At 40.6% G+C, this 72,089-nt stretch overlaps 1 protein-coding gene across 1 annotated transcript; it reads right to left on the bottom strand.

Annotated features, from left to right (window-relative positions):
- Positions 1-30,553: 30,553 nt before the first annotated feature.
- On the bottom strand, positions 30,554-54,737 carry SLC5A7 (solute carrier family 5 member 7; the record flags this gene model as incomplete). Its single annotated transcript, XM_084260268.1, has 8 exons — positions 30,554-31,177; positions 31,945-32,162; positions 32,950-33,103; positions 34,996-35,139; positions 38,886-39,034; positions 44,972-45,127; positions 48,528-48,641; positions 54,560-54,737. The coding sequence occupies 8 exons, from the start codon at positions 54,735-54,737 to the stop codon at positions 30,554-30,556; spliced, it is 1,737 nt and encodes a 578-aa protein (XP_084116394.1).
- Positions 54,738-72,089: the final 17,352 nt, after the last annotated feature.

Raw genomic sequence — 72,089 nt, 5'->3', positions numbered from 1 at the left:
AGAGGATAAACCTTCCTGTAAAACAAATGGGAACCAGATTGTACTATCTAGAGGTAAAATGCCTTTAAACATTTTTTTCATTGTGAGTTGCAGCAGTGTATTCTGAAGTAATTTGGGAGCATTGTATTACATCATGATAAATGGCATTATTATATTGGCTGGATGGATACTATCAAATCAGTGCATCTGATATCTTCTGCTGAATCTGGCAGAGCTGTGGGATGCATGTAAACCCCAGTTCAGTAAAGGTGGCTTCATACAACAGGCTTTTGGAAAAGCATTTAACTTTTGAACACTGGCAATGAAGCTAACCCCACTATTCTGAGAAGCACACATTCTAAGAGAAATTGTGAAATATCTCCTTGATTTGAAGTGAACAATACAAACAGGCTATTTAATGCTTGGGGGGTTTAAGGTTAGGGGGTAACAAGATGAAGTGAAAGCCTGGTTGGTGGCACCTTGTTATATGAGGGAGTCTGGAAAAGAACTGCTAACACATGGCCTTTATAAACTAACCCCTTCCCCTCTCCCTCCCCCTCTAATACATATTCAAGGATGGACTCAGCACAAGGAAACCAGTCCAAGGAGCAACAAATCAAATATTACTCTGACTCCTGTTTAATGTATTTAAAAGCAGTATCTGCTTGAAACACTCACTGGAGTCTCTCAGATCCGTATTCCTTTCACTCAGCCATCTGTGTCCATGGCAATGGTGCTGCCCATTAGGTCTGTAAATGAATTTAGTGTGATGAACTGCAGATACCACATGTGAGGGTGGTAGTAGCCATAGTCCATTAAACTAAGTGCACTTGTTCCAGTATAAATATTCCCACTGATAGACTGGCAAAAGTTGAACCCTTCCATGTTCTTAAATATGTTTGCTATACTTTAACCACTCAGTTTTATGATACTGTTCTCTTTGTAGGGACTGTTTTTTTCACTTTAACTTTTGCATCCTCGAGGGGTTTTACTCTGAGCTGATAATCCAGAGGAGGTTGTATTGTGTCTATGTAATGAGTAATGTGTTGTGTCTAACAGGATGAATCAGAGAGGCAATAACACTTGGAGTTCCAGCCTTTGGGAGATGAGCTTTTGTGAGTTCTGGTTAACCAACATCTTACCAGAACATCCTCTTCCTCAATCAGGTTTGAATGAGACCCAAGGGACTAGATATAATGAAGAAAATTTTTACAACGAGGGTGGTAAAACACTGGAGCAGGTTTTCCAATGAGGTGGCAGATGTTCCATCCTTGGAAATGTTCAAGGTCAGGTTGGATGAGCAATCTGATCCAGTTGAAGATGTCCCTGAGGGGGACACCGGCAGGTGACATTGCAGGGGGTTGGAACAGATGGGATTTAAAGGTCCCATCAAACCCAAACTGTTCTGTGATTCTATGACCCATCTGGTATGTCTACATCTCACATCTCAATCTTGCAGTGAGACTCTTGGAGCTCTGTTTTGTGAATTGATGGCGTCAACAGAAAGGACACAGACCTACAAAGGAGTAGGCTATTTTTACTTTTGGTTTCAAGATATTACAAAAATAAGGTAATGCACCTGGTCAAAAAGAAGATAAACTTATACTCTAGTTTTAAACACCAGAGAGAATAAGCAGAGTAGTGTATCTAATCATTAGTACATGATTTTAGCAATAGTGATTAAGAAAGATACATCACCAATTGCCTTAATACTTTAGCATCATTCAGATCCGCAGATACTGGCGAGTCCGGGATTCAGAGAGGATTTGGAGAACTGTCCTGGCAACTTGGAAGTCCTACGCAGTGCATCTGCTCATAGATGAAGTCTCCACATGTTGCTGCAAGGGGGGTCCAGCTTTTTATACAGTTGAATAAACAACTTTTCAAACTTCCAAGTGGGGAAACATCTGGTATGTCATCCCCCTGTTGGATTTCACCACAAGCTTGGCCAGAGCTTAAGGGGAAGCCTAAGAGAATTGTTTTTCTATTTTGGATTATGACCATATGCCTCTCAATAACACAAGATCATTTGATTGGTTATTAATGCATCGCAAGCATTACAACAAAGCTTCTATAAATTGGCATAAAACCACACTTATTCAAAGAGACAGCAAAAATATATAAATGGGGCATTACATGTGTGATCAATACTATACACATTAAATGCATTGTGAAGCCTGTGATGTTCACCTATAGGTCAAACATAGTTCAAGACTATTATTCAGGTCTCAGCACTTCAAGCTCTCATGAGGTGGTTTTTTGCCTGCTGGATGTGTACAAGGTCTAATGTTCCACTCAACCATCTGGTCTGCTCCATCTCGCTGTTACCTCTGTGTGTCATTGTCCCCTGCCTCACCACAGTCTTGCTTCTAGGGTAACAGTCCTTGTACTGGCTCCCAGTATAACAGAGGAGATTTAATTTATAAGTAGCACAGCTGCTGAAAGTGACCTCACCCCAGCAACATGTTTCTTTACCTTAGGCAGTGGACTGTGCAGGTACATCTAGATTCCTTCTGTTACCATACAGTCCTTTAGGCTATCTGAATTATCTCTACATATCATCACATTGTTCAAAATATGCTTATTCACAGCAACAGGTGTTGGTGAGGCTTTGTTAGAGCTATGAATGCATGAAGATGATCTCATGGTCCCAAAAATACAGTACAAATTTAAGAGCTATTACCAGACCTATGTCTAGACTGCCCCTTGGGAGTGGTGCCAACAGTTCAGAAGGTAGATGGAAGGAAGATGAAGGAATGGAAAAATTTCACCCAAGAATATCACTCTATTTGTTTATTTGAGACAGACTTTAAAAATATTAAGGTTCTCTTAGCTTGTGACTACCTGACATATAAATCCATCCATAGAAATGCAAGTAAAAGTGAGAGCAACACTTTTGTACCTCATTTTTCTCAGCTATTTCACCCAATGGAGTTGCACTGTGGGGTGCGTGCCTTCCTCAGAGCTAATTGTATTACTTCTTGGGAGCTGAGGCAAAACATGTGCCTGCTGTAATGATGCTGTTGTTCTTTAGAAACCTGTTGTGGTCAGTGTGGCATCCATCACTTTTTCTGGTTGTCTAGGGTGAATTATTGGGATGCTCCTCGCTGCTGGTGCTGCTTCTGCTTCCACATGATCTCACACTCACCCTAAGACTCCCAGGGCAGCGTTTAAATCACAACGGTACAGAAGTTATGCTGGTTTCTTTTACATTGAAAAACCCTTTGTCTCGCCTTTTTAACTGTTTCACAATGGAAAATAACAGCTCCTCTAAGCTGCTCTCTTCATGCATACAGAGCCTTTAAGATCTCTGCACTACAGAGATCCAAATCTCCAACCAATCTCTTCCCCTCAGCTGTCTTCTCTTCTGCGGGACAGGCAATGCAGACAGCAGAATTGTGTCCTTTGAAGAGCTTTATATACTCCTACAACAGCCTCAGGCCTATTTAATTGCAAAAATTATACATGACAGCTTGTAGAGAAACTGTCAGTTTCTGCTGACTGGTCCTGTACTCTGGTAAAACACTGTCCCTGTTGGTTTTGATGTGTTAAACAGATGCCAGAACCCCTTTGCATTACTAGGACAAAACCACACCTGCAAATTTCCAGGAAAATACTTGCAAGTTGGCATAGTCTGATAGTTAGGAGGAGATTTGCCCCAGCAGATGCGTGAGGGTTTGTGTACTTCTGTGGGGAACACACAGGCAAACTGTTAAACCAATTAGCAGACACATAGTACAATGTATTAGATTTTTTAAAGTTATTATTATTATTTTGGTAGAAACCAGAGGTTTTTATTAGTAGCTTTGGATACCCGTTGCTGGAAAACTGTATACCACTATTTTGGGCAGCAATATGCCAGTGCTTTGCTGCTCACCACATTGGACTAGTTGGAAAGCTGCAGTTCTGATGGGTGGTGAGTGGCTACGATGGCCAAGGAACTGTGGCTGAGAGGGAAAAAGCCTAACAAGTGCAATGTCAATTTATCCTGCTAAGGCCTAAGAGACTAAGAGTTACTGGAAGTACTTGGCACTTTGAGTTCAGTAAGAAGAAATGATTCAAAGATGGGAGGCCTGGCACATCACCAGCTGGCTCTCCAAAAGCTTTGCTGTAGAATGGCTACAGGTTCTTACAGAAATCAAATTTTCCAGACCTTAAAGGACATATATTGTTCAAGGACATTTGGGTTAAGGCCAGTGAGCCGTGACTGAGTGGTAGTTATGCACTGAAGTACATCCTAGGGTACAGGGTCCTCAGCTGTCTGGAATGGGACTCACAGCATGCCATGGCACCTGCCCATCCTGTGCAATTTGCTTTTCTGCCTGTGGAATCCATACATGGTGCAAGGGAAGAAGGCTGTGTGCTTGTGTCTTGGTCTTCTAGATGTGCAGGAGCCGATAAGGGCACAGGCAGCAGAGCACAGATGCTTGGAAGCATTCCCGATCCCATCGGATAAGACACAACCAACAGGACCAGATGCTTAAATAGTAAGAATAATATGCTTTAATGCTTTATTAAACTGTTAGTTATACATAGTAGACCATAAACCAAAAGGATAAATGAAACATATAAGCTTTGATGGTGAATACTACTTACAAGGGGAAAAATGAGTTAGAGGGATGAACACAGTGGAATAACGGTATCCAGGTGCTGTGTCCCTAGGCACAGCAGTGAGCTCAGTTCTGGATTTTTACTGAAAATACACATGCATACTTTCATCCCAAGGGAACCCCAAACCCAATGAAAAGACAGATTATTGCTTTTTTCCTCTCCCAATTTCTAGTGCTTTGAGCAGTAAATATTACTAATAAAGCCAGTGCTATTCCTTTGGATCTTTCTGTCTGACCTTGGCATTGAGAGTCAATAAAATTTTACGTGCTAGCTTTTGCATTTTTATTCCAAGTAAGTAAGTCATCAAAACTACTGTCTACCATGCAATTTACCACTGAAATAGAATTTATGCAGGGGGAAAAACCCACAACATCCGGACATTGCAGCGCAAGATCAGAACTCCTTCATTTAACTCAGTAGATCAAGAAAGAACTCAAACATAGTAAAGGTATCTGGAAGTAATCTTCTGTCTCCACAGATCACAGAGGTATCTAAAGTCTTGCAGATCCATCTTATCTCTGCTTTCCCTCTTTCATGCTCTTGTGCTGGCCACAGGTGAAAGCAGAAAGCAGCTAACTCCTTTGCTCAGACACAATCACCAGTTAAGACAATGTTTGTCTTACTTCTTGCTTGGTCTTCCAGCACTTGTGAATGCGAAAGGTTTCCAAACTATATAATGTCCTGTTGGATTCCTTACTCAAAACCAGCTCTGGAAAACTCCACTACTTTTAGAAGTACTGAGACCTCCTCTTTCTGGTTTTTTTTGCTCAACGGCTGCTCAGCATTCTCTGGGACATGAAGATATTCCAAGATCTTGGACTCTGTGCCTAAAATGGCATCTCTCCAAAAGGAGGGCATGATAGAAGAGGGTGAATCCGTAGTTTTATTCCTGTTTCCATAGTGAACAGTAATAGTTTTTCAGATTTTGCGTGCTCCATCTGGGGAGATGTCACTCTTCCTAGTGACTCCCTTAGCAAAGGACAAACAGGAACATCTTAGGCCTCTCACTGTAGACCTTTCATATCAAAGCTTAATTCTTACTTTAGTATAAAGTCTCACAAAATTCATCCCCCAAGACTGGTATGACATACTAAATACACACAGTCTGAAATAGGTAATTTTGTGGAGTATTTGGTGTAGAAAGATCTTAGAATAAAAAGATGGAGGGGACTCAGCTTTGCAAAGGTTATTTCTGCTTGAATAAACACAGTCTTTGAAGTGCAAAGCCTGTATGCAAAAGCACTGGTGAGGTGATGACATGGGGTGAAATCAAGGAAGGGATGGACAAAGTGAGAGGGGAGACCAGCTGAAGGATGCTAGAGTGACAAAAATAGGAGGCTGACATACTTCGGACTGACCGATCATCGAGAACGGGCCATATTGTTTCCTTAGAGGCTTGGTTTACAAATTCAGAAAGATAAGAAGAAACTCCAGATGTATGGAGAGGAGATATTATGATTTATTAAAATTTTAGAAAAAATAAGGATTTGAGCAAACCCTGGGACAAGACCCACAAGAAGGCAGAAATTTGCTCAACTAATACAAGTCAGACTTACTAGGTTCTTTTCTTCCAGACTAAAACATATACATATACATATGTTTATATGAATACAGGTATGCACATACATACATGCAGAGTACTTGAAGGCAGATCTCTTTCTGAGAGTGATGAGCAGTTGACTGATGTGTGTTGGTATGAAGGAGGCATAGAGATCCTTCTTACACCATAGCCTGTCCATACCACAATTGGTGGTGTAGGACTTTCTGAAAAGGAGGTGACATTCAGATTTCTTCTTTCTAATTTCCCTTCATGCCCTTGTTAGGAATAGTGAATTTTTACCTTACCATCAGTCTGAGCAGAAATTGCTTAAGCTCTACACACTGATGACTTATCACAGTAAGCAACACTGTCATTCATCTGCTTCAGTGTTTGCCTCAGGTCCATTTTAGAAACTAATTCAAGATATGCTGACTTGAACAGTTAATTAAATTCAGGGGGCTGTGCAATTTGGCCAGCAATATTTCAGGAAGGTCTGTTAGCACTGGCTGTTGAAGGAACAGGCATCTTTATAGAACATAAAGCAGAGATGAAGTCAAAAGTAATCCAAGGTCCCTGGTGTATTACAGCACAATATATTGGATCAGCAAACAGATATCAATAACTCATTCTGTGAAAGATAGCTGGAGTTGAAAGGTAATGGTCACATTTTTCCTCAGAATTGGGAGAAGGATGTGTACCTTTGCCTAGATATAGAACTGTTATCCCCTTATCAGAAATGCAAAACAGGAAGGAAGCTGGACAACTGTAAGGTTCATTCCATGGACCCACTTTGAGAAGCTGGGATTTCTCTCCCATTATAATCCTTAGAATTTCTTTTTTTTTCATGACCATTGTAATATCATTTCCACAGAAAGGTAGAAGAAGAGAGAGAGAAACTAATGCTTTCTTCTCAGAGTTATCTGCTCCTTATGCTTCTGGTACAACCTGCAAGTCACACCCAAGTGTTTTTTCACAGCTGAACAGGGAAAGTGTTTTATTGGATGGAGACAAAAGAAAATCACCAGTTTGCAGGATGCAGAAAGCTGAACCATACCAGCTGAACTATTTGAGAGAGGCTCACATGTTCAGTACAATGGCTCAGCAAGCTATGTTGCTAATTCTATCTTGAAAGTGATAGGTATATGAAGCCAAGACTTGCTTAATCTCCTTTTCCAGAAGTCCACCACAAGAAGACTTCCTCTACTGCATTTTAAATCAGTCTTTATTCTGTTTATACTATTTTTCTTATTTTTTCCATTAGTGGCAGGTCTTCCATGCTATGCTTCACCCAGCATAGGTGTGATTGGCATCTGCATGGTGGGAGTTTTGTCTCTAGTCCAGACAAGAAAGGAGAATGGGAGCTACCCTCTAGCTTTCTAAGACCTAATTTGTGAGAATATGGAGCCATAAGAAAGTACATTTTCAAATCAAATCCAGGTTTGACACCTGGCTGTGTCACAGCACTGATAACATGTCTGGAATATTAATGTTTCTACAGGCTCTGAGTTTATGCACCTGCTTTTAGAGACCTGGACTTGGATGTTTTCATCTGTGAAGCTATCTGTGTATTTGCACCATGTGTGCTGTGAAATATGTTATTTAAGCAGTTTATGTAGGAAGTGCTATTGCTGAGGAACATAGTCAGGCTATCCTTGTCTTTCTTGGGATCATCGCATTCAGCAAAATAGATGGTGTGTACATACCTTTGTCAGTCCCATGCCATCACCAAACAAAGCAAAGTAGGAATTAATATTTAGGAAAATCTGGCCCTGAATATTCAGTGGACTTTCAAAGTATGAACATTGATAGTTCTGTATCCACAGTGCTCCTATGTATTTCCATTTTGTCTTTATTGATATTGGTGTTAAATGGGTAGTTTGAGGATATTGAAACTGCAGAACTGATTCATTACAGTGACTTCCTACCTCAGGCAGTGGCAGCTTGAATTTAAAGCCAACCTCCCCTCCTCCAAAGCAGAATGCATACATGAAGACAGATCAATGTCCACATCTCCCATTTGCAATAATTCATTTAGTTACGATAATAAGAGCTATCCATTCGATTTGTCAAATTGCATTACAGAGCCCGATGGAGCTGACAGGAATTATCTCGTCTCCTGCCCTAGTGCCTGACTGCCAGATCAGAGGGGTGGAGGTTAAGATCAGTTTTGCTATGGCTCATTTGCTCCTGCTGTGCTGGTTTATTCCGTTTGGCTCTAAGTAGGATGAAGGGAGACAAGCGGCAGCCTATTTGCCCAGTACTAGAGTGCAGCCTTCAGCCCTTTAATGACTGAAAAGCTATAGGTACAAGCAGCAGAGCTACAGCAGCTCCTCCAGGTCATGAACTCCAGTGGAACAGCTCCTTCTAAGTCACATGCTGGACTTCTGCCTAGTTAATGTGAAATCAGCTCCTGCAGTTGTTAGTTATCGATAGCTAAGGTCTCCAGCTGGAGCATATAATTTAAATGGTCATAAAAGGGGTTTGAAAGCTAAAAGAGTAGGAGACAATTCAGTGAAAATAAATAAAAATGTGTCTCCATGCAATATTGCTGGAAATCCAAAGAGTCACACAGAAATCATCTGCAGAAACAAAGATAGCAGTGCTACTGTAAAACAAAGCTTTTGTTCTCTTGGTGTTTTTTTTCTCTGAAATGCAGGTTTGTACCCAGAGTGGTGTTCATGTGCCCTTTTGGCACATTGGCCCCTCCCATGGTTTGATTGTTGGGTTTTTCAGTCATCTGACAAGATTCTCTTTGTAGACAGGGCCAGGTTTGTAATTATACCACATAACCTACAGCAATATTGTGAAAGCTACCATATGTTTTATCTCTGCAGGACACTTGATCATATGTACAGGCTATAGCCTAGCCACCTCTACAGTGCTCCTGCTTCCCCTAGCATGCAGCTGGGGAGCCGGTGACCGACTGCACGCTTCCAGGTGCCTGAAGTGCTTGTGGGGTGCTGAATCTATTTTGATTTAACAAGATGATAGACATGTGGTTATTTGGCTGATATCAGCCCCCATGGAGGGTCAGTGTCACACAGAGAGGCTGAGCAGCAGTGAGGTGCCTAACTGGGGCTTTGCATCTGCAAGGCCAGTAGACAGCGGAAGAATGTGTATCATGACAATAAAAGGAAAAGGATTTTGTTCTCTGAATGTTGAGCAATGGGTCTGTCCTGGCTTTGCTGTATTGTCCATAGATAAGTGATACTGAAGAACAGAAAGAGCCAGGCATATGCTTTGGCTGCAATTTTGCCATGCTACTCTCCAGAAGAGATGTTGTCCAAGACGTGTTCTGTGCAGTCACTTTTCTTTTCTTAATACAGAGCGACTAGGGAAAGGGCAAACTCCTTTTCCTTGCCCTGGCCTAAAGGCTGTACACAGCTGGGGTTTTGCACTGAAGCCCCAAACCCATCCCCTGTTTTCTGTAGGACACAGTCTTCCCTTTCCTAAGTCAAATTATTAGGGAAAAAAAGATTCTTCCCCCCATGTCTCAATTTAACAATTACCCATGTTTAATGCACCATCCTGAACATCTCATGGAACAAATGACTCATCGAGTCCTTGGGTTGCTGAGCAGAAATTAAAAAGAAAAGAAAACAAATCAAACTCACGTCATACAGGCTAAACTGACCCTTGGAGGAACTTCTCTCCAGGTCCTTGAAAGATGTTTAGCAGGATGCTCACAGAACGAGCTTTAAAATGTATTCCATTTGTGACAATAACTGGATTTGTAAGGAGGAATTGAGGACACCTGAAATAATTCAGATTAAAGTAGTTTTTGTCACAGACATTTACTGAGTTGTTTAACAGAGAAACACACATACAGATTTTTATTTTTATATGTTTAAGGGCTTATAAATACTTCCCAGAAGCAAATGAGAAAAACCAAATCCATGTTTGATACTTTTTTCTTCAACAGAAAGAATCAAGCTCTAAAATGATGATATTGTGCATTTATAGGATTTGAGAGGTGGTAGAAGGCAGTGGTGGATGTTGTGTTTCTGACTGAGCATGATTAAATTTTACAAACCAAGCACTGCCCACTTGCTCCTGCAGAAGCACCAAGGATTTCTAAAAGCATTTGAACCTATTTTTGGTTGAAGACTAAATAGGATAAACAACTGCAAAAGCAACAGAAAACCTGCTTTGAAGTGTTTGCATTCTCATCCTTCACAGACGTGACTGGGAAACAAAATGTCACTGGGGTTAATAGAACCTCTGTCTTTCTCAGTCTGGCTTTGCTGCATGTTGCATTGTGCAACAGCAAACGTCGGATGAGCTTAGCTGGATGCTGAGCTTGAGGAGGAATGGAACCATGTGATTCCTCTACCATTCACGTCGCCTGTCCCCAGGCAGGTATTCAGGTTTTATAAGTGGTGAGCTCATTAAGATTTCTGCTTCTTAAAAGCCGCTTGGGGAGACATTTGTCTGTTTGCCATTGTGTATTTAAAGTCCGTAACTGCAAACCTTCGTTGTGATGTCCTCATTCAGCGATCAGCGCAGTATCAGTGACTCAGATTTACTGCACACACATCTTCCCCTGGATGGTTAATGATGGTTAACAAATCAGCTTTGCAAATCAGGCAAATAATTACAGATCTTTTAACAATATAAACACTTTCGGTTGCTTGACAGTTTATTTGCTTAAAAAAAAAAATAATTGCCCTTTTCTTTTATTTGTCCACTTGTGAAATTTGCTTGCAAGCCAAGGGCATGCTGAGTCCAGTGTTTGCACGTGCAGATCACCCATGAACAGCAGTTGTAAAGAGGAATGTAGAGTGGCTTAGAAAACTGCACCCAGGAGAATAAAATCACGAAACTCAGAAACCATCTTGGAAGATGCCTGCAATACAAGTCTTTGGCAAGAAACTTCTTAGGAAAAAACCAAAATAGCTTTTGGCTGCAAAATTCTGGACATTTTTCCGACATAATCTTTAACTAGTGCACAAAGCACATACATGCTAAATATATCCGTCTCGTGGTACTGCATTTTGACAACTAAAGTGCCTGATTAATGCAATCTCCTGTATCAGACGATATTTTCAGCTGGAGAATATACATTCTCCTAAGAAATGTAGACAGAAAGCTAACTTTAAACAAAAGGCAACTTTATACAACAAGTGTTCCATCTTCCTATTATTAATAGAACAGTATCTGTCCAGGACTGTTGATGTTAAGGGATTTGAAGTACAAAAAAGGGATTTGAAAGCATCCCACCCTAGGTGTGGAACAGAGCAGCTGTTTAAAGTTAAAGCGAGCAATATATCCAGGCTTGTGGAGCACCAGAAGATGCAGATACAGGGACCTGTAACAAAGAAGGTTGGGAGAATGTAAGCGTCCCTGGATGTGAATGAAGCACTTATCTAGCATAGAAAAGGCCACCTCAAAGTTTTAGGCAGCCTGCCTTTGGTCCCTACCAGAGTGGTCTGCAGAAAGGTACCTCTGGTGACATCCATTGACAGGCAAATGGAAGCTGAAGTGTTTTCCTGAGCAGAAAACAAAGGCCTCCAGTACATGCCTCAAATAATAACCTTTTTATACAACAGGGCAACCCACATCTTCACACCAAATTCCTGAGACCACACATTCTCAACACCATCTTCTGCAGTTCTGCAGATGTGCTTCAGACCATCTCCTTCCTCAAGCTTCCTAACAGCTCACTTTTGCAGCTCTGCCTATGGTGAGTTCATGAAACTCTTTCATCTTATTTTGAGTGACAAGTAGGTCTTTTGATAGAGTTCTACTGTTCATATTGCTCTCTGCTTAACTTCAGTGACCCTTTCAGAAGCCCTTTTTCAGATCTGTGAAGAATCTGAAATTCATGTGGCAGAGAATGTAAAGTAGGATGGACCTGTAAATTGCTTTATTTCTTCTGTGTGCTGATACCTGGGCAATTACTCAGCAACTCTCAGGGTCTTGTTAGTGGCTCAAAGAAATCAGATATTAAATACTAAACAATCTATTTGTGGATTGAGAAGCTGTCATAACTTAGTGTGTCTGGGATAAACCAGCCCGGCAAAAAATGCAACAGCATTAAATGATTTTTCTTTTGATAAAAAAGAACTTTAAAATAGACTGGAAGCTGTAGGTTGGGAAAAGCTCAAGTGGCTATAGCAACTCTTTTTTGTCTCATGATTTATTACTACTTAGTTATATGAACATGATGTGATCTTATATCTCTTTTGTTGTCCTACATAAATACAGATGTTACAGCAGTAACATCAAGGACGTATAAGGGTACAGCGTGATATGATACCTGTGTTACGCCTGGCCTTAACCTTGAAAGCCTCTGTCCTCTTTACCCATTTACTGCAGGGCAGCTCTGGAGCAGTAGCACAGCTCCAACACTTCCCCAATGCTTTATTCAAATAGACATTCCCATCTACATTACACCTGAGACCTCTGAATTGTTTTAATTACCTTCTGATTTACTCAGAATTATTTTGGAATTGTTTTGCAGAAATGAGTTTAACTTAGACCTGCCTGAGATGTTAGGGTTTGCCAGAGCTGGTCAATATTTGTGTGGTCCGACAAAAGCACCGCAGAAACTAAACTAACCCCCCTCAAAACCCTTCATGGTGACAGCAATGTAATATGCCAATCATTTCAAATAATAGTGGAAAGGGACCAATATGCCTCCAGGAATTTGATTTATTGGAACCTAGGCCTTCAGCATCTAAAGTTTTTCATTCCCCCATGCATTGACCTTGCATTAGAGATTTTGACTGCAACAGGATCAGAATTGATGGTGGTGATTTACTCGTCACTCTCTCTCTTGATTTCATTTTGATGTCCGTGCAAAATGATTGACCTGCAAAGAATTCGTTCTTCATTTGGGTTTTGGGGAGCGAAGACAAATAATCTAAGCTTTTGCTTTAAAAACTTTTGCTCTAAGAATATCTGAGTATCCATATAATTTTGGAGGAAGAGGATATTGCAACAGTGAAACAGAATGTTTAATCGTGTGTATATTTATACACAGTATATTTACTATGGAAGTAATGATAGTTTTTGTGAAGGTCCCTCTGACCTTCTACTTATTTACACTGACTGGTCAGTGTAAATATTTTTCATTAAAAAAAAAATCTACAAGACATGGAACTGTGGGTGAGACTTCTCACATGGGTTGAGAAGGCTGTGAATGAAATATTTTTGCCCTGATATTTAAGTCAATATATTGCAAAGATTCCATGTTTCAAGTAATTTAAAAATTACTTCAAATAGATATGTTCTAAATGTTCCAATTAAGTTCTCTCTCTGTATATATACGTGTCCTGGTTTTGGTCAGGATAGAGTTAAATTCATTTGTAGCAGCGGATGGAATGCTGTGTTTGGGAGTTAAAATGGGAGTAGTGCTGATAACACCCTGATGTTTTGAGTTGCTGTCAGACAGTCAAGGACTTTCTCAGCTCTTCATGAGAAAGGAGGGGAGAAGCCAGGACAGGTGGCCCAACTGACCAAAGAGAGTATTCCACGCCAGTTACGTCCTGCCCAGGATGTCGGGGGCTGACGGGAGGAAGGCCGAGGGCGGCTCCGGGACGCGCGGTTCTTGGGGGATGGTCGGGTTCTGGGACAGCTCTGGGTGGCACGGCCTGAGTTGTGGGTTTGGTGAGAAACTGCATTGTGTATCAACAGCTTCATATATTTTTGCTTTGAAGTCCTGTTAGCATTGTTACATTGTATCTTTCTGTTACCTTAGTAAACTATCCTTATCCCAACCCACGGGCCTCTTAATTTCTTGATTTTGGGGTTATTTGCCCCTTTCTCTTCCTTTTCCCTTCCCTTACTTCTCCCCCCACCCCCCTCCCCACCCGCCCCCCCCTTCCCTTTTCCCTGCTCTTTTCCTTTAAGGAGCAGGCAGCTGCGTGGATCTTGGCCCTCAGCCGGGGTGAAACCACGACAGTCTTTTTGGCACCCAACGTGGGGCTCGAAAGGTTGGGATAATGGTAGATCTGACCCTGACCTGATTGTAATTAAGACCAAGTTGTGATAAGCACTTTGATTTAAGCAGTCTCTGGTCACGATGCTCTGGCATTTACTGACATCGTTGATCGTGAACTTGTGCTGGTATGTGTATAAGATTTTGCTGCCCTGTCTATTCTTTAGACAGGGAGGGATTAACAACGGCAGCTGGTATGGTGGCAGTGCAGAAAGAAATATCTATGCTGCTTTCTTTTCCTTTGGGCTAAATACAACAGCTCTGGTAACAGTGTTTGAAAATTTCCAATACCCCTGGGATATTCAAACTAGCATTTTGCTGTTGTTATGTTTGGTGAATATGGTTCTGCTTTTGTTAAATATGAAGCAAAGGTTTATGAATACCACTCAAGAGTGTTCTGCGAGGCCAGATAATCATGAGTTGCAGGGAACGTGGCAGGATGGGCGTAGTCAGATCCCAATGGACATTATCAATAAAATAGCAGCTATGTCTCCACCAAGCAACAAAAAGGAAACACAAGCTTTCTTAGGTGTTATAGGTTTTTGGCGAATGCATATCCTAAACTACAGTCTCATTGTGAGCCCACTTTACCACGTAACTCAGAAGAGGAATGATTTCCAATGGGGCCCTGAGCAGCAGCAAGCCTTTGAGCAGGTCAAACGCGAGATAGTCCATGCAGTGGCCCTTGGGCCTGTCCGGACAGGGACAGACGTTAAAAATGTGCTTTACACTGCGGCCGGGGAGAATGGCCCTACCTGGAGTCTCTGGCAGAAAGCACGAGGTGAGACTCGAGGTCGACCGCTGGGGTTTTGGAGTCGGGCCTACAAAGGATCTGAGGCCAATTATACTCCAACAGAAAAGGAAATACTGGCCGCCTATGAAGGGGTTCGAGCCGCTTCAGAAGTGATTGGAACTGAAGCCCAGCTCCTCCTGGCACCCCGACTGCCAGTGCTGGGCTGGATGTTCAAAGGGAAGGTCCCTTCTACACATCATGCCACTGATGCTACGTGGAGCAAGTGGGTTGCACTGATTACTCAGCGGGCTCGAATAGGAAACCCTAATCGCCCAGGAATTGTGGAAGTGATCACAGACTGGCCTGAAGGCAAAGATTTTGGGATGTCACCAGAGGATGAGGAGGTGACACGGGCTGAAGAAACCCCACCTTACAACAAACTGCCAGAGAATGAGAAGCAATATGCTCTGTTCACTGATGGCTCCTGTCACCTTGTGGGAAAGCATCGAAGATGGAAATCTGCTGTATGGAGTCCTACAAGACGAGTAGCAGAAGCCACTGAAGGAAAAGGTGAATCAAGCCAGTTCGCTGAGGTGAAGGCCATACAGTTAGCCCTGGACATTGCTGAGAGAGAAAAGTGGCCAATGCTCTACCTTTACACTGATTCATGGATGGTAGCCAATGCCCTGTGGGGTTGGTTGCAGCAGTGGAAAAAGAACAACTGGCAGCGTAGAGGCAAACTCATATGGGCTGCTGACTTATGGCAAGATATTGCTGCCCGATTAGAGAAGCTGGTTGTAAAGGTACGTCATGTTGATGCCCATGTGCCTAAGAGTTGGGCCATGGAGGAACATCAAAACAACCATCAGGTAGATAAGGCTGCTAGGATTGAAGTGGCTCAGGTAGATCTAGACTGGCAACGTAAAGGTGAATTATTCCTAGCTCAATGGGCTCATGATTCCTCAGGTCATCAAGGGAGAGATGCAACATATAGATGGGCTCGAGATCGAGGGGTGGACTTGACCATGGATGCTATTGCACAAGTTATCCATGAATGTGAGACGTGTGCCGCAATCAAACAAGCGAAGTGGTTGAAGCCACTTTGGTATGGAGGACGGTGGATGAAATATAAATATGGGGAGGCCTGGCAGATTGATTACATCACCCTCCCACGCACCCGCCATGGCAAGCGTTATGTGCTTACGATGGTGGAGGCAACCACTGGCTGGCTGGAAACATATCCCGTACCCCATGCCACTGCCCAGAATACAATCCTGGGTCTTGAAAGGCAAGTCCTATGGCGACACGGCACCCCAGAAAGAATCGAGTCGGACAACGGGACTCATTTCCGAAATGTTCTCATAGACACTTGGGCAAAAGAGCATGGCATTGAGTGGGTGTACCACATTCCTTATCATGCACCAGCCTCTGGGAAAATTGAACAATATAATGAGCTCTTAAAGACTACCCTGAAAGCGATAGGTGGTGGAACATTCAAACACTGGGATACACATTTAGCCAAAGCCACGTGGTTAGTTAACTCTAGGGGATCCACCAATCGAGCTGGTCCTGCCCAGTCAAAATTTCCACGGACTGTAGAAGGAGACAGAGTCCCAGTGGTGCATATGAAGAGTATATTAGGGAAGACGGTTTGGGTCATCCCTGCTTCAGGCAAAGGTAAACCCATGTCTGGGATTGCTTTTGCTCAAGGACCTGGTTGTACTTGGTGGGTAATGCAGAAGGATGGAGAAGTTCGATGTGTACCCCAGAGGGATTTGATTTTACGTGAGAATAGCCAATATAATTAATAAGGTAGAAATTGTATTATAATAATTGCTCTGTGCATTCATTATTGCTATTATTGCTCTATGTTGTTGTATGTTGTACCAATGGAGTTACAGCCGGAGCCATACAAGTCAATGAAGGAAGAGTGCCATGATGACGGGACCAAGACCTGGTGTTCCAAGAACTTTTTCCTCCTTCACCTTTGAAAATGAACGTCTTTGATTCACGGAATATGAACGTGGACCATGTCAGCTGTATCGGTCGAGAGCCCGAGGTGCAGCATGCAACGATCCAGTGGCGCATACTGACACCATGAGAAACTGTTACGATGAATGAAGCCTGAAGATCATCATGGACTAAATGTTCATTCACTCAACAAACTCAGAAGAATGGTCCATCGACTAAGGGGATAATACCTGTATGCACATGTGTGCGTATACATGTGTACATACATATATGTGTGTCTGAAACAAGAAATGGTTGGATTTGGTCATGACGTAAATGGTATGGAATAAGGGGTGGATAATGTCCTGGTTTTGGTCAGGATAGAGTTAAATTCATGTGTAACAGTGGATGAATGCTGTGTTTGAGAGTAAAATGGGAGTAGTGCTGATAACACCCCAATGTTTTGAGTTGCTGTCAGACAGTCAAGGACTTTCTCAGCTCTTCATGAGAAAGGAGGGGGCGAAGCCAGGACAGGTGACCCAACTGGCCAAAGAGAGTATTCCACGCCAGTTACGTCCTGCCCAGGATGTCGGGGGCTGACGGGAGGAAGGCCGGGGGCGGCTCCGGGACGCGCGGTTCTAGGGGACGGTCGGGTTCTGGGATGGCTCTGGGTGGCACGGCCTGAGCTGTGGGTTTGGTGAGAAACTGCATTGTGTATCAACAGCTTCATATATTTTTGCTTTGAAGTCCTGTTAGCATTGTTACATTGTATCTTTCTGTTATCTTAGTAAACTATCCTTATCCCAACCCACGGGCCTCTTAATTTCTTGATTTTGGGGTTATTTGCCCCTTTCTCTTCCTTTTCCCTTCCCTTACTTCTCCCCCCTCCCCCCTTCCCTTTTCCCTGCTCTTTTCCTTTAAGGAGCAGGCAGCTGCGTGGATCTTGGCCCTCAGCCGGGGTGAAACCACGACAATACGTGCAAGCTTATGTGAATGTATACAATTAATTTACCATTCACTCTACCCTGGTCTTAGAATTGCTTCAGTGTTGTAGAAATTATATTGCCATCCACCTGTAGAACTCAAGACAAGGTTTACAAAGAGAAGACATTAAATATTAGCCAGTTGTGTAATTAATCCAGGAATCAAGTGAAAAATGCTATTGTATTTAGGGTTTGATAGTTTTGTGAAAATATGTGGCCAGAAACTGGAGACAAGTATAAACATAAGTCCTGGTTTAAACAGGTTACAGTTTAAAGCCCTTCAGAAAATTACTTACATACATATGAAAAATCCAACTAACATTTAAGTTATGCACTATGAAATCCAAGGAATGGTTGTTTCCTAACACAGGATTAGTATGAAGATATGATATGGGCAGCATAAGTTTGACAGGCTGTCTAGGACGTGTGGTTTCTCCGGGGTTTCTTTAATAATTGGCTTCAAGGGGACATTTCAGTATTTGAAGGGAAGAACAGTCCTTTATTCTGAAGTTGCCAGCAATAGAACTCAAATATCTACCAGATCTGGTGTGCACAGTAAAACCCTGAGTCTTGGGTAATGACAGCTCAGATAAATTATAAAAGTAATAACATAGACGTTAAAAACAGGCTGGAGAAATGAAAACCCACAAAGTTCATTACCTGCTTGCTAATTCTGCAGGATTCACATCTCATTAAAGAAAGGATGATTACAGGCATTGAGACAGAGCACTGAAGTTATAAGCCTCTAAAATGTCTGTAATTTCTCTACCAAATGCAGGAAAGTTGGAGAAAGGTAGACAGCTCATGGGGAATGAAATACCTCTCTAAACAAAATTATCATCATAACCAATTAGCAATTGCTAATTTAATGGTAAATACCATGCCAAATACAGCATTTGACTGGAAGGGGGTGTCTTTGCACAGCAGCATGACCCTTTTATGAGTCCTCTGCTACAGGAAAATCTTCTGCATGTTGAATTGTTAATACTACATTATATTCACAAGGTTGTATAAAGCCTGCCAGACATTACTCAGAACAAATGAGAGCCAAAGAACAGCCAGCTTTCGAATTAATTTTGCTAATAGCATTGCACTGGGGAAATGGCTGTTGAAGCAGAAGGCTGGGGAAGTATTTATTATTTCTATTATTATTTATATTACAACAGTATGTAGGTGTTCTAGACAAATTTAGACCTCCTTAGGCACATTGCAGACACATAGGAAGAGATGTTGTCTTAGCTTAAATATAAGACACTCAAGAAGTCAGTTTCGATGGATCTGCCACCTGTCCTGATCCTTGGTATGGGAGACAATGAAGTCCCTTTCCTGGTCCCGCTGCTCCTGTTAGGTCTATAAGACAGGATACTTGAGGGGCATGTGGCCCCATCTAGAATTTATGATTTTATTTTTAAAAGCAAAAATATAAGCAGAACCTCAGAAGATGCCTGCCTGGATCGTTTGTATGAATGTTTGCCCTTGTCCTGCCATTTTATCGCTTACAGCCTTATGAACATTCTCTTCTTTGGATGAGTAAGTCTCCAGAACGAGGACTGAATCTCCCTCATATTTGTGTTCTTCAGTACAGCAAACCTGCAGCCATTTGGCCTTTGCAAATAATTGCAAAAATCAACATAAAACCATAAGGAGAAATTATATAAACTAGAAATCAGACAAAACCCCTAGACCAATAGTCTGGTGTAAATCTTCATTATAATAGAGCAAACAAATATATGTGATCCAAAAACCTTTCATTATCTCCTGTCGTTGAGTGATAGCTTGGGCAGACCAAGATGTGAGAGAGTCTGTGTGAAGCCTTGAAAGAATTCCTATGCTCCTGAGGCTGGCTACAGCCTGCTGTAATGCATCTTCCAGTGCAATCCAAACAACATGGGCTATGTAAGTCCTATTCTTCTCTTCCTTGTCACACACCCTCAGTTCCAGTTCCATAGATACGATCTATTGGACCTGTATTTAGCAAGGCAATTTCCTAATGCCTTAATGACTGTCAATCTCAAGGACTTGAGTATCTGTCTACAGGCCACTGCTGGATACTACACTGGTGAGATGGAGTGCAGGGCAAGCACATCTAATGTATCTGTTCCTGTCTTCATTGTTTGGAAGTGCCTTGATTTAGGAATCATCTTGTCATTATTGGCTATCATTATTCCCTCCAGATATATATTGATCCTCCAGATGTATATTGTTCAGTAGGGCACAATATTTTTTGTTAGTGCTCGGCACAGGCATTTGTTACCCTACAATGTTCTGCATGGCTGAAAACCATCCCAGAACACGCATTTCAAACGGGGTGGCAAGTCAAACGTTCTGCACTGATAACTTCTATCACATTGGCTCGTTGCATGATTAACAAGAATCTATTTCTGATGTGACTTTTGTTTTTGAATATTCAATTACAGTTTGTACCTCCTTAATTGCATCCCCACTATTTGTTTTCAGGACTACTCTGGCATACAGTGACAGCAGAGATAGGAGCATTAGCCTTCATTACTAAGCTGAGTAATGGAAACACTCAGCATAGTCTTGATATTGCCATTCAGTGTCATACTGCCAAATGCCTATTTTCTTTGACGTTTCTACTCCTAACTGCAGATGCTGTAATTGGTATGAGACCTCTGTGTTTTTGTTTATTACAGTTACAATGTTGTGAAATAGATCTGTTTACCGACAGCTTCTTTAGTCTCATTAAAAACCTTTTCAGTACTCCTCAGGTTGTTGGAAAGCAACATAAATCTACAGGACATGGCACATTGAGAGGGAAATAGGGTGAGCGGTGCAAATGCTTTACTATCTTGGGTAAAAGGGAATGACAGAAGAAATCCCTCAGACAAAGCCTTTCTTTCTGAACATACGGGCTTCAAGATGGAGCACTGGAACAGGCTGCCAAGGGGAGGGTGTGGAGTATCCATCTCTGGAGATATTAAAGACCTGTCTGGACACCTATCTGCGTGACCTGTCCTAGGGAACCTGCTTTTGCAGGAGGGTTGGACTCAATAGTCTCTTGAGGTCCCCTTCCAACCCTTATGATTCTGCGATTCTGTGATCTGATTTTTGTCTTTTCCTTGCCAGTGGTGCTTGTATTTTTCTCATAGTGTATCTCAATAGAAACTTCTTATGAATGAAAATTAATTACAAAAAGGCAGTGCCAAGTATCCCAAGTTTTGATGCAAGCATTCATGCAAGATGAGTTAAGCATACATTGTAGTCAGTTCAATGGGCATTGGACTGAACTGTTTGTGCAGCCTAGATTTTCTTAAGTTTGTATTTCTGCTTTGAAGTAGCTTAAGCAGATTTAGTTCAAGGAGCTAACATTCAACTCCTTAAAAATGAGGTTCCTTAAAATGTTAGCATTGAAATTCTGTGAGAGGTCCTGTTTAGGAATGAAGGTTTCATCTTTGTGTTTTATAAGGGAAATAAGCTGCTTATGAAAATAGATCTTATTTATTTTCTTTATTCAAATATTATGTTATGTTACTAAAAAGACATTTCCATTATGTTGTGAGTAATTTTGATCAAGTGAAATCCTTGAGGACACTTCCCCAGAAGTAGAAAAATGGATTTTAAAAAGATGTTTTTCAAATCTAAAACTAGGTAACTGTGCTTGCTGTAGTGAGTGCATAAACAAATATCAGACTCTGTGCAAATATCATACTAATTTATACAGCAGAGGAATACCAATCAGTCTTTGGCAGTAACCGCTACATCTCAGGATGACTATACTTTTAAATCATTTGATCCAAATCTCTTTCCTTTTCTCCTGAGTATAGTGTTTCTACAACTTGTGCTTCCACATGTGAGGTTGATGCTGCTCGACAGGGTGTTTCACCTATGTGATACCAGGAAGGGTGTTTGCAGTCTGATGGCTATAATCCAGAGGCTGTGCAAGATGACTTTGCAGACATTTGCATTTTTATTGGCAATTGTCTTGACAATATTTGGAGTAAAAAATATCTCCCATATGAACTAGGATTCATAGTTATTTTCTTTCTTGTTACCATCATAAGCCAGAACGTGGTGTTCTGTGTAGCTTTATACAGATGGAATAACTCACTTTAATAGCCGAACTTAAAACTTAAGGAATAGAATCTGTCCTGTTTAGGTTGGCTGTCTTACATCTAGTTACTAAAGTTGATCACTAATCTGAAATTATCATACGACTTTGAGAGCATAATTAAAGTGTACATTTAACAATATCCTGCAGAACAGATAACTGATATCAAAGAACATAATCTCTTCAAATATTACATGCCTGATGGGTGGGAAACAACAATGAAGCAGAAGAACTTATTAGCTCATTGCTGTGCTGGAACATCATATTTTTTCACAGTCACACAGAATAATGAAGTTTCCATATCTCTCTAGTATACTACCCCTGAACAATTGTATTACCGCTGGTATCCAGTTTACTTCTCTGTCATATTTCTGTCACCTCATCTTTGTGTATAAGAAATAAACTGTAGAGGCTAGCAGTCTTTTATATTGCTAACTAATATTCTCCTTACATGCTGAGCAACTACACTTGCATATCATGCAGTATGGAAACTCACACCCAGCCCTGTGGTGCTGAGGACAGATTTAATCACTTTGCATCACTGTAGACCAGAACAGCACAAGCACCAAAGGAGGGAGAGACAGAAGCAAGACCTACAGGCTGGTGGCAGCAGGCACCATTTAATTCCTCTCACCATGGCCATGTTCTTACCCAACCTCAAAGGATGACAGGTATTTCACAGGCATGGTGCTGCAGCAGTTATTGGTACAGCTAACACAAACATCTCTGTCAGGATATGATCAATCAAAGATAATCTGTGTCTTAACGAGCCATGTTGAAATCACAAGAATCCACATAAGTAGAGCTGCCCCATTCCTTGAATAACATGTCCCCAGTGACCCATCCTCTTGGGGATCATCTTTCCCTTGAAATCCTTCTGAAAATTGTGTCCAATGCTTTGATGGATGTGAAATGCTGAGTAACACAAAGTGCAGCACAGCACTCTAATCTCTGTGATTAATACACAGATAATAATTATATTCCATTAGTGAATTGGCAGGATGCATTAAATTCCTTTTGCTTGCAGTGAAATTCATTAGTAGCTTGAGAAAAAAACGGCCTTGTCCATTTCCAAATAAGTAAATGAATTTCAGTACTTCAGTTATAAACATAGAAAACTTACTTGGAAGAATTAACAAGTGACTCAGATTTTATTTACTACTGGCATTTTACATTGAGGGACACCACTTAAACTTACTTCAAATGTGCTTGGACTCCTTGGATGATGTATATTAGGATCAGAAGCAACATGGGATATATGATTAATGACATATCCACAACCTGATCATCACTGCAGTTTCATTTAAAGAATCTGTTATAGCCCTACTTCTGCTTTTTATCTACAATATTCCAACTATTTCAGAAATTCAATCATGTGATAAGGAATTTGCCTCTAATTCCCATTCCAAATCTATTCTATGGTATTGTATAGCCACTATCTTCGAATTAATTTATTTTCAGCTTAAATATCTCCTCTCACAACTCTGTATGAAGATGATCTAATCACTCTCAGCTTTCATTACAAGGTTGTTTTCTGATATTTTGTAATACCATATTTATGCACTAAACTCAAAGTTGAAATAGCATCCCTTCTTGTCCATACATTGACTGTTTGAGGAAAAAATCTATTAGCCACCGGAGTAAAACTATTTTTTTCTGCCTGTATATCAGCCTTTTTTTCCCAGTCCCTACCAGATTTAAAATATTTACATTATCATGCAGTTTGAAGTAGTATTTTTTCACTTATAATATTAAAAGTGTGTCTGTCCACATTTCAAGCAAATTTTTTAGGCTGACATAACCTCAGAAAATGCTCTTTTCAAATCCTTTTCCATCTTGAGAGCTGTTCTATCATCTGTTTGACTTGATGATCTGAGAGGTCTTTTCCAACCTTAAAGATTCTATGAGCATGTTTCCCCTACTCTGTATGAGAGGGCTTCACATCTTGCTTCGGTAGTTCTAGTTCTTCTACCTCATTGCCCAGGTTTCCTGCATTAGTCCACAAACAACTTCCCTCTTTCCTTCTGACCTCACAGTATTTCCTAAATCAATCAAATATAGCCAACCTGATTGATCCTTTCATTCACAGAAGTGCATTCTTTTTTTCCCCTTCTGTCCAATACCTTATTCTCTAGCATAGCCTTAGTCCAGACTAGATTCATTTACATGGTTTTTCATCTGTTATTAATTAGCACTAGTTGTGGAGATAGCATGTGTCTCTTCTAGTCACAACACATTTCTTGCAACCTAGATTTATACTTTCTTTTATCTACTTTTGTAGTCTCAGTGGCACAAGGTCAGTTCCTTAGAACAGCCCAGAGCAAACCCTCCCTTGAGAACTACGTTCTTTTTCTGAACGCTTCCTAGAGGTTAAACACCCCAAAAGCTTCCTCCTAAATTCCTCAGCTGTTTGGTGTGATCTTATAAATCCATCAGGAGAGGTTTAGATTGGATACTAGGAAAGTTTATTCACTGGAAGAGTGGTCAGGCATTGGAACAGGCTGAACAGGGAGGTGGTGGAGTCACCATCCCTGGAGGTGTTCAAAAAACATATAGACATGGCTCTCCAGGACATGGTTTAGTTGACATGATGGTATTGGACATATGGTTGACTTTATGGTCTTAGTGGTCTTTTCCAACCTTAAAGATTCTATGATTTTATGACTTCAACCTCCTTATCAAGGAGCAAGAGAAATAAGTGGGTCACATCTCACAGATCTTTAAACATCTGTAAGGACATCTGTATGGTGTGACAGATCTCACAGTAATGTGAGCATTAGGATGAGATTAGTCATGTTTGATAAATGTCAGCTTCTTTCCTTTGACCCCCCAAAGGAAGCCCGAAAGGCCAGGCCAGGAGCAGGGAGCTGCTCTGTTTATCTCTGAGGCTGTGTTCTCACTGCTAAATTGAAGGTGCTCAGGCATGTTTCTGGGCCCTGAACCCATCTGGTGGGAGGCTATGCTAGCAAGCTCTGCAAGCCCCGTCTTGCAAAGGGGAAGCTGCTTGCAAAGCTCCTGTTGGGAATGGCTCTCTGCAGCCTTTGGAGGAGTCCAGCCCCCAGGCTGTGCCTGAGCAACATGTTTGGGAGAGAGAAACTTGGCTTGAGCTAAAAGAGAGCAGGACACCACCTTAACGGCCGGAGAACAATCTGGGGTATTGTTTCATGTATTAAAGTTGCCTTCTTTAAATCTCTGTAGAGTGTCATAGCATTTGACTGTATGGAGGTTCACTCTTTTCAAGTAGGCAGCTGGTCAGTATCAGAGACCTTTTCAATCCTTTCTGAGGATTTTAAACTGTGCTTGGCAACTAAATGCAATTTAAAGAGGGAAACGTCATGAATTTTGTGTAATTGCTTGATATTCACCTGCCATCAGTCTTTGAGTGGTTGTGGTGGAGGGTGATTGGTTCGATGTTCAATATTGATTAAAAATGATTACATTAAAGAGTTTAACTTCTTGCTTTACCAATTTACACCTACACCGTTTGCTTTTATGCCCGTTGTCACTTTTGTGAATTTGACAGAAAGATAAGGGAAAATTTTCCCCAAATTATTCTTTACAACAAATAAGCTGCTATTATTTTTTTAAAAGTGTCAAGTGGTTCCTAAATAGAGCCTCCTAAGTAGGGATTTGCTGTGATTTTGGCCACAGCTGGCCCACATATGGCATTTTACCTACGACATCATGTGGTGAAACAGTTCATTAATGCTTCCGAAGTAATCATCAGCACATACTTACTTTATACTTTTTTGTGTCTTTTTGAATCTGTGGGGTGATGGCCCTGCTTTTATTCTGAGCCACAAGTTACAAGATATCAGGTCTTCTGTCTTAAAACAGGCTTCACTTTTGCAATGGTGCAAGAAGGGATCAAACTCTCAAATTGCAGGGAGACTGGAGGCTTATGGATTCAAGGAAATGTTTGTGGTGTGCAACAATGTTTGAAAATCTCAGCCTGTGCTTAGCACCTCTGTGCACTGGAAAAGAAGACAGTGTTCCTTCTTTACCCCATCCATGAGTTGACAAGCTCGCATGTTTTTGCCAAGCACCTGAGGGTAAATACGCTCTGTGTTTGCCATGTGTCATTATAGTAGCCTTTGCATAACCACCCATTTGTGTCTTGCCTTTAGGCAACCTGGGATAGTGGAGGGTTTCCCTGCCCATGGCAGTATGGTTGGAACTAGATGGGCTTTGAGGTCCCTTCCAACCCAAACCAGTGTGTGGTTCTAGAATTCAACGGACATTCAGAATCAAGCTCTTAATAGGAGAATAATAGCACATATTTAGTTTTCAGTCAGCTATTATTTTGATTCCTAACAACTGTATTTATAACACATGCAATGCCCAGGATGACTTTATGTCCCACTACAAAGGGAAAAGCAGTCTGCTCACGGGAAAGGTGGAACCCAGCTGTGATCTCTAGGCTTGTGCATTTCTGCTCCTACACCACATTTTGTGCTTCTTGCCAGCTCTGCAGCCTAAACCACAGCCTCTGTAACAACCCCCAAAAAGAAAGTTCCTCTGCAAGGGGTCTGCAGGAGGGAGTACCACTGGATGTAGACTCCCCTAGAGCTCAGGGACCTCTGCTCTTCTTTGTGGCTCTGAGGAGAAGAAGGAGATGGCTGAAATTAGAGCTCTGTTTTGGGGCAGGGCTGTTGCCACGTTGGTCCCTGCCGATCCCCCAAACTGATCTCCTGCTCTACTGGGGCTGCCTTATCTTTGCAGGACTGTGTCCATGATACAAAACTTCAGGTGATGCTGAGTGATAATAAAATAAAAGTCTTTATTTTTAATAGATGGACAAAACAGACCCAAAACCAGACAGTATTTTCCTGAATTGCATGGGCACTATTGAATACAATACAAATGAAGTCAAAACATATATATCTATATTATGCTTCCTATCATCTGCTTTGTTAGGTATAGTCTTAATATAACATTTCAGACACAGACAAAAATATACTTTTTTTTAACAACAGCCACAAATACTGCCCTGATTAATAGCAGACTTACAATAACTTACTGTCTAACTGCACATGGTACTTGATCAAATACGCTTGAAGGGCAGAAGGAAAAAAGAATAACAGTTTTTTTCCTATGATACTTGTATTTGAAATACTAAATTGTTGTACTATATGAAAATAAAAGACTAAATCTTTTACTTTATTTGATCCACTTAATGTTTACATTCAGTTCAGGTTCACAAAAGTATGTTTTATTTCTAATACATATACCATCCCATATGGACAAATATAGACGAAATCGTAACTTTTTTGACATCTCAGCTATGATATTAACCTTGATTTTATGAACACTTCTCATGCAAAGGAAGTAAAAAACCCTGTCAAATAAGTGTTATTCACAAATGTTAAGAATATGAAAGTAAAATGTATGACTGTGATATGAATATTTTATATAGAAATTGTAGGCTCAGAAACAATAACCTCAGTGTCTGAAAATGAGCTGTTTGCTTCACTGATTCTGGATCCAATTTAGAGCACAATACTACTGTCTACAAATGGCAAAAGTGGAGAAGGAGCATCTGATGATTTTAATGAAAATTATGTATACTTCAAGAATCAAGTCCTGTTGGCATTTTGACTGTGGAAGTAGCTTGGTTGTATTTTGTTTTCTTTTTCCTTTTTTCTGTTTTCCCCAGGTATCAATTGTAGATATGGCCTTTGGTTATATGAACAGCTTTGTATAAATTTAAGGGTAGGATAGCTGAACTAAGGCAATGAAACTTGTAAACAGACTTTGCACAGAGCTGTTTTAGTTTGGCTTTTGAATTTGTCCTGTCCAGCCCCGCACTCCAACCACTGCAGATGTTGTTGGATGCCCATAAATAGACGCACAGAGAGTTGGTACGGTCACATGATGAACAGTCTTCAGTGCCACTTCTCTCTTTTGCATGATAAAGCTTCCATGGTGTGCTACTTGTGAAAATGCAATAACCTTCCTGTCCCCGCAGAGAAGATGGGAAAACTTTGTTGGAACCATTGTCTGTCCGAGAATGCGTAGTTCCATCTAAGCAGGAATACTTTGTGAAATCACAGTGATTTCACAAAAATATTCAATAGGATAAGCTATTAAATATTCTGATAACGTTGAAAGCATCTGGCTTGAAATTTTTGGGCAAACACATTTTAATTTTTCACTTTTTCCTTTTGAGAACATTAAAGCCTTTATGCTCTTATGGCAATAAGGGAATACAAGGGAAAAGAAAAGATTTTTATCTTTCAATAAAAATTTCTTAAACGATTCCAGCTGAATCCCCTTCTCCTTTTCTTCTCCTCCCACTGTTGGGAATTTTGAAACAAATAATATAGAAATGCTGGTGAGCTTACACCATCTGACCACTATGCAGATTCTCATAGTGAAATGCTTGTAATTCATAGATAAAACTGAAGTAAGAGAAAATTTTCAGGAAGACCTACAGGTGACTGCAAAATGAAATCCCCTAACCTGATTTGGGACTGCAGCGTAAGACATTTGCTATGTAAGAAAGCAAAACTGACTCAATATTTTCTCATCAGAAGGGATTCAGGCTAGTGGATTCAGGCCAGAAACTGATAATAATTCAGCAGTGGTTCTATTCTTCTGTCTCTTTTTTTCATCCAGTCTCTTTCCTCTTCTCTTTTCCATGGTTCATAGGGGAATGAATGCTTTGGGGCTTGCGTCCTGTTTGGGAGATCCGCAGCACCCTGAGTTTCATCAGTGGCTTGTTCACCTGCCCCACAGGAATTTTTCATTTCTTTGTTATATTGATTGTTCTGGGGTTTTAGTGCAGATCTTGATTTTTATTCCTTCTCCTCAGAGCACACTCAATATTTGGTAGCACAGTAGTACTGCAGTTCACAATGCATATTCAGAACTGAGACGAAGTGTTATTTTTAAACACTGTGTATGGAGAAATAAAACCCCAACACTTTTAAAATTAATTCTCTCTATGTATAAAATATCTATATGCTGTTAAAACTCCACAAAAGGAGCAAAAACATATCTAAGGATTCAACCTTGTGAAAGTTTATGTCAACATTGAATGCACAAGTTGATGGCTTCTTCCTTTAGCAGCAAAACCTTTTCTTACATCTCCTGTCCTCCAGTATAACTCCTCGTGCTGTGAACGTTAAAGAAGAAATTTCACTAGTGACCAGCAAAAGGAGGATGTCTGAATTTCAGCTGAACATTTTGTGTCATACGTAGATATTAAAAAGAATTACTGGAGCATAACTCAATTGTACAGAAGTCTACCTATTATATCTCCCACTGTGAAAGGCACATACCAATGGGGACAGACACAATCATCTCGGCCGTGGGCAAATGGAAGTGACGTCCTGTGTTCTCTGCTGGCCAGGGTAAAGTAGGAAGAGACTTCATCTCCTGCCTTGCTGCTTCTGGCCAGCATTGCCATTCATGAGTGAAGTTTGGTTTGCTCCTGGCCGCTGCTGGTGCTCTGCAGAGTCACCATGACGACACAAGGAATGATGGCTCTTAATGAAGTCCGTCATTTAGTGGAAGACACTGCTGTGCCTTTCACTAAGCTTGTGGATTTGGCTTTCCTTTCAGTTTCCCTCCAAGCTGCTGCTGCTTTCAGAGGTAGACACTTACAGTCATGGAAAGCTGTCCAGCAAGCTTGTTTTTCCTGTGGGAAATCACATTTTTGAGAAATTTTTCAGAAAATGTGATTTTCCATTGAAGAAATACATTTTACAGAGTAATATAGCAATTCCAGCCCCAAAGACTTTTTGACGTCTTTGAAAGTACTTTTTTATTAAATAAAAAATGGGAATTTTCCCTATGGAAAATCCTCTCATCTGTATTTTCAGGCCTTCTTGACTCTCCTTACTGTTTAATATTTGTTCCGCTGCTGTAGTTGCTTGCTGTCAGACTGCTTTTCTCGGTGTTCATTTTGATGATAAGTCATCATTTTCTCAACACTGAAAAGTTCTATTTAGTTTATAAGAGTTCTGTCATTTTTCTTACAAGCTGAATTTCAACTCAAATTATTGCTGTAAATGTTTTTTTTTTATCCTCCATTGGTGACAGCCACTAACAACAGGAAAAAAAAGAACACCTATAGTAAAATACTTTGCTTAAGGTCATCTTGTATAAGGTATAACATAATTTTCAACTGTTGACTTAATTTTATCTTTTTTAATTAATATATGATGTTTAGCCCTCCTATAAGGAATTTATTACTATTTGCACATTTTTCTGTTTTACACAAACAATAAAATGCTAGATTTCCATTATGTGAATTTCTGCATGAGGAAAAAAATGACCGGACCAAAAACCCAGGGAAGTTATCTATCTGACTTTGCTCAAGCAACTAGCTTTTTAGTAAGCAGTCATTTATAGTTGTGCCAATAAAATGTTGATTGATAGTATTTCAGAGTGACTGTATTATAATCTCTTCATACAATGTCCTAGCTAATTATCTGTTGCACTTATTCTGCTACATATATTTTCAATTGTAAATATTTTCTTAATTACACAGTATGTAGTTCTGGGTAGAAAGAATGGGATCTGAATGTATCTTTTGGTAAACACTCTATGATCTAATCCAACATGTTAGATAACAAAAAATAGTTCCTCCCATGGGATGCTCCAGCTCCTAGAAACAACATAAAGAACTGTGCAGCGGCATTTCATCCCTGGTTCTTGCTTTTCTTCTGATGAAATCTCTCTTAATATTCTTTGTTGAATACCTTCCTTCACGTTGCTTTGTCCGTGGCTTCCAGATTTTTTAATTATCTTCAGTGTTGGACAGTTCTGGACTCGAATCAACATAATTGAAGGCTTCCTTGTTTGTGAAAGTTGAGCTCAAAGTCAGACTGTGTCGTGGATTCACAGGTGCAAGTTCATTTAATACAATATTGTCACTTTTTACAAGTGTTGCTTTGTCCATGTGTTCTCTACTGTACCTGGCAACAACAGCATCAAGGAAGTCCAACTTTGGTGGCAAAGTCCCACTCTCAAATAAGTATTTGGCTAAGTAGGAGACTATAATGTTGGTAAAGAAGGAGGTAAGCATAGCAAGAGTTTTAAATGGGAATCGCTGGATATAGATGTTATTTTCATCCGGATAGCAGCCAGGATAGTAGATCAAGGGCTGAAGGTAGAGGTACGGTTCTCCTCCGGTTATTCTGAGAACAAGGCCAAACAAGTATCCGGCAATGGCACCATAGGTGTTGGTTCCTTTAATAAATAGCACACAGAGGAGCTGGGGGAATATGATGATATAGACAAGGTCAGAGCTGAGGTACCACAGGCCGTACACTGACGAAGCTAGCAGTGCCATTGCTGTTGCTGATGCTCCAAACAGAAAGACGGTGATTCTCATGACCCACACGATTTCCCTGTCTGAAGCCTAAAAAAAAACCAAACCCAAAAAACCCAATGTTAGGTGTTATTTTATGGCAATATATGTATGCCTACATTTCTGCACAGTTGATATAAAATTCTGCATTGTAAAAGGAAATTTTGCATGATGCATTCAATAACATTTGCAAACTAATACCTCTATCTCTGTTTCTAGCCCCGTCTCAAGCACAGAGAAAAAAGCTCAAGGGTTATGGTTGCCATTCCTAAAGCCAGTAATCTTTGAGCATAAGGAAAAGGTTGAGAAAGCGTCAAAATAAAAAAAAAAAAACCAACAGCAGTGTGTTAGAAATAACTTAAATATAAGCACAATATGGCTGAAACAGAACTGTCAGCATCAGAATCTCTTCTCCATTTCATAAGAAAAACTCCCAACTCACTAGAACATTCTGTTGTAAATTGTTTTTGTGACAAATCAAAAATTCAGAAAGATGTCTCACTTTGTTAAGGATTTAAGTAAAACTTATGGTTGCAGCAATAATTATAAGCTGTTTGGATAAACTGCAGTGCCATGAAAAAAAAAAAGCTGCTTCCCCTGAGCTGGCTTTTTCACCTCTGTCATCAGTCACAACCACAAATATTTTTATGACTATTGGTTTATCCAATAGAGAGTTAGGAACGAAATACTCTCCTTTTTCTAGTCATAGGCAGGAAGATGAGGGAGGTGTTTCATTATGAAATAACAGTCTGTGCATCACCTAGTTAAAGTCTTATCCAGAATTTTCCCTAAAAGTAAAAATGAAAATGTAATCTCACGTTTTGCCGAAAAGAGAGCTGGTAAATGTTCCGAGCAAACATGGAACTCGCCGATAGAATTGAAGAGTCAGCTGATGACATCACGGCTGCAGATACGGCACCGAGGCCAAAGAATGAGATGTAGACTGGGCAAAGGTACTGGAGCACAATCGGTAAAATCATATCTGCTTCTTTTTTTGTCATGGGGTCAGGGACACCATACTCAGTCTCGTTCCAGGCTGCAAGTATGGACACCGGTATTTTATTAGTAACATTAGTCAGTCAACAGGTACAGCACCTCCTGACTTCTTGTGTAGGGAGCTATTCATATTGCCACATTTTCATTCACTTTGAATGACTAAACCATTGCTAGGCCCAGACTGATAGCATTTCAGAGGGTCAGTATCCTACTGGTTTCTTTTAGGCAGATTTAATTCTGCTCAGCATTTTTGTTACCTCTAAGCTAAGCCTGACCACTGCCTGTGCCTCTTCAGTAGGAAGTTTAATGTTAAAACTTTGCCTTACTCATAAATGTCATTTTCATCAATAAATAAATTCTGGGATCTATGTTTGTTTGTTTAACTACTCTTTTGGGCTGCAGAGCCACATGTTAAACATTTCCAACTTCTAACACGATCACTGTGATGGGGACCACTCTCTCTATGACAAAAAACATGACGAGGATGTTTTGGTCAAGACAGGTATTTTCTAATAAATAACTGCAGTACATGCACAGTTATTTTTCAGTTATTACTGTTAGAAACAAATACCAGAATTTGACTCAAACGTTAAATAGAACTATAAATTTTTGGATACCTAGAATGTGCAAAATGAGTTAAAATCTCAGCCAGTGGGGCAGGAGCAATTTTCCCTGGAAGAAACATTATATAACATTATTTTTCAGTGTAGTCTTCTGTTGAAAAAGTCATTAATTGACTAATAATATCACCTGGGTAGTTTATATTGGACATAAACTTTGTAGGGTTTTCATACATTTAATTGTACTATTCATTTTTAATCATTTACCTGTGGATGCTCCAATTGCACCAATGAGTACTGCGGGAAGAGCCATCACAATACAGCCAAAAGCAGCCAGAAATGACAGAACTTGAGCATATGTGGCAGAAGACGAGGAAAGAACTCGCTGGAAATACGCTTGCCATGGGATTCCTCCTAAGGTCTGCAAACACAATGGGCAGCATCCCATCAGTGGGGTTAACTCTTGGGGTTTTTTTGCTATCACCACATAGAGAGCATGTAGAAACATCGCTTGATGCTGCTTTCATTTATTTGTTGAGTACCAGTCAGTCAGTAATAGCTATAGCTTTCATCCTCTCAAGTAATGTTAAACCTTTGTAAGTCCACTTAAATCCCATTCTTTTAGACAAGTTATTACTTAGTACAATTAGCAGCAACACTTTGCACTTACATGGTCCCCGTAATCCCTAAGAGCTGCATAAATATTTGACAAAGCTTTACAATAAGTTATTAAATACTACTGCCATATTTTGTACTTTGAGAATTTGATCTCCACCTTCCCCCTGCTAAAATTAGATTAGCCTTCAATAAGATTTGAAGGCAAGATTTTATCTTCCTCTATGAATGTGTGTGGCCATTAAAACAGGGCAACACATTCTGTAGAGATGGAACACAAGAACCTGAAAAATTATTCTGCCACTGTCTTGATCAAATATGGTACCAAGAGAAATTAGAGACAAAGGAATTTAAAAAAAGTTTCCTTTTATGATGGGAACACTTCTCTTGTTTTTAGTGTGTAACAGTGAAGATTAGACTCAAAATTATGTCTGCAAAACACGACACAAACGAGCCTTATCAAAGGTTGAAAAACCAAGTGCTAACAATTCTGTCTTGGGAGCAGGATTTGAATAGCCCCCACTAAGTAAAAGAAATACCTATGACTAAATAGCACGGAAAGAAAATGAAGCAAATTGCTCACTAAATGTGCACAGTCCAGTTCTATGCACTAAATGAAGCAGGAGGCATTTGGACCAAATAATGTGTATACAGGTGTTTCATATACGTTTCATGTACACACAGGGACCAAATGAGTATTCCACAGGCAATTAGAATTTCAGCTTGCTATTTATGACTGTTTTCCTTTGCAGCCTTAATTATGTTCCTTTAACAAAGCTTTCCAAGCATGCATAGATTTCTTAAGTTACAATGAAACAAACAAGATGAAAAGAAAATCTCTCACAATTTGGCAAGATCAGAGCTTTCCTTTGGTTGTCAGCAGAGATGAAACCCTCAGGCTTACCAGACAGAATACAGCTGCCTCAGCTGACATCATACTTTGTCCCTCTGAGAATCTCTAAAAAACTTAAACTGGATAAACCAATATATTTTAATAGCCCAATTATCAGAAAACTCTGAAGATTTTTGGTTGAGATTATTTAAAAAAAACCAAACACAAATAAACCCCAAAACCCAGAGAAAGGAATCTCAAAGTATAACATGATAATAGAAACAGTATAGAGTTTCTTGGGGACACTAGGAATGGAAAATGTTAGCATGTGTTGCTGCATCTTCTAATGGAAAGTACTTAACAACCACCAATCTCATGTGTAATACCTAGGTATTAAATAACAAAAGCCCCCAGCTCATTCTTGCATGTGTGAATGTATGTATTCATCTATCCATCCATCCATCTCTGCAAAGCTTTTTCTACATCACCTATACCTAGGGCATATTTAATCATTTGTTTAACATCTTTATTGCCTTCTGCAATATATAAATTCCTCTGCCTAGAATGACATCAGTTAAGTATTAGCTGCACACTTTTAATTAATTTTAGCATAAGTCAACTCTTACAGCCTGATGATATTTAAATTGCATTCCTGGCAATGCTGACTTTGACAGCTGTGCTACAATATTCTATTGGTATTTCACTAAAATCACTCAAATGTGCAGAAATATTGAGCAGGAGTCAGGAGGGTAAAAGTTTTCTGTTTGCTGGAAACTCTTAACTAGGCTCTCTATTATTTTCAGCTGTCACAGTAACACAGTGTGAGAGCTTAAATGCTTCATTCCTTCATACAAGCCGTCACTTACCAGTAAGAGGAAATTGTCCAGCCATGTGTAAATGTCAAGTGAGCTGATAGATCCGAGCCAAGGTTCTTGGTGCACACGGTGCACAGCTGTGAACCCAATGTCTGTCACTGCAGGGTGGGACATCGCAAAGGGTACACTGATCCACTGTAACCAAAGAGTTACACTTTGTTCAGGTCTAGAAAAGGCATTCTAAATATGGGAAATTTTAATATTCACACTGATCTATTTTCTTCTACTTCTTGCGTGCTACATATCAAATGCCAAATTGCTGAGCTGACTTGCAGAAAAATCAGGTTATGTACCAGTGGAACATCTCCAAAATCCAGAGAGCTTGGTAATGGATAGCTTACCTCTGTTCTGGAGAGTGTGAGTATGAGAAGAGAATTAATCAGCGTAAACTGCAAGTTCAGCAGGGAAGACGCATTTATACATCTTCATTTTATTTTCCCTAAACTCCACATATATCTTTACACCCCTTCTTGGACCACACTGTAGAGAAGCATCTATATATAAATTCGTGTGCGATAGCATCAGAATTTGCCAGTATATATGCAGGAGACAACACAACCACACCTGAAAGCTTGGGAATTCATTTTTAATTTAACTCAAAACTATATCATGATAAGAGAGGGGTTCTGTTGGTGAATCCCCATCTCTTGGGCTCCAGAACACCCAGTAGCCCAGATTTACAGTACTTCTACCTTTAAGCTGGTTTCACCCTGGGCTCTTTACTATTTTCAGTCTATATTTTTGATCTAGGACAAAAAAATCAGTTGAGGAAACATTTCTAGAGACAGTTTCAGCCAGAAGGCTCATTTCCTTCACCAACTGAATTTTCTGCATTCACTTTTGAAGTAATTTTGCAATGGTGTAACTAACTGTCCCGATATCCTCAGCAGCTTCCCACTAAGAGGAAAACCAGGCTTTATGCTATATGGAATAGACTATCACAAGCATATCATCCTAAAGTCTCCAGTGATATCCAAAACATGCAGAGTACTACAATCCAACCGATCACATTTAAGTTTTGGGGGGTAACAGGAGCAAAGAAGGGAGAAACCAAGAACCTTCCACTACCTTGTTGCACAATTACTACAATAATGTGTGAAGAATATGTGAACTATTGAAATGTTTTGCTGCACTGTCTATTATTCAGGCTGTTTATCATGTACCATATTATTCTGTTCTCAGTTACATGCCAATGTAAACACTTAGAAAGATTCCCTTCTCACTGTCTGCTTTGGATTTTCTGGGAAGGATCACCAAAATGTTTCATCTGCCTCCAAGATATTTTGATGGAAAAAGAAGCATATTGTCAAAATTAATGCAAGTTAATACTCTTCTTGTTGAGAAATTAATGGGGAATGAGGATGCTAAACAGATTTCTTTTTTTCTTCTTTGTGTGTGAATCTCAAACATGTCCCAGTGATGAGCTTCTGAAGAGTTATAGTTTGCACATAATCAGCTGAGATTTTCAGTGGCACAGATTTCTAAAGGTCCACTTGCAGCCTGCATGCCACAGCCCAGGATTTAATATGGACTGTCCTGCAAAAGCTTTTGGAATCCATTCCAGTTCCTGACTGTAACCTAGCTCTTAGCAGTTTCAAGGACTACCTCTACATTAGTAAATTAAACAAGTCAGTACAGTACTACAGCTGAACTTGTGTTTTCACCTTGTCACTGTTTAACTTGCTAATATAGACACAGATCTAAATTCTCTCTTCTCATTCAATTTCTTCATTAATTCCTTTCTAACAGGAGCAGGAAATTCACTATTTTGAATGGAGGGCAAATAAAGCCAAGGCTTGTAGAAGGGAAGCAGAAAATGTGGCTTTATGAAGCTCAGCAGTGAAATAGCAGGTAGCTAGAAGGACCTGGACCTCATGGGATTGGAAACCAGAAAAAAAAAGAAAGACTCTACATAGTGGCAAATAGTTTAGAATGGGAATTTAATAATGCAGCTGAGATGAAGAGTGAGTAAATAGTGGGAATACAGTGCAGGCTCAGGAAAAGACTCACTGGGCAAGATAAAGAGCTGAGAATTGCATATGTGGGCACAGGAGAGTGAGGAGGTAAGGAGAGAGACTATGTGGGAATGTAAAGAGGTAGGCATGTGGAAAGGCTGGGGTAGTGGTTATGGAAACCTAAGGAAGAAGCTGTGGATGAATCGAGGAACCAGGGTAGAGAACAGGTGCGATCAGAACAAGCATCTTCTTTTGGGTAAGTAGCAGGAGAGGAATAAACATTAGAGGCATAAGCAGTAAAGCTGTGCCAGTAGGAATATAAACTGCTCCAGAGCTTGGAGGGGAAGCTGGGATTCCTGAGCCTGTGACACCTTCTGCTGTGACACCTACTGTGAAAGTGTACCATCTCATCTAAAACTGCCTCACCTAGAGCATGACCATTTGGATGCTATCTGAAGTTTCCAGTCCAACTGATGACTCTTGAGATTGCAAATATGGTTCTATCTACATTATTGCTGTTTACTTTAAATGGGAAATTACATAGAGACTCCCAACCAGAATTAAAAGAACAGTATTAAAGGTACAGATCCAAACATTTAGAGGACTGTAAAAATCTTCATTTGCTTTCCCCTCCCTGTCAGGTTCATGCTGCCTTTAGCACAGGACCACATGCTATCATTCCCATGGCATCAGGGTCTTTAGCAGAGCATGAGTTGTTCTCGCTGGAAAAGCAGTTCTGTATTTTGATTTATCTACAATTTGGGGAATTTCTGTAATGCACACCATCTGTATAAACTGAATGGTTCACAGATTTTAACATGTATATTAGGGAAGGAGAGAGTATTTTCCCTAGTGTGCAGATGAAGAACAAAGGTGGGAGAGAAGAAGATCTGGAATAACTTGTCATTTGAAGTGGCCATCTGGAATTTGGATTTTCTTTTTCGGGGTATTTAGCACCATTCCCATGAAGTCAGTTACAACAGGGAATGCTTAGTGCTTTTGCAAATAAGGCCATAGGCCTCATGGTATGATGCCCAGAGTGAAGACACGCAGAGCGTTGGCTAGTGACCACCTGCGTGAGCTCTGGCTGAAGCAGTTTTCCTAGAGCTGCACAAGAACTCTGGTGAAAGCTGAGAAACAGCTCTGGGTCCCCAGGGTGCCATACAGTTCCTTTACCTTGAGCCATCCCATTTATTTCAGCCTTTCTCAGATCTCTGCACACATGTGACCATCTATTACCACCACTGACAAACAGACAGCAGCTTCTTTGATTGCACCCCTGGTATCTGAGCCCTGTTGCATTGGGATTTTTTTTCAGAATAGGGCTCAAAAAACAGCAGTAAAGAAAAGAAAGAGCTACTCACTAGCATGTAGCTGATAGCTGATGAGGGGACATTCATACCACCAAACAGCAAGGTCATCTGGTGAGACTTCCTATAATATGGTCTCTAATGAGGGTGGAGGAATATGAGGGAAAAGCATAGGTGATTTAAAGCAGGAGGTTAACTAAGCTGTGTGAGTAGGTGGCATCTACAGGAAAGAGAAGCAGGAGAGAATCAGCTCTACAAGTCCAGTGCCAGTGTTTCTGTATTGCTTTACTGACTGCTTCCTATGCCTCATTCCAGTGCCTGCAGTTCAGTCCTATGGACAGACAGTGAAGGAGTAGGCTCCAGTCCTATTCTATGTCACACTCTGTGGGAAAAGTTGCAAGAGTGCTTGTAGTATCAGACTGGTTGGAAAAAAGACAGAGCTGTGCCTTTTGGTCAGCATTATTATCAAAGCACAGATTGTATCTTAATGTAAATGCAGACTCTTCAGTCAGTGAAGACAGAGTTCCAAAACTGAAGCTGGGCAATCGGTCTCAGCAATTATCATAACGCTCAGAGCAAAATTCTCAAGAGAGAAGGGAAAAATACCCAAACTTACCAGTCCTAGGAAGATGCAGAAGAGCTGAACTACATCAGTGTAGGCCACAGAATAAAGCCCACCCACAAGCGTGTACATAGTTGCAATTAGGGCAGAAATAATGACTGAAATATTGACATTTATGTCAATGATCACACTTATAGTGGCACCTATGGGGAAAAAACAAACACTGTGTGTTAGTGTATGTTGCAGTGTGTCTGATGAGAAGGCTCTCCATTAAGTTACATATACAGGTACTGTTCTGCTATGCAGTCTGACAGCAACAGCACGAAGATATTCCTTCCTCTATCTTCTGCACACCCCTTTTGCACCTTTGAAGGCAGTGGGAAAATGAAGGCTCCTGTTGGTCTTAAGTTTAGCATCTGTCATATTTCAGGTTCTTATCAAATGGAGGAAGGAAAGGTCCCAACAGCATTTCCTTATGCTGCTCAATGTCTAAGGACTAGAGTCCCTTATTTTTCCTGGGGAACAGCAGATAGTCACAGACAGCTAAAGCTTTGCTGGATGAGTTGCAGCCACATGGGAACAAGTGTAGCACTGTACTAAAGGTTAGGTCTAGTGCAGTCTGCTGCAATATAGTATACCCCTTTGTATATAATTTATGCTCTGAACTATCTCCTTTTGACCAAGGAAGGAATGGTAGAAGAAGCATCAGAAATCGGGACAACTGTTCACTGACCTTTCTAAAGTGCTTGGAACTGTTTACATGGGACAAAGATGTGTTTCTTTGCAAACTAGAGAATCCATCCTCCATTGTTGATCTAGAAACCAAGAACTTTTCCAAGCATGATCAAACAGATTTCATTTGTAGAAAACAAACTACAATGTTGAGCTGACCAGTCAGTGTCCACAAAGCAACTCACAGAATCAAAGAGTTACTGAGGCTGAAAGGCACTTATAGAAATTCTCTAGCTGAAGTCCCCACTCAAGCAGTGCCAGCTGGAGCAGGTTGCACAGGATCACGATCAATCAGGTCTTCAATATCTGCAAGGATGGAGACTCAACAAATTCTCTGGGTAACCTGTGCCAGTGTGTCTCACACTGTCTGAAGTTTAAATTGAATTTCCTGTGGTTCTGTTTGTGTTCATTGCCTTTTGTCCTGTAACTGGGAAACACTGAGATGAGCCTAGCTTCATTTTTGTTGCACTCTCCTCACTGCCAAATCAGGTATTTATGCACATGGTTAAGATTCCCTGAGCCACCTTTTCTCCAGACTGAAAAATCCCAGCTCTCTCAGCCTCTCCTTATACGCCAGATACCCCAGTCTCTCAGCCGTCTTTGTGGCTCTCCACTGGGCTTATTCTGGCATGTCCAAATGTGTCTCACCAGTGCTGAGTAGAGGGGAAAGATCCCTTCCTTCAAACAGCTGGCAATGGTCCTCCTTGAGTAGCCTGGGATGCCATTTCCTTTCTTTGCCACAAAGGCATATTAATCTCAAAATCGTGTAGTCATGTAATCATAGAATTATAAAACAGTTTGGGTTGGAAGGGATCTTAAAGATCACCTAGTTCCAACCATTCTGCCATGGGCAGGGACACACTCCACTAGCCCAGGTTGCCCAAAGTTCCATCCAACTTGGTCTTAAATACTCACAGAGAGGGGGCAGCCACAGCTTCTCTGGGCAACCTATGCCCATCTCTCACCACCCTCACAGGAAAGTATTTCTTCCTAACACCAAATCTAAATCTACCCTCCTTCATCTTAAGACCATTACCTCTCATCACTACACACCATTGTAAACAGTCCCACTTCGGCTTTCTTGTTAGGCCCCTTTTAGGTACTGGAATGTTGCTGTAAGTTCTCTCTTGAGCCTTCTCTCAGAGCCAAATCTCAGCTTGTCTTCATAGCAGAAGTGTGCACCTCTCTTCATTGCTGCCTCATGGTCAACTTCATTGCCTTCTAAGACTCCTCGGTCCTTTACTGCAAACCTGCTTCCCAGATGGTCAGCTCCCAGCCTGTACTAGGGCATCAGGTTGTACCTCCCCAGGTGGAGGACTTAGCATTTCCCTTTGTTGAACTTCATGAGGTTCCTATTGGCCCATTTCTGCAGCTTGTTGAGGTCCTTCTGAGTGTCAGTACAAATGTCTAGTCTATTAGCATCTCTTCACAGGTTTTACCTAAAAGTGCACTTGGTCCCATCAACCAGATCATTAATAGAAGACTCAGTATTGACCCCTGGGGTACACAGCTGGTGACTGGCCATCCAGTGTCATCTTCCATGCTGCTGATCACAGCCCTCTGAGACCAACAGTTCAGCTAGTTTTCAGTCCTCCTCACTGCCCACTTATCTAAGTCTGTGCTTCATCTGTTTGTCTATGAGGGTATTACAGGTAATAACGTAAAAAGCCCTTTCTGGAACCCACAATATGCCCTGCTCTCCCTCCATGAATCAAGCCATTCTGCTTATCATGGAAGATGTCAAGTTGGTCAGGAATTACTTCCTCTCCATAAACCCATGCTGATTCCTCCCAATTTCCTTCTTGACCTTCAGTTGTTCGGAAGTAGTTCCATGAGTATTTTCGCTACATGACCTTCCTAGAGATTGAGGTGAGACTGACCAGCCTTTATTTCCCGGTATCCTCCTTGTCATTCTTGAAGATGGGCGTGACAATTGTTTTCTTTCAGCCTTCAGGAAAAATCCCTGACCACCACAGTCTTCAGAAGATTATTGAATGTCCTTGCATCCTGATTTTGGCTAGGATAAAGTTAATTTCCACAAGAAGCTGCGAGGGGACACAGCCGGGACAGGTGATCCAAACTAGCCAAAGGGGTATTCCATACCACCATGCTCAGCATAGTTGAGGAGGGGCTACTCAGGGAGGGGCAGGGCAACTCCAGATAGTCTGAATGTGTGGTCTGAGTGTGCAGTCATGTACGGTTGTTGGGTCACCGGGTGATAAATTCCTATGTGTATCACACATTTTGTAGACTCTGTTGTAAGTACTGTTGTTATTTTCCTCTCCCTTTGCTGCCCCAGTAAACTGATCTTATCCCAACACACAGGTTTAACATTTTTCTTCTGATTCTCCTTCCCATCAAGCCAGGAGCGGGGGGAAGTGAGCGAATGGTCATACGGTGCTAAGCTACCATTTGGGCTAAACCACAACACCTCACACTACTATCAGCCATCTCCCACAGCACTTGGGAGATGCATCCCATAAAGTTGTGTCTGCAATGTCTATTTAAATGTTTCCTAACCTGATCCTCCTCCAACAGGCCTTCCTTGCCCTGGACTTTCCTAGGATTCTCAGGGTCCTGAGAGGCTAGCTGATCTAGAGAGGTGATTCTGCCCCTCTACTCTGCTCTGGTGAGACCCCTCCTGGAGTACTGCATCCAACTGTGGAGCCCTCAACACAAGAAGGACATGGACCTGTTGGAACGTGTCCAGAGGAGGGCCACAAAGGGCTGGAGACCTCTCCTATAAAGACAGGCTGAGAGTTAGGCTTGTTCAGCCTGGAGAAGAGAAGGTTCAGGAAAGACATTATAGTGGCCTTCCAGTATCTGAAGAGGTCTTACAGGAAAGCTGGGGAAGGACTGTTTCTAAGGGCATGCAGCGACAGGACAAGAAGCAATGGTAGGGCAGGTTTAGATTAGACATAAGGAAGAAGTTCTTCACTATGAGGGTGGTGAGGCACTGGAACAAGTTTTCCAGAGAGGTGGTGAAGGCCCCATCCCTGGAGGCATTCAAGGTCAGGCTTGATGAAGCTCTGAGCAAGTTGATCTACTTAAAGGTGTCCTTGATTACTACATTCTACTTAACACATTCTATGATTCTATGATTCCTGAAGGCTGGTCTTACCAGCAAAGTATGAAGCAGAGAAGGCACTGAGTACCTTACCCTTTGTCATATCCTTTGCCACCAGGCCTTCCTTTCCATTCAACAGCAGTCCACGTGTTCCTGAGTTGATATACTCGTAGAAATCTTTCTTGCTGCCCTTCGTGGCCAGATTCAAATTCAGATGGACTTTCGCTTTTCTAAATCCATCTCTGCATGCTTGGACAGTGTCTTTGTATTCTTTCCAGGTCACCTGTCCCTGCTTCTACCCCCTGAATGCTTCTTTTTTTATGTCTGATTCTAATCAGGATCTCCTTTTTAACCCATGCAGGTTACCTGCTAGCTTTGCTTGTTTTTATGGTTGTCATGATGCACTGTTCTTGAGCTTGGAGAGGTGGTCCCAGGTGACCTTGACTCCAGCTCTTATGGAGACCTCTTCTCTCCTAAACTATCTCCCATAGGATTCCTCCAAGCAGCTTCCTGGAGAATCCAAACTCTATACCTCTGAAGTCCACTGTTGTGTTCCTGATTTTTGCCTTGTTCCCAGGACCCTAAACTCTACCATCTCATCAGCACTGCAGTCAAGGCTGCCTCCAGCCTTCACATCCCTAACTAGTTATTCTTTCAACAAAGCACCTCCCTTCATCAGCTCCCTGATCATTTGTGTAAGGAAGTTGTGAGAAACATCCTCAATTGCCTGTGCTCTACTGCACTTATCAAGATGGTTATATATTTCCCTTAGATGTATCGACTATTTCAAGTGATTACAACCTTTTAAAACCATGGGCTGTTTTGGTTGGGGTTTTTTTTTAATCCTCTTCTAATTAGAATAATTCAAATGAAGTGTGTTGCCATAACTTTTAGCACTTGCAGGTATTGTAGGTGGAGATTCTTGACCCCACAGGTGGAAGAGTTCTGGCATAGAACATGATGACGGGTACATAAGAGCTGCTGAGAGCTGCCCGGGTGCTTTCTGTTGTACAGCAAACCTTTAAAGTTCATGTGTTTAAGGATTACAAACTCAGACCTCTGTCACAAGCCAGAAGCCCTGTTTTTCCCTTCTATAACCCTGCCAAGCAAGGAATCATGAAGAAGATCAAAAAGTGAAGAGTAATGGGATTAAATATTCATCAGTGAGGATAGATGCACAAATTAGGATATATAATATAACTAGATCTATTCACAGAATGTTAAAATCAAAACCCTCGATGACCTTTATAGCCATTGGCATTCTTTAACTGTCAGCTGTTAATATAAAAATACTAGAAAGGCATTCACATCACTTGCTTTGAAATATCACAGATTAGCTTGTCTTTAATCAAAAAGAAAGTATATTCCAAATACTCAGAGTGTTCTTCAAGTTATTTAACTGCTATCACCTCAGCATGCAGTTTGTTCTTAGTCCTTTAAGGGTTTTGTGATGAAATTGTGGTAAACAAGCTCCCCATTGCTTTGCAGTTCATCAGAGCACAGTTGGAGAGTACCTTCAAAGTTTTTCTGTTTAAAATAGCTTGTGGTAGAAAGCATTACCACATGCATGTGCTCTATGAGTATGATTAGCTGGTAAAAGTCAACTACTGGTGCTTCAACTCAAGGGCTTTCTCAGTTCTTGAAGGGATTGCTAAATTCAGGCCTGAAATACAATTAAAAACCCTGGAAACTTATTTTTTTTTTTGAGGACTGTATGAGTAGTTGGGTGATTTTCTATTGAGTCACAATTCCACTAATTCTCTGAATCCTTTCTTGAATCCTAAGTATTTTCTTCTTTTTTTTTGCCAAGTAGAGAGCCATTTAGATTGAATAATACTTCAATTTATTTATCAGAATCTGTTTTACTTTTATTATTTGTGCTATGTTCTGTATATGTAGGTCTGCTATAAGCAAATAATGATTCTTTTTTTAGATGCATTGGCAATAATGTTTCAGATCTTTAAGGCAAATTTTGACTGGCTTCTATGATCTCAAAGGTGTAGAAGAGAAGCTGGGTCAGCCTTGATATAAAAGGAACACTTGCAATCACTCATTTCACCCTCACAATTAAAGGAAATTCATTGTTAAATCTTTCCATGCTCTTTGAAAAGGGACTAAAGTACCTGAAAATAAATAGAGTCCTTACTTGTCTTTCCATTACCAAAATAATTAGCAGAGAACCATTACTGGGTTTAATTACTCATTAGCATGGGTCTGAGAATGGTCACACAATCATTTGGCTTGGATTGTTAGCATTTGAAGCCATAATTTTAATGCATTCCTGATTTTCTTAATCCTTCCCACCTGTGAAAAAATATTATTCATACTGCTTATTCCTTACCTAAGGCAGAGAAGATGGCGGCAGCCCAAAACATTTCTCCCATCAAAGCTGGAATAAACAGTAGCCCTCCCATCCTTTTTCCATAAAGCTGCTGAAAAGGGTCTAGCATTGTCACATAGCCTTTGGATCTCATGGGTTTTGCAAAGAAAAGACCACCTGCAAAGCAAAGTAGCGTGAGACACCATCTGCAGTGGAGAAATACATTGTCATTAAGGGGTAAAACACTGATTGTCAGTTAAGGGTAGAAAATACCAGTATTACCGGTTTGAGATTTTTAAAAGAAATAAGAACAGTTAAAATACCCTCTGAGAACTCTTACCTTACATCTGCCTACAGAGTTACATAAACACATCCACACCTAAACCACATCCACACCATTAATGCCCATGGTCTGATAATGAAAAATAACTTTGTCTTCTTTTGCCCGGTTCAGTTTACTTCATCTGCTATTACAGGTGCTGTTAGAGGTTTGCCTAATTTTGGATCAGGCTAAGGGAATGGCTTTCCTTCCTATCCCGCTCATTCTTAGCACAGATCCCAGCACGAGCTTTTCACGTGGTCTTATTCTAAAATTACAACTGTCTGGGGTTCCTGGATCAGAAATACGAGGAACACATGGTTTAGTGTACACACAGCAAATTCGATTCTTTCAGGACAATTCAGATTTATTGTGTATACTTAAATCTGTGTAACTACACCTGCGGGGTAGGTCAGATGCCTTATGGGCTCTGCAGGTGTCAGGTTCCCTGAATATTTGTCATACACTTACTTCTCTTATGCAGGTTCAAGAATTTTTATGCAATTCTGCTCTGCCTGGCTAGCATATGGGCTGGATGTGTATGTAAATGTGCACCTTTCTAACGCACTGTCCTCATATCTGGCTGGGATAAGAAAAGGATATATCCCAGGAAAGCTGAAAGACCCCTTGTATGGAAACCTGTGTAGTTGAGACCTGCCCGTGACTGTAATTAAGTAGATGTCTACTACAGTAAAACTTCTGAAATCCAACATATACAGTACAATAAAAAACCTGGAAAACCAGTCAGTTCCTGATAAAATTTACTGCAGAGTATCTGGTGACATTTGATTAGGTTCCTCATCACAAGATATGTAATGTATTCATCGTATTGTACAGAAGGCTTTTCCACAGTTCTACGCACTGCCTTGTATCACTCATATTTCTTCCTTTCATTAAGGTCCCTGAAGAGAAGGTACCACCTTACCAGTCACAATTTATTTATACTTAATGCTGTCTTTATGCAGGTTGTTTGAACATAGAAACCCTCTAGCATTTTTTTTGCCATTCTTGGATTGGTCATAGATTCTATTCCTATTCTACTTGTCACTTCATCATTAAAAAAGACAACAAAAAGACAAAAAAAAATATCTTACATTATAATTATTACTTTGTTCAAACACCTCTCAAAGAATGTAAGAGATGTTCTCACCTTTAAAACTAAATTGCTTGAAAAATTAGGAAAAAACGGTACACAACATTGAATTAACAGGGACATCAAATCTAAATCCTCTCAGTCTGAAGCAATAATACAAATTTTGGGCTTGAATTTATAATTTTGATTATTTTTTAAAAATAAGAATAAACAACTTCTCCCCCAAACCTGCATGTACAGATCATGCCCTCAGAGATGCTTTCCTCTCTGTGCTATGCAGAGAGATATATGGTGACATGACACAGTGTTCTGTTCTCTGTAGTGGCTGTTATAATTTCCAGGAAAAAAGCCTGGATATCTTTAAAAACAGCTAGAAATTAGGGGAGAGGCTAACACAACTACTTCTGGGCTATTATTAGTTTGTCTCAATTCTATGGAGGCTAAGAGTCAGGAGGTAGTTGTGCCTACAATCCTAATGACTGCTTAATGACATCAATGGATGATGACCCTCATGACCTTATAATGACATCAACTGATCTCCAGGCAGACATCCGTTGTTCTCCTTACAAAAAATAAAGCTGCTGTCAGAAATGGGAACTACTAGTGGAATTGGAGTTGGTCCACACATGACAGAGAGTAGTATCTACGATGAGGAAGGTTTCTACCTGGGAAGAGAGGAGAACCAGGACATAGCAAAGTGTTTCTGATGGGAAAAAGGAGTCAGCAATGCAATGGAGCCGTATAGGATAAAAATGAAGGTGGCAAGAAGACCTGGGTAAGCAACCAAGGGAACCAAAGGGACAGTCTAAGTGGAAGGACCATGGGAAAAGGCTCAAAATAGACTGAGAGGTCAAATATGATAGAATCATGGAATCACAGAATATCCTGTTTTAAGGGATCAAGTCCAACTCCTGGCTTCACACAGGGCCAGCCAAGTCAGAGCATGGGACTGGGGGCATCATCCAGATGCTTGTTGAACTCAGTCCAGCTCGGTGCTGCAACCACTTCCCTGGGGAGCATGTTCAAGTTTCCGACCACCCTGTCAGTAATGAATCTCTTTCTAATATGCAGTCTAAGCCTCCCTTGTCGCAGCTTCATGCTGTTCCCTTGGGTTCTATCACTGGTCACCAAAGAGAGGAGATCAGCACCTGCCCCTTCGCTCCCCATCATCAGGAAGCCATAGACCATGATGAGGTCTCCCCTCAGCCTCCTCTTCTCCAGGCTGAACAAGCCAAGGGATTTCAGCCTCTCCTCACAAGAATTCCCCTCCAGACCCTTCACTGTCCTCGTATTAGATGTATTAGAAAGGCTAACACACCAGTCACATTCATGAAAGATGAAAAACACGAGATCCTTTTTGTAAGAACACTCCCTTTAAACAGTTGCCTCAGGGACATGATCTGTTGACTAACTGAGAGGATGCAGCTGACAGCTTTGCGGTTTATCCATCATGGCTCACAAGGCAGTATTTTGTTGAGAGCTGCTCCATGCGGTTGAGATAAGATGAAATATTTTTATTGCTATTATTTTAAAAACAAAGGAAATTCTGAGACTGTTTCAGGATTTAGAGGCCATAGCATTAAAAATTATAATGCTGTCTGTATTTTACACTGACCATGCATGTGATTTGGAGTTTTGTATTGCATTCAAGAGGATGTCTGGTTCAATTTTTTGAAAATGGACTGGTTCTATTACAGACTTTCTATGTAAAATTACCCAAGTTACTCAGATTCTTGGTGAGGTTCTGTAAGGTATAAGCACTTCCCTAACCTGAAAGGATACTTATGACTCTTGAATTTCAAGATTTATAGGTTCTCTGATACAATCCTGTTCCAGATCATGTAGGCACTTAAAGAAAACCTGAATATATAAAACTTAGTATATATATTTTTTTAAAAATCTCACAACAAAACCTTTCTTATTGTGACCTCCATTGAATATTATGGTTGTAATAAACAAATAGGTCTTGCCAAAGTATTTAGGAGACTTCAGATATCAAACTATTTAAATAATTTTCTGTTTTTCTTTCTAATAGACACAGATTTCAGCAGAAGAGATATAGTTTACCTCAGTATTCTCAGACCCTAGTTGTTTCTTTTCACATGATGGACTTGTCTTCAGAACTGTTTGAAATGAGAGACTATTAGGTTTAATTTTTTGCTTACCTAAAACCAGACTAAGTGCATATCCAATGGGTGCCTGAGCCCAAGCTAGACCGTAGCCTGGGACATACACAGCTTCTGCTGTCCCGTTGATGTAACCTCCTCCAACCCACGTGGCTGAAAAAGAAGAGGTGGAAAGTCTTTAATGTGCACAAAGAAAACATCTCATGTCATAGAATGAAATTGTCATCACTTATAATACTGCTATTTTTTAATTATATGTACTATAGAAGTGTCAGACGTCATCCTTCTATAAAAGATAGTCATAATTTGCAAAACTTACATTCTAAGCATAGGAAAAATGTCAGATGGACTGAGACAACCATCAAGGTGTCTAAGCCTCTGTATAGTCAGTGAAGATGTGAGGCCTGAGTGCTCCTCTGCTTGTTCGCAATGAATGGAGCACATGAACTCATTAACCATTAACATTTTCTTTGTGTTAGTCCAAATGAAGGAGAGATATAAGGGGGGATCTGAATAAGAACAATAAACATACAGTGCTAGAGTTGTGCCTGCTAGGAAAACTTAAATATTCAAATTACAAGAGATTAACAAATCCATTGCTTGTTAGAGCCTTAAGGGAAAACAAACAAGCAAACAAACCCTTAAAACCTTGCTAAATTTAAATTACATAAAGCACATTTAGGAAAGTGTGACTTCCCTAAATGCTGTAGTTCCCTATATGGTTGTGGTAGTTTTGTGTTGGTATTTAAGTTTTAAACTTTGACTCATTTATTTTGTGCTTCCCGAAAGTATATTTCAGAATTGAATTGGGCTATCTGTAATATTTATGATTTTATCTTTATCAAAACCAGCAGTATTTTAAATACACCAACTTCAGACCCTTAATGAATTGATTCTCTCTCTTGAGAAGAATAATTTGGGGCCTGCAGTATGCATGAAAGAAAATCTCCCAACACAGAAACATATTGTGATTACATCTGCAAAAATAATTCATAACAAATTGCATAGTAAAATTTATCACTTCCTGTTTGCAGATTCCACAAAAAAAAAAAGTTCTTTATTTTTTCTATTGTATAATAAGTTTTATAAATCTGGGTCTGTAGTTTGAACAAGGGCAAGTGCCATACTTTTGTAATGCTATTTTGATTTGTCTCGAAAGCCTTCGCTTTCTCATATAAGAATAGTTCAGGCTCTCTGTGTAAATATACACAATTGCAAACACCCTATTTTCCTTAAGCATTCTTCAGGTGTTTTCCAGAATCCACTATCATAAAAAAAAAGTGTTTATGACAAACAATTGGAGACAAACACAAATAAAGAAAATGTAACTGAAATTTCTAAAGAAATTTTGTGAAAATCTAAATGACTGCTCTTTTCCTCTAAACTGTGATATCTCTCAAATAATACTGGAGGGTATTTTTTTATCTGAATGCTAAATTGCACCATGGCTTTAGAATCAAAGATCTCTGGGCAGGGACGCTCTCCACTAGACCGCATTGGTGAAAGCCTTGTCCAACCCGGCCTTGAACACTTCCAGGATTAGTGAATCCACAGTGTCTCACCCCCTCATAGTAAATTTCTCCCTAATGTCTAGTGAAAATCTACCCTCTCTTCAAGTTAAAACTGTTACCCCTTGTGCTATCACTACATTGCCTGATAAAATGTCCTTCCCATCTTTTCTGTAGGCTTCCTTTAAGTATTGGAGGTTTGCTATAAGATTTCCCTGGAGTGCTCTTTTTTCCAGGCTAAACAGCCCCAAGTCTCTCAGTCTGATGTCATACAGGAGGTGCTCCAGCTCCCTGATCATCTTCATGGTCCATCCCTGGACCTTCTCAAGCAGCTTCATGTCTTTCTTATGCTGGATGACCGAGAGCTGGATGCAGTACTCAAGGGAGGGTCTCACAAGAGCAGAGTGAGAATCATCTTCTTTGACCTGCTGACCATGCTTCTTTTGATGCAGCACAGGATATGATTGGCTTTCTGGGCTGCAAGCATATGCTGCTGGCTCATATTCAGTTATTCATCCACCAACAACCCCAAGTTCTTTTTCTTGGAGCTGTTCTCAATCCATGTTATCACCCAGCCTGTATCTATGTTTGCAATTGTCCCGACCATGTGCAGGACCTTGTACCTGTTGAACTTCAGGATATTCACACAGGCCTACCTGTCTGGCCTGTCAAGATCTGTCTGGACAGCATCCTGTCCCTCTGGAGTATCAGCTGCAACACTCAGCTTGCGTCATCTGCAAACTTGCTGAGGGTGCACTCAATCCCACTGTCCATGCCCCCAACAAAAGCATTAAATAATACTGGTCCCAATATGAAACACCGAGAGACCCAACTTGTCACTGATTCAACCCAGGCATTGAGCCATTGACTATTGAGTCTATAACTACTTGGGATATGTGTTGCCCATTGTGGGTCAAGCAGGATAGACTTATGGGAGATGTTGTAAGCACTCATATGTAATAATAAAAGTGAATATTTAGAAAGGGACTGTATTTGTTTCCTTCCCTGCTAAAAGTGTAAATTCTGCATGAATTATATCCACTTCCAGGTGGGAATAATATCCCATGGTCAAGGACAGAGGTCCAGCATTGCTACAGGTGTGGTCCAAAGGGTCTTCAACATCTGGCATCAATTTGCCTGAGGTTGCTACTGAGGTGGTGGGTGTTCTCCAAGAGGCACTCTGATACTGTGCCTAAATCCCTTGCTTTTTTCTGGAGGGGGATAAATTGCTTCTCTGCTGCATGACATTGCAGGGGCCATTGCCCTCCCCTGGCTGAAGGGAGCAATGCCCTGTGGAGGGGTATTGCAGGGTAAGGTGGCGTGTGTCAGGGGGGAGGGATTAGCACTTATTTTCAATTTGATTTCCTGGTTTCTGGATTGGGGGTTGAAAAATGACTGCTGATTAATTTCTGTGCACACATGACTGTTCTGGAACATCTGCCAAGGACCCAGAGGTCTAGGGGTGCTATATACCCTTTTCTGAGGGAGGGAGTGGGTAGTCAGCAAGTACATTGGCAACAGTAGATACATTAGAAAAGATATAATGGGATATGATAAGATGGGATTTCAACCTTAGATATTAATTTTCTGATCCTCAGTTTGCTAAGCCACAATTTAAAGTTAGTTTAATACATTTTTGGTGAAATTCTTCTCTTTTTTTTTTTCCCTAAATCAGACAAAGGGAATATAAAATTTCATAATCTATGGAAACACTAATGTGGTAAGCTATTTTAATCCTCTGTTTTCCTACTGTTTTAAGGACCAAAAAATGCAGCAAATATCAACATCCATTTAAAACATGCACCCTAAAAACTGATCAAAAAATGCTGAGGATATGGAGTGCAATTCTGCTCCTACTTTATATGAGGAACACAGAAATTAATTTTAGATTTATTTATATATTTTTATATATATATATATCATGACATATATTAGAAAACCAGATCTTTCGGCATTTCTTCAGGAATGATCCCTTGTCTGACCACTCAAATTATTGAATCAACTCATCAAGTTCTGTAAAATGAAAATACTGACCTAAGGATTACAAAAAAACCATAATTTTATAATATTTCTTTTGTTATTGTGGAATGATATGCAGCTCCATCCATCTAATACAAAAAAATAACATCAATAATTTATTATATTTTTGGTCGCATTTGTAAGTATTCGATTATGTAATCAAAAAAATATTTCTTGATACAAAATAGTTGACACAGCCACTTCTTCAGGATCACGAATTGTGTCCAAGTGTGTCTATAGGTATTATTCATAGGTAGTGCATTTGCTTTGAGGTTTTTGAATGCTGTTTAGAAAATCAAGTATTATTGCTTAGGAACCTTGAGTCCATCCCTATGAAGTCACAAAGCTTATGCTTTGAATTTGATTTTAGGTTTATAAGGCTGAGTTTTTTCATCCTCCCCACCAAACAGCCCTAGAAACTGCTACCATTTTTGTAGCCAGTATCCATGGAACACAGCAGTGTCTTTCTCAGGCTGGAAAGACAGAATTAGGCCTTATCGCGTAACTCAAAGTACTTCATGTTCGTACAAACAATATCCTTTCTGGTAAAAAAATGTCTTGCTTTTCTTTTACAAGGTGGGCTTTGCCTTTGCTTTTTAACTCATATTTAGACAAAGCTGTAAAATATAATGTTGGAATAGCCATATGTCTCTGGAGGGCTTATGAGGTGCAAAGTCTTCATCTATCATTTTTTAAAAGCAAATATGCCCTTGAATAATGTGACCATCCAGTAAAATTCAGTTTGTATTTTGATCAGCTACTTCCGCAATTATTTTGCTACGGCTTTGCAAACTAAGTATCCCAACCATCCTCACCGAGACAAAACTCAGACTTATCCCTGATTTTGTGGACTTGTGCCCACACGTAACTTCGTGTGTGCCAGGTGTGGTTCCCTGAAAGTGTAATCTCCTTGTCATTTTAAGCTTTAATTGCCACATTTATGGAAGGCAGAGGTGAGAAAGTATTTGGGCTCTGATAGTATACCATCCATGAGGCTGTTCTAGCTGTGCAAAGGCTGGAGGATCAGTCTGATATTCTACTGATGATGTACTACGCCATCTCTACAGCCTGCACGAAACCGGATGAGCATCCGAGGGTGTGAGTTGTGGTGGTTAGAAATTGTCTGTGGTAGAGGAAGCCCCAGTTCAAATCTCATCTCCGCTTCAGCTAGTATGAAAAATATTGCTGTAAAATAGGATTAAGGAGACCAGAATTTGTGTCTTCTTCCACAGGTAAAGCTATTAGTCATAACCACTTCTGCAGGGAATGTCTTGTTCTATCTCCACTCCCTCAATCTAATGATTACAGCTTTGTGGCAAGCAGTATCTCTGCAAAACATTCTGATTTCAGTGCTCTTGAAAACATTTAATTCAACAGAAAGCAGTCAAAACAACTCTTGCTATCTCATTATATCTGATAATTCAGTAGCCAATGGATACGTGATACAGTAAATTATAGCAAAATGCTAGTAGAACATCTGCCTGTATTAAAACTTAATTGACTTTTACAAGCCTTCTTGATTCAATATCCAATATAGTTTTTGAATGAGTAAAATGCCCCTGCAAGGGTATGGGAATTTCTCGTGATTAAAGAACACAGAATTTGGGCCCAAGTTTTTATGTGTCTCTTCCTTATAAGGTAATTGTGAAACCAGAACTGGACAAAATAGCAAACCATAATTATAACCTGATAAATTCCATTTGGCAATCGTGAGGGCTTTGCCTGATTAGGATTTAGAATAAATAATAATAAATAAAAAAGAAGCATGCTTAAAAAAAAAATTACTTATAAAAATGATGGGCCAATTCACTCTTGTAATGAATTTTGTTCTGATGCTGTATGATAGCTGTAAGACTTGATATTTTAAATCATATTTTGAATATCTTCTTTACCCATGTGAGACACCTGGGCTCTGGGAGTCAACAGCACTGCTTCCAAAATCAGTGAAGGACTCTTCCTTCGCCCAGGCTTTTCCTACCGATGTTACTGCTCACAGTAATACACTATTTTGCCAAAATGCTGCAAAAGAAGTTTTCTGAAATCAAGGGAATTGCAAGTTTGGATTTTTTCCAATCTTCTTTCAGAAACCTAATCTTAATTGATGCTGCACCTCCTCCCCATATCTTTTTTGCATATAAACTTTGTTTTATGCAGATTAAACAAAAAAAAAATCCCAACAAACCAAATCAAACATCAGCAATATGGATGCTTTAAACAACAATAACAGTTATTATAAAACTGTAGTTTTTATTAGTTTACATAAATTCTATACTTCTGTCCCAAACATGTCTGATCTACAGATGAATATGAAAGCAATGAATAAGACACATCATGTCTTCCTCCTGTATGATTTTAAAATATTTGTTGATGTTACATTTGGCCGTTCACTAAAAAACACATTAGCAGCAATTGGAAAAAAGTATATATATTTTCTCCCTTTTGCATTATTCAACATGCAGATTGCACTTCATTCACATGGAAAACTGACAAGTTATACTCTGGTTAGGAAAGAAAAAAAAAAAAAAGGAAGTGTTTTTTACATACCAGTCATTGTAAATCCACCAACTAGCAAGCCAATATCTCTTCCACCGACTATAATAGCTTCGCTGCGATCTCCTTCGCTGCCAGTGTTCTTGGTTTTCCAAGCAGCCCATATCCCAACTGCTAGGATAGCCAGGTAGAATACAATTATGGCCACCAGCCCCTCCACATGGAAAGCCATGTTGAAGTCCCAGCTGCCTCTTTGATCGCTATTTCATTAAGACCTCTGGAGAGAATGCAATAACACGTCTGCTTTTAGCAAACCGGGTAAGGTGTGATTAGAATCAGCGTATGGAGAGAACTCCGACGGTGATTAAAGAGACTATCCTGGTGAATTTATGAAAGGGGTATTTAAGCAAAATTAAGTTTACATGCCAATTAAAATGCCTGTTGATCAACAGCATCAAGCTGGGATTACAGAGGGAAAACAATGATGTGGCTGAAAGCTACTCAGTTCCTGGAAATCAGTTACTGAGTACTGAATTCTTTCAGTGTCACCAAGTCCCCAGCGCCTGGGAACTCTTCAGTTAAGGAATGGTTTGGTACATAGAATAGGAGGGACGATCTTGGCCATGTGAGCTGCTAAAAGTGTCTCTAAGTTAGAAGATAAGCCAAGAAACTGTTTCAAGTTGTATAAGAACTACGGATAAGTAACAGCTACAACAGTAAAGCACATCCTCCGAGTCTTTGTGCCGGAATGCTGAGTCTTTTCCTCTTTCTATCATCACCCGCGGTTAAAAATCTCTTTCCCAGCGCGTACTGGTCCAGCAGTGACAGGACTGCTCTCCTTCGCGGCTTCAGAAGTAAACGGCGTAAGAACTGTCGAACGGCAGAGCGCTTAAGGTATACGGACTACAGCGGGGGGGAAACTCCCGGGAGGCGTAAGCCGCGGCCGCCCCGTACCCAGCCTTCCCGGAGCCCCCTCCCAGCCCTCTCCCCCGCCGCTCCGCGATCGCTGTCACACAGCCGCGCCTCCGGGACCCGTCCGTCCGCGCTCCCGACGGCTCCGAGGGCGCCCTGCGCGGAGCCAACCCGCGGAACTAGCCCTACCTACCGAGGGGTTGCTCCGCACGCCGCGCTCCGTGGAGGCGCCGCGCCTCCCGGCGCGGCCGCGCAATCTGCGCCCCCCCACCCCCCGCCTCACCCCCACGGCGGGGCTCCCCGCCCGCCCCCGCCCGCCGCGCCGCGCCGTCGGAGAGCGCGGAGCCCGCAGCCCGCCGCCCGCCGCCCCACCTGCGCTCCGCCGCCGCTGCCGCCGCTGCGCTACCCCGCAGCAGCCCCCGGGGCACGGCCGCCCATCCTGCGGGGCGGTGTCGGGGCTGAGCCGTTGGGGGGCTTTGCCCCCGCCCGGGGGTTTTCCCGCTTGGAGGGGGAAGGCGCAAAGGCAGGATCGTCTCTTTCCCCCCGCGGTGCCGCGGCGGTGCGCCGGGTGCTGAGGCTGCGACGGGGGGCTCGCGGATTAAAAAGAGGAAAATCCCTTTATAAAGGAGGAGGGTTGAGTGGGGTGAGAGGACCGTGTCCGTCAGAGCTGGGGGGGAGGAAGGGGGAAAGACGTCAGAGTGCTAGGGGACGTTGGGGGGAAGTAAGGATGACTCAAGGGAGAGTGATTGTCGTGTCATGGCAGGGAAACAGGGTTAGGAAGTGAAATTGGGATACGAAAACAAAAAGGAGTGGAGGGGCAGAAAGGAACCTGATCGTTACACACCAACAGGAAAAAGAAAAGAAGGAAAGAAAGAGATGATCAAAAGTGACGTGGTGAAAGGAGGGCTGGAGGAAGGGGGGATAGCTGAGGCAGGGAGGGGGAAGGTGAGCTCTGTGCTCTCACTGCCCTCCTTGACACCTTTCCCACACCACCCTTGGGCCTGACACCAGACAAGCACCAAGCCAAGGCACTGCTGTGTGGGATTAGTCAGGATCATGCTTCCCCACAGCTTCCATCCCAACCTGGCTGAACGTGCTGCAGCATGTCCCAGCTGCGGGGCAGCTACTTCTCAGGGCTCTCCCTTTTTTGCCATGCCTCTTACAAACCCCACCTGCAGAGGTATGGCCGCTTTCGCTTTCCCATGAAAGGAAGGATTCTTGTTCTCTGTCTCCAAATGATGCTCAACAATGAGCCTCCAAGTGCTGAAAATAAGGGCACACGTGCAAAGAGGGCCTTCACGTGCCCTTGCCCCAGTTTTTACAAAGGCAAGGTCATGCTGAGCTGTAGCAGTCACTGTCAGCTCTTGAGAGGCAGGTAACGTGGGCCATTGGCTCATGAAGGATAGAAAAGTAGAAATAAAAAGCCCACAGGAGTATGGAACTGAGATTGGTGAAAGGACTAATTTAAAGCAGAAAATACAGAATCATCCTCAACTCGGGAGAAAAACACGTGATGTAGGAAGATGTAAAAGCAGAGAAAAGGAAGGTGGCAACTCAGGAAGGCTCAGCTGACCTCAAGGAACAACCCAAGGAGCTGGTGCTTCCCTGCCTGTTTGCCAGCTGAGCAGCTTTGGTTCACAGAGTGCTGAGTGTATCACACCAACCTGTGATGCACACTGATAGATATGTTAGCCCCGGCCATTTATTATGTACATCACATGTAATAAATTATGATTGCATACTCATACATTGTGAGCATAATACTGCTTTCAATTCCTTGGCTCGGTTGAGGAAGCTCAAATAAAGGTGGCCAAAGGATTAAAGGTTTGAAATGTTACTATTTTTTCCAGCCAATCTCACGGGTTCTTGAGTGACGCTGGTGATGCAACGTTTGCTTTGCGAGTCTGCAGTAAAAACCTCCTCCCAGCAAAAGGCAACGGGGACATGTTTTAGACACAGGATAGCATCGAGGTGCCTTATAAACAGAAATCCTATTGTAAGTAACAATATAAATAATAAGTAGAAGTCAGAGACCTTGGAAACAATGTTGAGGGTATCTGGATTACAGATGAATACGTTCCAGCAATTAGGATGCGATAGAAAATTCTCGGATGCTAACATGGATGTTAAGCTAAATTCACAGACAGTTTTAATTACATTTCAGCCTGGTTTTCTCCAACTTAATACAAAGAAAGAAGTCATCACAACTTGTGGAAACTGCTGGAAGAAAACGTCAGCCAACACTGTCTTAGGCAAAATTAAAAAAATGCTAACTGATGAAATTATTTTCTTTAATTTTTTGTTAGATTAAATCCCAACTTTGGCCTTCATTGAAGACCATAGCTAATTCCTGTTGTCCCTAGGGGACCTAATTAATAGTTGTTTATGGCAGATGGGGAAACTATTTTTTTAATTTCTAGAAATTAATTTAAAAGCAAATATATTTTAATGAAATTTATTAAAATGAATCATGACAAATATTAATTTTTGTGAAGCCTCTTTTGATAAGTTTTGTCTCTTTCATACTTGGGAATGGTTTGCAACCCTCCACCCAATGAGTCAAATGTACTGGCCAAGTTCTATCTTATCTGTGTATCTACTTCTGTAGTTACTTAACCACAAATAGGATAAATCATAACTTCTCTCATGAGATGTTCATCTAAGCCATAGGTTTCTTGAGCAGATATGACTTTGGGTTTTGAAGCTGCCTTTACCTGAATGTAGCTTGGAAGGACCAAGACACTAATTTTAGTAAGGTGTGAATATTACTTGAATTATAGTAATTTGCTATCCCTTCTTTGCACATCCACTATTACTATTTCAGGTAGTTTTCTGGTACTTTTTCTTGGGAAAGGACCCTCCTACACCGGATCCCTGTACATATTCTGCTAGCTGCACCCCAACAGCATTCATCAACCACAGCCATACACAAAGGTCATTTCTCATGAGATCTGAGGCTGGGAACAAATGACTATGAGTAACTTTTATGGCTCTTGGGAAAAGATGCTCTATGATGCTCAAGATACTAACTGCAAAGCAGATTCCATACTAGACCTGACCACATTTCCAAAGATAATTATTTCTGCTATTGAAACACTTAGAACTGAGGTCATCTTTTCCAGGAAAGAGGCAGTCCATTGACAGTTTGTAGCTACTAAACAATTATTCTCCATTTGGACATAGTTTTTCTTTTTTAAGGAAAACACTCTGTCCAAAAGAGATATTAAAATGTGGGTTTCATATTTGAGAAAGCTAGCACAGAATTCTGCCTTGACTCACCCTGAATCATGTTCAAGTTTTTCTATCCTTGGGGTAGTTTGTGGGTCCCCAATACCTGAGGGCTGCCTCTGCTCCTTTTAAGTCTTGTTCTAAACAGTGACAGTGGTAGACTTGGTATCCCCATAGTGGGTCAGTTCAAAGGTGATAGGTAGGGTGGCTCAGCAGAAGATCCATTACTGCTCTTTCATTTCAGGTTGTTAGCTGAAGCATTGTGAAGCACCAAACAACAATCTGATGAATACTAGTACCTTGGCATTTAAAGTTTTGCGAATAACCTTGCATCCTCACTCCTGCATGCTGCAAGCTTCCTTGAGCTCATTCTGCTCTGGGGTATCCAACTTGCAATTTTACCTTATAGGATTTATGAAACACTGATGGAGGGTTGGGTTTTACTTTAATTAGCTATGGTGAAAACCTGAAACAATTCAATCTGAGGCACTGAATACACTTGAGATTTACTCTGCTAACAAATTGCCCTTAAGTCCTCTTTCTTTTTTGTTTTTGTATCAGTTTTTCAAATATCAAAATTAATTTTTATTTTGGTCACAGTCAAATCTTGAATATTTTTGTGGGGACCTTGTGCTGAGGCAAGATACCTATCAAGGAGCAGAAGGCTAAAAATACAGTCCTTAGATTTTTTCAGAACAATTTTTCATCCCAAATTAGATTTGTGGAAACAATGGAAGGTAGATTTCATGTACAATATCTGCCCTTTTTCCATTTTTAATGCAAATATGTTACAATATTTCCAAACATTTATTGAGCCTACATATACTTATTTAAACTCCCTTTTGGTAACAGTGAAGATTTTTATGTTTTAAAGCTATATCTGTCACTGAGACTTTGCTTAGAAAAAGGTCACCCTGGATACAACTCACAGAGTGAATCAAAACAAAAACATTTTTTTTAGGGCCATTTAAGCTAAACTGTCACCCTGTTTCTTTTTCATAATGCTTCCTCCTAGTTGGTCTGTCAGAGGAGTCTGAGCAGAAACTGAAGTCTTAACTGCAGTGAACACCTCTGTTGAGGACTGTAATTCAGAGTATCCAAGAAACCACAGATTAAACTAATGATATAAAACCTCTTAGGAATAAATCTGTCTAATTTACCTTTGAGGTAAAATTCTATTTTCTGATAGAATTCTATGGCATTTTATAGTATTGGACAACAGACTTCCTTAAAAACCCTACTAGTTTCTTTAAAAATGACATCAACAGAGTTTTGATGAGTAAGGAAGCTTTTAGTGCAAAATTAGTTTAAGACCTGTAATAAAAGCTTCCATGAGACAGGTGCTACAGAAAGGTTTAAAGTAGAATTATTCTAAAAAAGGGCTGCTTGATCACTCTGTGGGCTTTGGGATATTATCCATCATAGATTCCCTCTGCAGTTTCTTTATTAACCATGGAGTCCCCAAAGAAATTATCCATCCATTTGCTTAACAGCTCAGAAAAGCCACCTGGATGAGAACTCTTTTGGAAGACGTATTTGAACAGCATTAAGAGTCCCTGGTTACCTTGTGGGAAGACATAGATACAGCTGCAGTTTCGAGCTCCAAGGATTCCAGACAGTGTAGATCACTGATGTGATTGTTTTGATAGTAAAATGGGTAAAATGTCAGAGAGGCAGCTCTTTTTCCCTGCTGTGGTAAATACAACACATGACAATTTTTAATAGTGTGAAATCATTTCTGTCAGTCCATAATATGTTCGAAAAACCCCAAACAGTAAAGAATTATAAGACTGCAAATTTTAGTGTTTAAAAACCTAAGAAAAGCAGAGTTAAAAACATGTATGAAATCTTAATACTATCCTTTCATCTGTGTACCTTTTATGACAGTCACTACATGCTACTTCTTTACTGAGATGCCTATTTCAATGAGACTGTATCTTCATTGTTTCTATCTATCTTCCTCATTAATCACGTGGCCTTTCACATTGTACTTCATTCAAAGTTTGCAATGAGAAGAAACCTGATTATTTTCCCTGGGTGTTTTTGCAGTGCAGAGTATTCACAAATATGGATAATTTTATCTGTAGAACACACTAAAATGTCGGGTAGCATTTTTGTACAGGTTTATATATTTAAAATATAGCTCCAGTCATTTTCTGTTGCTGCTTTATTCAATGTTTACGCAAATCTCAGAAGCGACTAATATTGTTTTTGCTGAAGAAAAGAAAATCAATATTCAATCTAAGTCAGACATTTGGCGTGAAAAATTTCAGCTGGTAGCCTGATGCCTGGCAAAGTTACATGGAATTAAAAGTAAGTCTTTTGTTGTGGGAAATTTAGGCACCCTGAACTGAACTAGCTTTTCAACACCTGTCATTAAAAAAAAAAATTAAAAAATTGAAAAATTAAGGGATTGAAAGAGAAAATAGAATGTGTTCATTTCTTTCATTCTCTTATGCCAGCTGTATTGCATTACTCCTTTCTTACTTGGGTATAAATAAGAGTGAATCAGACTGAAGATATGCACTGCCTTATGGTGAGTTGTTACATCTGAACTGTACCGAGCATATATTTAAAATGAAACAAATGAGGAAACTGTGTATTTGTATCATTATTTGATATTGATATTGCCAGTTGTTCCCAGAAGCCACTCATCAAAGCTCCATTGCACTAAGTGCTATACAAATGTATTGTAAAGTGAAGACCCCGACGCAGAGGCTACATACTTTCCTTTAGGCTTTTCTGCATTATTGATCAGCATCACTGAACAACATGAGGATTAAGCAAAATAAAATAACTGTAACAGAATAAAGCTATAATGAAAATGAGTGATTCTTAAAATAGGAGGTAATACAAAAAAGTTATTTGGCAAGCTTTGGGAATGCTTGTCATTCTCCTTCAGATTTTTGAAAAAGATGGTGACTTAGGACCAGCAAAGGAGAATAGATGGGCAAACCAAGGATCCACCTTTCTTTGGCATGCCTTGAACTAAACAAGATCAAGCTGATTGAAATGCTTATTGGATTTCTGGGGAAATCTATCCCTGTGCAATAAATCTGTCTGAAAGGAGACCCGCCATTTATCAAGCTTACAGCAAAAGGTCTTTGAACTGGTGAACAGTTGGCATAGGAACACCCTCAGCTAGGCTACCATTTCTCCCATTTATAATGTGTATTGTATGAAAACTTACAGTGTGTCAGTGACCGATCACATACCCAAGAAGTCAAGGAGCATGCCTACGTGGATGTTACAGTCTTGAAACCACTTTAGTACTTCACAGCGGCACAGCAAACAATCCAAATATCAAAGAATCACAGAACTACAGACGAGTTTAGGTTGGAAGGAACCCCAAAGCCCACCTAGTTCTATCCCCCTGCCATGGGCAGGGACACCCTCCACTAGCCCAGGCTGCCTAAAGCCCCATCCAGCCTGGCCTTGAACCCTGCCAGGGAGGGGGCAGCCACAACTTCTCTGGGCAGCCTGTGCCAGGGTCTCATTGCCCTCACAGGGAAGAACTTCTTCCTAATGTCTAATCTAAACCTACCCTCTTTCACTTTGAAGCCATTCCCTCATATATAACTCAAAGCCAAAAAGAGTAGTGTGGTGAATGGGGGGTGCCAGAGATTTACTCCTGCAGATAAAGTCACAGTGCCATGAGTGGAGTCACGCAGAAGTGGGCCACAGATCAGTTTGCAAACCCTCAGAAAGGTGCCATATCACAGTGAAGAGAGAGCAAAGAAGGGAGAGCAGTTTTTAAAACACTTTTGGAGTTATTAGTAACTCTAGAATTGTGTATAACCCATGCTGAAGATGGCATGTAGTCCTGAATTTTGCTTTGAACTGATATGCAAGGGAAAAAAAAAAAGTTCAGATGCAAAGACTACATGTGAGTTTAAGCTACCTTCAGGTGTTTAATCTCTGCTACTTTGCCCTGCAGTAACAGCTGTGAGACCCTTATAGTAATATGTCTGAACTCAAATTGTCTGATATTTACCAGCCAATTTTCTGTTGCTGACATGGAGAAAAAAGTAGGAATTGAGAAAAGATTTCAAAAACTTTAAGTTCTAAAATTTTAGTTTAGGAAGGATTTTTAATATTATATTATTATATTAATTATATTAATATTATATTATTATATTATATTATTAATATAATACATGGAGAGCTTTACAAATGCAGAATTATAAATGCTTATGTATCTTCATTTAAAAAACCCAACCACCTACCTGCATGTAGTGTCATTCTTTGGTCTGATAGGACTTCAGTCTAGAGGAAATCTGTGAACAGTTTTGGTAAAGCCTCTGATGACTGGTTCTTTCTTATTATGAACTTCACATGGGCAATATCCATGGATATCACCATCTACTAAGAAATCAGAAAGGAAACTGAATTAGAAACAGAAAATATAATAAAGATGTTAAGCACTAAATGAAACCATGCAGAAATTGTATTTTGTTGATTATGATCTGAAGATGTTGTTTATACTTTACTTCAAACGTTATTATTACTAATAGATACGGTGTTCATTTTCTTTCTATAGATGTGTTTAAATAAATGCTCTGATAATTTTCAGGGCAGAATTTTGATGAAGTATTAATTGGCAAAGGTTCTGAGGAGAATCACATTGAGGTTTCACCACTGGAATTTCCTTGGAAACATCTGATGAGGTCAGTGTGAAAACCTGACCTTCCAGGCATCACTACCAGTAACTGATCCTAAGCAGCATAAAAAGATGTTCACTATGGCACTGGGTAGACTGATAAAAATTGTTGCTGTTTGGACTCATTTTCTCTTCAATCATGTCCATACATTTTGGTTAAAGAATCAATGATTTTTTAAGAGAAAACCTGAAAATATTGATTGAATTCTGTGAGGATTTTAGGATTAGATAAATCAAACTTGCCTCCCACCCTGTATTAGCATTCGTGTATTATAGTTGAAATATCCACATAGCATGAGTCAGATAGCTCTACCTGGGCAACAATTTAATCTGTTACTATGTGCATGGTCTGTAATAATGAAAAAGTTGCAACTAGTGTCAATCAATTTTGAAATATTGAGAGAAAACCCCCCGACATGTTTCAGCTTTAAATTAGTTTTTAATAGGACGCTTGCCAGAACGATTTACAGATCTCCTGTATAATAGTTACTGAAGTCTAATTAAACTTTGTACCTGCTTAGTTTGTTGTGAAAGTCACATAAAATGTGATTTAAGCTAGATGTGATTTAAGCTAGCATGTTTGGTTTCACAATGAAAATGAGGCCCATGTAGATGGTCAGCCATTGACAGGCGGTAACACATTAAATTGTATCTCCATCCTTGTTCACACTTCTAAAGCTTTCGGAGTAAACATGAGACCTGGGTTCTGCAGAGGTTTGAAATCTGTTCTATCGTTAAAGTTATCTGGTGTCTCTTGAAACACTTGATCCATCACTGCCTTCCTTCAGGGAAATTAAAGTATGTGCTTACTTACTGGTGTCTTAAAAAGCACACACAAGACAAAGCATGTTGGCGAACAGAGGTGAACCAAAATGGTAATTCTTACTGTGAAAGCCACTAATACTAAAAAAAAAAAACCAAAAACCAATCCAAACAAAAAACCAAACCAAACAAAAAAAAAAACCCAACTAAAAAACCCCTCAGCTTCTCTGCAGTCAATGAGCTGCATACTGCCTTATATCAGGGCAAAATTCAGAGCTGTTCTCTAAATTCTGTGATCTAATTTCTAAGGGACCTATGAGAAATGCAATGTGGTCATTTCAAATTAAATCATATGTCTAAATAAAAATGGAAAATATATAATTTTGCTGCTCTTAAGACAGAGAATTTAAAATAGCATTTTGAGCCAAAATGAAAACAAAAGTAAAATTGTTCTGATTTTACCCCCTTTGAATTTATTCTTGTCATCAACTTCAACTGGTAGATGATCTTATAAGCACATACACTTCTTGAGGGGTTGGACTAGATGATCTCCAGAGGTCTCTTCCAACCTCTATCATTCTGTGATTCTACCAGGAATTTGTAATCATGGTTTATAATTACCATGGGAAAAGAATGTCATAGCAGATATATGCTTGGAGGAAATTACTGTGGAGGGTTTTAGGTAGTAATAATCATAGATACAGTACACAAGAATTTATGGAGATGCTGTTTAACTGAAAGCTCTACAGTAGTTAAATCTCATTAAAGATGTCCTGAATTTAAAAATTTTCAAATTGGAAAACAGTACATTTAGTGGTAAGGTTCACCAAGGCAATACTTTGTTTTAAAATACTATTTAGGTTCACCAGGGCAGTCCTTGCTAGCCACAGGCTATTATTTTATGACTGCTGAGTGACCCAAAACTTCACAGAAGTACAGTGGTTTGTATTTCATAATTCACTAATGTGCATTCATAAATATTGCGAATATCATATGACTTACTTGAAGTTGACTGGAGTATGTCAGCTTGGTTTAGAACAGGTTGGTTTTAGAAAAGCCCTTCTAACTTCAAGAAAAAGTTTTTTTTTTTTTCCCTTTTGAAATCATACAGCAATTTTATAGGGATTGGAATAGAATAGGAAGGCAACTGGATTAATGTGATAACTTTGGCATTTAAAAAGATACAATATTAGAATATTTTTCTCAGTTTAAGGGTTTCAGTAGAACCTAGACACTGCCTGGCCCTTGTGTAGGCTCTTGTACACAGATGTGTTTGTCACAAAACAGTCCTTTCTTTTCTGTTTGTCATTTTGTCGTTTGTTTTGGTCATTGCAGCTTACAGCCAAATAAAATCTATTTACAACAAATATTTCTGTGTTTTGATGTCCATTACCACTGCTTAGCAACTGGGCTTTGCTTTCACCAATTAAGGCCTTCCTATGGGTAAGTAATTGCTAATCAGACTAATTTTGGAAATGTGTTTCTACTACTGCGTTTACAAACTTTAAATCAGAACCTCAGTACATACAGGTATCTTGAAACTGATGTCATAATTCCTGTCAGTTGCTAATCTTGATGTACTCAAGGAAAGGAGCAAGTGACCTTTAAAAATCTATAGTTCCAAGAGACCTGGGTCACAGCAGAAAAAGAAGGAAGCTTGCATAGCATTGCTAAACCTGTTTGTGGATCTGTAAGTGCTTAAGTATTTAGTTTAAAATATGCGATTGTTACTAAAGCACTGGTGGAACCGACAATGTGGGAACCACTCTGGCACTTTTGATTAATTCTATTTTTAATTAGAATAATTACCTCTATTGCTTTGTTTATGAGAAAACCATGAATTACCAAGTTCACATTTGTGAACTAATCCTTAAGGTATTTGTGCTTTGACACAAGAAATGCAAATAGTATGAAAGCTGGTATTTTTCTATGATTTGTTGCTCATTGAACTTGAAGCTGTGAAAAGTGATATTAAAAATTGAAGTGACTCTGGTGACAGTTCCATAGATGCATTTCACCTGGGGAATTTGCTAAAAATGTGCTTTGAAGCATGATTTTGGAAAGGGCTCATAAATTAGTTGAGGTGAAAAATTAAAAAGTAAGAAAAGAAAAGAAGGTAGGCTCCATTACCCAGTACTTTAGTAGATTTATTGGGAAGTCACCCTTTCAGCTGGTGTTTTTATAACTTAAACAAATTACAAGTAAACATCATATTTGTATGTGACATTTCATGAAAGCAATGTTTCAAAGTGATTCATTATTTATTACATGCTCTGTGGTATACAGGCTATCCATCCTGCAGCTGTTAGATGTAATGAGAAGACAAAAAACCCACAAAAAACAACAAACCCAAAATAAAAAAAGACCTTGTGTGCTTTAGCAGAATATAGCAAACCTGAAGTAACTTTCAAATGATAAAGTTTTTTTGCATACAAAACATGGGAAACTTATCTAAGCAAATGAGAGGCTCTTCTGAAACTCAGTAGCCTTCCCTCCTGGCTCTGCTGAGTGGTTAAATATATGAACTTTATGGTTATATACTTGTTTAAAATGTGTTTGCATATAAGTATTCAAAATGCAATCTCTCTCTCTGCTTGGAGTAATCAAAAATATCAGCATATGGAAGAACACCGAATGGCATGTATTCATCTTTGTTTATGAATTTTCTTGATTTTTAAATCTATTTCTGTAATTTGGAGATGGACTTTGTGCTGTAATTCCAAGATATATATATTGGCATAAGTAATGATGTCAATATTTATACTGCTGTATTACTTATTAAGCGTTGTGGTAATTATAGAATCATAGAATGTGTAGGGTTAGAAGGGGCCTTTAAAGGCTATCTGGTCCAACCCCCTGCAGTAAGTAGGGACACCTTTAACTAGATCAGGTTGCTCAGGGCTTCATCAAACCTGACCTTGAATGCCTCCAGGGATGGGGTCTCTGCCACCTCTCTGGACAACCTGTTCCAGTGCCTCACCACCCTCATAGTGAAGAACTTCTTCCTAATGTCTAATCTAAACCTGTCCTTTTCTAATTTAAAACCTTTACCCCTTGTCCTACTGCTACATGCCCTCATGAACAGTTGTTTCCCAGCTTTCTTATAGGTATCTTTCAGGTACTGGAAGGCCACTGTAATGTCTCCCTGGAACCCTCTCTGCTCCAAGCTGAACAAGCCCAACTCTCTCAGCCTGTCTTCATAGGAGAGGTGCTCCAGCCCTTTTGATCATTTTTGTGGCCCTCCTCTGGATGTGTTCCAACAGGTCCCTGTCCTTCTTGTGCTGAGAGCTCTGAAGTTGGACACAGTATTCCAGGTGAGGTCTGAAGAGAGCAGAGTAGAGGGGCATAATCCTGTCTCTTGATCTGCTGGCCACACTTTTGATGCATCCCAGGATGTGGTTGGCCTTTTGGGCTGCATGTGCACATAATTATTATTTCTTATTTTTATAATATATTGACCAATGCTGCTTTTTTTTTTTTTTTTTTCAGTTTTAAACCCCTCAATTTCACTGACTTTCCAGCAATACTGGTATTTTCCCTTTTTTACCTCCTCCCTGTTGCCGCAGACAGAAGCAGGCACCAGCAGGCATCCGATGGATCAGCACCATGGACAGAAGCCGCCCCGACTCGAGGCGGTGAGCCGGCACCTGAGACCCCTACCCACCCCTGCACATGGGAGTGATCTCCTGGAACAACTCTCAGCTTGCGGTAGAGCCTATCACTGGCACCATACGTTAGCTTCAGCCACCCAAATAACCCGTGTGTTGGGAGCAAGGAGAGAGATTACTGCATATGAAGGTCTCATGAGTTTTAAGAACTCAGGATACACACTGCAATGAAAAATCAAATCAATCGTGCTTTACCAACTAAATAAATTACTTTGACACTGTTAACTGTTTGAAGTAAGGACTTTTATTTTCCTGGTTTTTAGACAATCCCTGGCATATTGCAGATACTCTTGAAATATGATAAAGGGTTGCCTTTGAAAATGATGGCTTGAACAAGTTGATATTAGTCATGATCCCCCTAATTGTGAGGTAACAACCATTAAATTGTTATGGACTAGAGAGCTACTAGGCAACTCAACTGCAAAGTTTCCTGAGCAACATCAGACAACATTAGTCAAATTGGCAGACTGCTTTGTTCTCTTTTGCCTATCATATGTCATGACTAATATCAAAACTAATATCAGCCACTCCTCCCTGTTTTGTATCATCATCAAACCTGCTGAGGTTACGCTCTGTCCCCTTGTCCAGGTCATCGGTTAATATGTTGAATAAGACTGGACCAAGCCCTGACTCCTGGGGCACACCAAGGGCTGGCTGCAGGCCTCCAGCTAGACTCTGTGCCACTGATCACAGCCCTCTGGGCTCTACCATTCAGCCAGTTCTCAACCTACCTCACTGTCCACCCATTCAGCCCACACTTCTTAAGCTTGTTTATCAGGATGTTACGGGAAACGTGTCAGATGCCTTGCTGAAGTTAAGGTAAACAACATTCACTGCTCTCCCTTCATCAACCCAGATGGCCATGTCATCACAGAAGGCTGTGCGATTGACCAGACATGATTTCTCCTTGGTGAATCTATACCAATCTCTCCTGATAACCTTCTTCTCCTCCACAGGCTTATTAATAACCCTCAGAATAAGCTGTTCCAGTGTCTTTCCAGGGGTGGAGGTGGGGTTGACTGTCCTGTAGTTTCCTGGGTCCTCCTCCTTGCCCTTTCTGAAGACCAGAGTAACATTGTCTTTCCTCCAGTCCTCAGGCACTTCTCATGTTTTCCATGACTTCATAAAGATGATTGAGAGCAGCCCACCAATAACATCTTCCAGCTTCCTGAGAACTTATGGGTGCATCCCATCAGAGCCCATGGATTTCTGGATGTTAACTTTGCCTTGCTCTAACCACACCCTCTTCAGCCAAGGGAAGGTCTTCCTTTCACAAGACTTTCTCTCTTTACCTCCAGGGTTTCCTTAGGGCCAGCCTTAGCAGTAAAGACTGAAGCAAAGGTGGCATTCAGTAACTCTGACTTCTCTGTGTCTTCCACCACCAAGGTACTCACCTCAGCAACAGGCCCACGTTTTCCCTAGTCTTCCTTTTGCTGTAGATGTATTTGAAAAAAACCCTTCTTGTTGTTCTTGACATACATTGCCAGATTTAATTCCAGGTGGGTCTTAGCCTTCTATTTCATCCCTACATTCTCTTACTACCTCCCTATCATCTAGGCATCTGCTAAGGACAAGAAAATTTGCACTTCCCAGTGGTTAAAAAAGGAGACTGGGGTAATTGGTTCAGAAGCAGACAGGTCCACTGCAGATGCCTGTTTATCCACACAGACCCCTTGAATACTGACGCTAGCAGTATGCAAGCAACTGGGCAAGCATCCAGAAGTGCCAATGTGTTTAGGAAGATTAAGTATTTCAGGGTGGGGAAACTGCTGGGAAGCCCCACATAACCCCACACTTGCTTGGAGGATGTGACTTCAGATGACAGACAGTATCTGACTTGTTCAAATACTTCCACTCATATTGAAATACAACCCAATGGAAAAAGTCCATACATTAAACTTCCTCTGTACACATTTTATACCTCAACAAGAGTATTATATATGAGACCATAACTAATTTCTTCACATCCTTCTCACTATCTTGGATGCTGGTTATACTTCACTATTTTATTTTATTTTTCATCATCACTCACACTAAGAATTTCAATCAAAACAAGTGAAATGATTCTAGAGACACTGAAAGCTGAAAAATATGTCTCAATTCAACTACTTTTTTTTAAAGGATCTACTATTGATACAGAAAAACAGAGTGAGAAGTTAGACATAAAAAATTACATTATAGGATAAAAGTGATTAAATTAAAATTATTTAAAACTCCCTCTTTTGGATCCAGGGTCTGCATTGAATGAAACCTCTTCTTCTAATTACTCCAATGAAAATCAAATGCAGAAATAATTAATTCAGAAATAATGTTCTCTTGAGTCTGCAGACAGCCTGAAGTAAACAGTTCTGCTTCAAGAAATAGGAAGGATGCTCTAAACACATCCAATGAAGTGGATGAATGATAAAGACTGGAAGTGAAAGCTGAAAATATGCTACCAAATTTCAGGTGTCTTATAGAACTACTTAAGCAAAAGTTGAGCTTCCCCTAGGCTATGTATACAACCAAGGAAGACAGATGGTTTCCTTTAGTGATGGGCTGGGGAATCTACTGAGATCTGACTGTATCCCTCTCTCTTCTGAGAAATTTTACATGATTAAGCTCTTTCTGTAAGCACTTCCATTCACTGCCAGAAGTTATATGGCATGTACTCCTTTTCATCCTCCTCTCTGCCTATCTCCATCCAAATTTGTGAATGAAAAATTATCTCAGTGGATTAGGCTGAAGTGTTTGTCCCATAGTTCAAAGCTGTTGACTAAACTTATATGGCAGAAAGGAGACCATGCAATTGCCCTAACGTTCAGCTTTTCTTCCGGCAAAAGGGCAGTTTCTCTGATACAGTGTCCTGGTTTCAGCTGATATAGAGTTAATATTCTTCATAGTAGCTAGTATGGAGCTATGGTTTGGATTAGTGCTGAAAACAATGCTGTTAATGTGAGGTGGTTTTGTTATATAGAGGTATTTTTGTTGAGCAGTGCTTACACAGAGCTAAGGCCTTTGTTGCTTCTCACCCCACCCTGCCAGCAGGATGGCTAGGGGTGCACAAGAAGCTGGGAGGGGACACAGCCAGGGCAGCTGACCCAAACTGGCAAAAGGGATATTCTACAACATATGACATCATGTTCAGCTCATAAGTGGCTTGGGGAAAAGGAAAAAGGGGGCAGGTGATGGTATTCAGAGTGATGGCATTTGTCTTCCCAAGTAACTTTTAATGCATGATGGAGCTCTGCTTTCCTGGTGATGACTGAGTACCTACCTGCTTATGGGCAGGAGTGAATGAATTCCTTGGTTTTCTTCACTTGCACATGTGGCTACTGCTTTACCTATTAAACTGTCTTTATCCCATGAGTTTTCTCCCTTTCACTCTTCTGATTCTCTTCCCCATCCCACCAGGAGGGAGTGAGCAAGCAGCTGTGAGGTCCTTAGCTGCTGGCTGTGGTAAAAGCACAACATGCAGTCATCACCATTCCTGAGGCCATCAGATTTTGATTGCTGACCCACTACGAAAACCATGGTATGTCAACCCAATGCAAACAAGTTTCTTGCTGTAGCAAGGATTGAATGATGTATTTCCATGGGTAGGTTTTGTCATGTTGGCAGTAGTGAATCAAGAACACACATTTCCAGCGCCAGAATACACGGCATTTTACTAATGTCTATGGTATGGTTACAACTGGAACTCTGATACTGACCCAAAGTACAAGAAACACTGATTTATTTTAATTTTTTTTTTTTGCAAATGGAAAAAGCCCACTGATCCACTTGTTCTATTAATAAATCTCACATTTAATACTGGAAAAGTATTACTTCTTTAAAATAAGGAAGTTTCTGGGGAGTTTCCATTCTATTTCCCAGACCACTGACACAGTTATTGCTACAGAATTTAGTTCCACCTGGGGACAGCAGAGATCATGGAACAGTTTTCATCTCCCCTCCCCTCCCCTCCCCTCCCCTCCCCTCCCCTCCCCTCCCCTCCCCTCCCCTCCCCTCCCCTCCCCTCCCCTCCCCTCCCCTCCCCTCCCCTCCCCTCCCCTCCCCTCCCCTCCCCTCCCCTCCCCTCCCCTCCCCTCCCCTCTCCTCTCCTCTCCTCTCCTCTCCTCTCCTCTCCTCTCCTCTCCTCTCCTCTCCTCTCCTCTCCTCTCCTCTCCTCTCCTCTCCTCTCCTCTCCTCTCCTCTCCTCTCCTCTCCTCTCCTCTCCTCTCCTCTCCTCTCCTCTCCTCTCCTCTCCTCTCCTCTCCTCTCCTCTCCTCTCCTCTCCTCTCCTCTCCTCTCCTCTCCTCTCCTCTCTTTATGCGATTCTCCTAACAGTATTATTTCCTCTCATTGCAGAGTAGGGCATATCTGTGCTGTAATA

Source organism: Gallinula chloropus, assembly GCF_964237585.1.
Source record: "Gallinula chloropus genome assembly, chromosome: 1".
Classification (NCBI taxonomy): domain Eukaryota; kingdom Metazoa; phylum Chordata; class Aves; order Gruiformes; family Rallidae; genus Gallinula; species Gallinula chloropus.
The sequence above is the reverse complement of the archived record's forward strand: the minus strand, read 5'-3'. Positions and strand labels throughout refer to the sequence as shown.